The 72,089-nt window shown below is 38.7% G+C and overlaps 2 protein-coding genes across 2 annotated transcripts in view; both read right to left on the bottom strand.

Annotated features, from left to right (window-relative positions):
* Window positions 1–32,495: 32,495 nt before the first annotated feature.
* Lrrc66 (leucine rich repeat containing 66) lies at window positions 32,496–60,904 on the bottom strand. Its single transcript, XM_026386679.2, has 4 exons — window positions 60,412–60,904; window positions 41,219–41,388; window positions 35,983–36,172; window positions 32,496–34,752 (listed from the first exon to the last, which is right to left on the bottom strand). The coding sequence occupies exons 1-4, from the start codon at window positions 60,902–60,904 to the stop codon at window positions 32,756–32,758; spliced, it is 2,850 nt and encodes a 949-aa protein (XP_026242464.2). The 3' UTR covers window positions 32,496–32,755.
* Window positions 60,905–62,940: 2,036 nt separating this feature from the next.
* The window catches only part of Sgcb (sarcoglycan beta), a 17,397-nt gene continuing 8,248 nt past the window's right edge, over window positions 62,941–72,089 (bottom strand). The window contains exons 3-6 of the mRNA XM_026385694.2: window positions 71,856–72,041; window positions 70,933–71,124; window positions 70,349–70,480; window positions 62,941–66,752 (exon numbers count right to left, since the gene is read on the bottom strand). Of these exons, the coding sequence (XP_026241479.1) occupies window positions 66,549–66,752; window positions 70,349–70,480; window positions 70,933–71,124; window positions 71,856–72,041 (714 nt within the window). The 3' untranslated portion in view covers window positions 62,941–66,548. The remainder of the gene's footprint in view (window positions 66,753–70,348; window positions 70,481–70,932; window positions 71,125–71,855; window positions 72,042–72,089) is intronic.

Here is a 72,089-nt window from a genome sequence, read left to right as displayed (position 1 = left end):
GTACCCAGTTTTGATGAGAACGTGGAGCAACCAGAATTCCTCTGCAGACTGGCAGGAGTGTACTTTGGTAGAAATGCTATAGAGAATTGATTGATATTCCATACTATGGTTAAATATATACACAGCCTGTGATTTATCAGTTCCTCCCAGGTCTATACTCATCAGAAATGTTTACATAAGTCCTCCGGTGGCATTGAAATGCATTATTCCAGCTAACTACCCCTACCTGCCATGACATAGACGATTATCACAAGTATAATATCACAAGAAAGAAAGCAGACACGATCATTCTCTGTGATTCCATTTATACAAGGTTTGGAACAGAAAAGCTATTTATAGTGTTTGAAATCAGGGCAGAGATACCTCTGAGGAAGAAAGAGGGTGTCTGGATGAGGAGAGTGTGGGTGAGGGCGGATTTCTAAGGCATGGTCGTGCTGTGTTAGCCCTGGGGTGAGGGTTGTGATAATTCATGCACCTTTACATTTAATGTTTATGCCTTTATTTTTTTGGCATATGCCATTCTACTTCCATAAAAGAAGGTGTACACTGACATGATAACATATGAAATCATCCATTTAACTGGAGTTATAAAATCTTTGAATCACTATATAATACTGTTCATGTTGTTCTCTGAGGCAGCAGCAATTCATCCTGTGAAAGTACACTCTAATACAGTCCAGAAGTCAGCCAGGCTCATGGGCACAGTGAAATCCCAGAAGGACCCCCAGAGGTCACAATGGAATCTCAGAGCAGCCAGGAATCTCAAAGACCAGGAGAGGACAGTTTTGAAAAAATCCTTTATGAGTTAGGGGCTTTGATGAAGGCTCAGTAGTTCATAAATACCCTATGAAATTCTGAGCTCTGCTTCCTCCAGGGATTCAGAGAGGGCACCTCCTGGATCACAAACAACTGAGAGGAAATTTTTGACCCCCAAGTATTATAAGTAAGATCTGATGAGTGTTTTCAATGAGCTGGGCCCTGCCCAAAGCACTTTGCAGGCAGTAATTTTAAACTTAGCTCTCTGCAACACTGTGAGGTGGATATTCGAGTATTATTAGTCTCCTTACATAGAAAGATGGACTTTGTGTTCATTACACAGATGGAAAATATCAGAGGCAGAGACTGGTTAAGCAATTACCCTACAGTCACACAGATAATAAGAAGCAAGATTTGAAGAGAGGTAAACTGGCTCCCGGGGCCAATCTTTTAACTTCTATGCACACAACTCCACTAAGCTAATTAACACCTTTACAAACTGTTCTTGCCTACCAGCTCAGTAATGATACAGGATACAATTTTTTATGCACTGGAAGAATGTTTTTCCTGCCCAAATAAAATACTGTTTTCCCTCCCCTGGTTGTGGTTAGAAACTCATCTGTGTGGCAAGCCTTTGCTTTGGCAGCTTTGCAACAGAAAGCCCTTCCCCCGGCCTTGTCCAGGATGGGGAGAAGGCCCCAGAAAACATGCTGACCTCAGGGGGGCTTGGGTGGAAGCAGTGGGCAGCTGTTCTAGTCAGCTTTCTATTCCTGTAACAAATACCTGAGATAAGCAACTCATAAAGAGGAAAACATTGATCTTGACTCATAGTTTCAGAGATTTAAGTCCATGGCCACTTGCCCTGTTGCTCCTGAGCTTGTGGTGAGGCACACCACATCATGGTAGGGAGCCTGTGGTGGGAGGGGCTGTTCACATCATGGTGACCCAAAGTGAAAGAGAGCAAAAGAGGTTGGGGTCTCCTAACTTCTTTAAGAGCATGCCCCCATGACCTGAGGCCTTTCACTAGGTCTCACCTCTTAAAGGTTCTGCTACCTCCAATAGCACGACAGGCTGGGGACCAAGGCTTTAATACATGGGCCTGTGGGGGGACATTAGAGACCCAAATGATAAAGGAGCCTTCTTTGCAAAGTGTTTTTGTGCTCAAGATCCTGAATTCTAGTTTTAAGCCTGAATTCCCTGGTAAGAAGGGCAATCATAAACTGCATGTCATTTTGTAGTATCAGAATTTCCTAAGTGGAACATTGCTTTGTTGTTGTTGTTGTTGTTTTTATTGACCTGTTTGAAGACACATGAAATGACACAAGTGTAAGCTTTTGTTTCTCTGATGAGCAACTGGGTCATTGTGGGAACTAGAGATGCAGGATTTTGACCCTTTTTTCCCCTTCAAAGGCATTAAGAATGTTCTGCATTTGCAAGGTTTCAAATTCCTGCTTGACTGACTTCATCTTACAGTAGTAAGTGAACGCTGTGGCGTCTCCAAATTTTGTTCTAAGCAACCAAGTGGAAGTCGTTCAAGAAATTTGCTAACAGCTAAAATACCAGCACCTCATACCATTTTGACTCATTTCTTCCTGTGACTCTGTGTTTCTGGAAGTTTTTGATTAAAGAAACTGCTGCAAGAGAAGACAGAGGACCCTGAACTGGATCAGACGGCCCAGGGGTGTTGTGCTGTGTGGGGACTCTCTGGTTCCTAACCAGTTAACAGGTGTTAGCTGAGGCAAAGCCACTGTTTGCTGGAATGAAGTTTGAATGAAGCCAACACGAGTCCAGTCACCTCTCCAAACAAGGTCCAGAGCCGGTTCTTAGGACTCAGCTCTGAGAGTCTTACCCATTGGATTAGGAAGACCCCTTTCCTGCCCTGGTGCTCAGGCCACAGGCTTGCAGTTGAAGACAGGAGGAAGTGAAATATTGAGAGTGAAAGGTTGAGAACTTGCCCCTTGTGTTTGTGGGAGGTGACCAGAGAGGAAGCAGGAGAGAAGTGACCTGCAGGACTTTCCTGAATACAGAGTGAGGACGTGGGTTAGAGAGTCCAGGGACATGCAGAGGCCTCAGTGAGGACCATGAGAGGGCTACCACCCCAGACACTCAGCCCCATCCCAGCTGAGAAGACTCATTGATGCCCATGGCCACCAGAGAGGTGGAGGACTGGAAGTGAGCTGTCCTGAGCTGCCCTTTCCTCCAGGGTGGTGTGGCTCAGACCCAGAAAATCCCACAGGGACCCAGCAGCTCAATCAAGGAAAATAACGAGGAAAATTAAAGACAGGGTAAGTGACAGCTGATTTCAGCCACAGAATGACAAGGAGAAGAGTGGCCCCTGGGCAATCCAGAGACACATCCTACAGAACCCAGTCTGGAGACCCCTTCCCCTCAAAGCCTTTCAAAAACAGAGTGTGGCTCTCCTGTAGTCAGACACCAGCACAAGAAGAATGGAGAGAGAGAAAGCCAGAGATCAAGTCATTTCCACGAAATGGGCTAAACCAGGCCTGATAAAGAATCCAATTTTTAGTAGATTAAGATTTTGAATAAAAGGGAGACAATTTAGATCAGAAGAGATACATTTTTTTTTTTTTTTTTTTTTTTTTTTTTGCGGGCCGTCTAAGTTATTCCTGCTGTCCTGGGTGGCAGGGTGCCCCCTGGAAGAAGGAAACTACATTTGCTCTAGGACTCTGCGAGCCTTGGGAGTGACTTGGTGACTGTGCTGTGATTCACTGAGGTAACAGGAGAGACCTTTCCTGTGGGCCAAGATTACAGGCACACAAGATGCCCTGAAATGGCACCAGATGGCAGAAAGCAGGCACGTGTGAGGCAGCTTGGTGATTGAGAGGAATTTTTTCCTCCATCTGCCCTCCCCTACTATTGAGGATTAATCCCAGAGCCACTGATTAAACCACTGAGCCACATCCTCAATCTTTTTTTTTTTTTCCTTCACTAAGCTGCTGAGGCTGACTTTGAACTTGTGATCCTCCTGCCTCAGTCTCCCAAGTCTCTGAGATACCTCAGGACTGGAGTGTACCACGACACCAGCTTTCTTTTTCTCTAAATATGGCTGTTTGAGCCAATCCGTGATTCTCAGGTAGGAGACACAAACGGCTTATCTGCTCGGGTCTCAGGCAGATCATATAAATGGGTTAAAGGGACCAGATAGGACCCTTTGTGGCAGAAAAGAAAGTATGATTCTTTGAGATAATGGCTTATATTTACCATGTGTTGGGCAAATTTTAAGTTCCCTACACCCTCATGAGGAAGGTACTATTATCATCCCTAATTTTACAAATGAAGAAAATAATTGGAGTTACTTCCAGTCCTGAGGTATCCAGAGGTTAAGTAACTTAACCACAGATGGTTAAAGCATAGAAAGTAGCAGAGTTGGGATTCAGACTCAGGTGGTCTGGGCTCAGGGCATGCCTGATAAACAATGGCATAATTCTGCTGATTTTTTCTTTAGTCAGAAACGGATTTTTTTAAAAAGTAAAATCTCCTAAGTAAAATAATTAAAAATTTTAAAAAGAAGTATTCTACGAATAAGAAAACCAAAGTGTGGGCCAGATATGACCTGTGGGTTGCCTGCCAGCTTGTGTTTGGAATTCTGAGAGAATTATTTATGAGGTCTCCATGGAAAGCAATGTTTTGTACTTTATTTCTTCCAAACATTCACACCAGAGTTTAAACTTGTATATTTTCCTTTAGATTAGTCAAGTTGGGGCATCTACAAACTTCTTGAGATAAAGCTTTGATTGCTCAAAATATTTTCAGAAGTTTTTGTTTTTTTTTTTTCTCTTAGAATTGCCTCCAGAAAGGTTTACAAATCACTTAAATTCTTTTGTAGTCATCTCGGTTTTTGATGAAACTAGATTTTCCCTGCACAATTCCAATCATCTTCTCCAGATGTGGTTCTGAATCACTTAGTTATTTTCAGAAATCACATCCATTTTGAATGCATAGTGAGGTACCACCCAGGGAATCATTCAAGAGGGTGTTCCAAAATCTTTAAGACACATTTATAGCCTTCAAGATAACAATGCTTAAAGTGGCACACCAATTCATCTCTCCACCCTCTTATTGGTTCAAAACCCAGTCACTAATGTAAATCTTCATCTCATTAATTTTACCTGAATTTGATATTCTAAGTGGCTCTGTGATATTATACCTTGTAAATTCTGTCATCTGAAATTAGTCATCTTTTTTTTCTAGTTCTAAGAATTATCAACAAGGTACAGAAGCATGAATGGCATTGTCTATAAAATAGGATAGCATCAGATTTTAATATTTAAAATCTCGAAAAGCTGAGCAGTGTGCATTAGAATATTTTTTAAACTTTTTGCTATTATATGGTGGAAATGTGTAGCATAGCATATTTGGAAGGACCTGCTATATGCAGATTCCCCTTAGTTCCTGTGCTTTGGGAACAAATTCCAAGGTAGTAAGGAATGCAGTTTTCTATGGGTTACTTAAATGGCAAAGATCTAAAGAAGACTATAGACCATGGCTAGGTGAACATGTCATTCTGCTTCTGTTGTGTCTAATCTGAGTTCAAGGACTCACTGAAAGTGGGGTGGGTAGGCTTGTGTGCTACCCTGTGGTGACAGATGTTGCTGACATGGATCCAATAACATTGTTAGAGTTGGTAGAATAGTTTGAATGAGGCAATCTATTATTCTGTCTCTATTTGATTTATGATGGAGTTGATTCATTTTCTCTCGTTTTGTTTTTTGAACATTCTTTTGATCTTGTGCAGTTGCTAATGTGTTTATTGCTCCTTCCTACTCACTAGATTTGAATTTCATGGCTTGAACTTTTTCTTTGAATTTCAAGGACTAACATAATAAGGTCAACTTAATTTTTTCATGTAAGGATATTTTAAAAACAACATTGCCATCATTTGATGAAAGGAGATTTTTAGCTTTTAAAAACAAAGAAATGATCCCAAATAAAAGACAATGGAATAAGTTCATCTTTCAAAACATATACTATTCGAGCACACTTATTAGGATGGCTACTAAGAATAAACTAGAAAATAACAAGTGTCAGTGAGGATGTGGAAATATTGGAACTCTTATGCATGGTCAGAGAGAATGTAAAATGATGTAGCCATTATGGAAAACAGTGTGGTGGTTCCTGGCTGACCTCAAAGGGCAAGAGGCAAATATTGGCATTTTTTTTCTCCCTTTAATTTCCTTGCCTTTGTTTCAGTTTTGAACATCTGGCAGGCCAGTTTCACCAGTCTTAAAGTGGGAATACTGTGTTTTAACTTTAATATCTATAACTTTGCAGTTGCTTATCACTTACATTTAATTGGAGTCAGTATTAGTACTGAAAGTCAGCCTTATATTTTATCTGCCCTGTAGGTGATGGCTTATTTCAAAATTAACTCAAGTTGTCTTGTTAGAAGGAATATTTCTTCAAAACAGTAACAGATATAAGTTATAAAGTTCTACAAGGAAAATACAAAATGAAATCAACAAAACCAAAAACATATTTAGTTTGTATAATAGCTTTGAACCAAGAAACATAATTTCCTTTTTTTAAAAAAAAATTAGTTGCAGATGGACACAACACCTTTATTTATTTATTTTTATGTCGTGCTGAGGATTGCACCCAGTGCCTCACACATGCTAACCAAGTGCTGTACCACTGAGCTACCACTGCAGCCTCAAAACATAATTTCTATAATAACACTAATTTGTCTTTGGTATCTATATTACCTCCACAGTGACATATAAATTTATCAGCTCAATCACACATGAGACCCTTCACAAATATTACTTTCTTTAAAAACTCTTATAATGTTACATGTATTTTCTAATTTACCCAAACCTTTCTGTAATCTTGTATTATATTCTTGGTTATTTTGAGAACACAGTAATCTTTACAACAACTTTAAATAAGCTTAAGTCTCATCAATTTTGGAGCCATCCTAATGTGGAATAGGGAGAGAGGCAGAGACTTATCTCAGGTAAGGTGGGGCTCTTGACAACACAAGATTACATCTGAAACATGAATCAAACAAAAACTGATTTTTTTTGTGTGTGGAAAATTTAAGAAGTGACAAAACGCGTCTATGTTCCATATTGTTAACCCTTAAACAAATTAGGCTCTCCTTATTACCTTCCAAAAATACATGTAAATTTTCATTTCAGTGTAAAGAGTTACACAAAATTTTAGACATATCACTTATTTATTACAGGTTATTTTTAATCAATTATAAAATATTAAATGACATAAATAAACCTCCAACTAAATTTGTTATTTCTATGTAAGTCTGAAAGAGACTACTGCTATAGACAACTTTAGTTTGGACAACACCAGCTTGGTGAAGTGCTGCAAGAAGTCAAACACCAGCTCATTTCACTTGGAGGACATGAATACATATAATACACAAAGAAGCCAGTAATAGCATCCCAACTATATTGATATCTTTATAATAACTAAGTGTAACTTTTAAAGAAAATTAAGAATCCACAGTGTAGGGAATGAACGCACAGATAACATTCAAAGGATTGTTTCGAAATATAAATTTAAGAAATTGGCTATAATTAGCATCATCAGCTAAAGTGAGTCAGGTTTTAATGTACGGATAGGAAGCAAAGTCTGAACATTGATCTGCTCTTGTCAAGAGCATTTTCTTGTGTCAGGTTTTATTACTTAGGGAAGCTAAGCCTTAAAGGATTTAGGCTTATACAACTCTGGTTAAACAAACAACTGTTATTTTAAGTTTTCTCTACACTATGGATGGAAGTTTCCTCCCCTGCTCCAAGGCCACTTCAACATGCTGTTCTTGTCTTCTCTAAGGAGGGGGGTTCCACACAACCCCTAAGCGAAGTATGGAGTCTCATGCCAGGCACCAAAGTTGTTAAGAGTAAGGAGGTGCTGCAAGATGTCAAACACCAGCTAAAAGTGGGTGGGCAAGGCAAACCTTTTATTTCTGACAGAACAGTGTGCCATAGAACCTGGCTAGAAAGAGCACCTGGGGGTGGGGGCAGTCTGTCTGTTTATATACCTAACGACAGTGCTGCCCTTTGCCCTGATTGGAGGACTCAGGGGTACAATCTATGCGATTGGTTAATTTTAGAATTAGGATGGGCAAAAGGCAAGGGCTACTATAGTTGAATCCAACTGAGGATGAATACTATATTTTGAAAATTGACTGGTGCGCATGCACACAAAGAAAGAAAAGAAAATGGACCAACAGACTTTCTATTTTTCACAGTACATACCCTAAAGAATTGAAAGCAGGGACTCAAACAGATACATTTACATGCACATTCATAGTATAGTAGCATTATTTGCAATAGAGAAAATGTGGAAGCAGTCCAAGTGATCATGGACAGATGACTAGATAAGAAAATCATGGTGTACATATACGATGGAAAATTGTTCAACCTTAAGAAACGAAGAGAATCCTTCCATGGATGAATGAACCTTGAGAACATTATGCTAAATGAACTAAACCAGACACAGTGTAACAAATACTGTGTGATTCCACTCATATGAGGTCCCTAGAGTAGTCAGGGTCATAAAGACAGAGCAGAAGGATGGTTGCCAGGGGCTGGGGGGAGGGAAGAATGATGAGAGGTTGTACAGTGGGCAAAAAGTTTCATTTTCAAGATGAAAAAGTTCTACAGATCCTTTGTACAACAATGTGGTTATAATTAACAGTACTAAAATCTTAACAATGATTAAGATGGAAAATTAAGGTAAGAGGTTATATTTATTTCACTACAATGAAAATGAAATAAAATAAACAAAACCCTATATGAGTGTATTTCTTGTATCACTTATATCTTTATGTATTTATTTTTGGGGGAGGGTACTAGGGATTGAACTCAGGGGCACTCAACCACTGAGCCACATCCCCAGTCCTTTTTCACATTTTATTTAGAGACAGGGTCTCACTGAGTTTCTTAGTGCCTCGCTTTTGTTGAGGCTGGCTTTGAACTTGTGATCCTCCTGCCTCAGCCTCTGGGGCTGCTGGGATTACAGGCGTGCACCACTGCACCTGGCATCACTTTCATCTTAACAGACTGGTAAAACCTTCACCTGAGGTAGGCAGTATCCTCAACAACTGGGAACTGTTGTTAAATTGCAGGAATTATCGACCCAATTGCTCAAACCCACCTCCTCTAATCCCATAACGGGGTTCTTCCAATCCTCTCTTGCCACGTACTTACTACCTATCTTGGGGCCCCTTATTGGGAGGCTCCTTTTTTGTGCTCTCTTGCCCTGCATAATGAAGTTCCTTCAAACCCAATTGCAGAAAATTTCTAATCAAACTTTCAACCAGCTTCTGCTTAGGCGCTACCAGCCTCTGATGACTGATGAACCCCCAACATCTCCAAGAGAACAGTTCACTCAATGCTGAAGCTCACTACCAGGCACAATGGAATGCAACAGACATCAGACAGCGGGAGACAGTGAGCTCGGAGAACCTCTTAATCTGCCATCCTGGATTCATGAGTCTTTATGTCCTTTTAAGCCTCCTCATGGCCCTTGGCCTCTTCTATGTCAGTCCCCCAACATGGAACTTCTGCCAAAAATTGACTTTTGCTTTAATTTTTATCTTCATTCTGTTTTTATTCGCTCTGATCTTCTTCAGGTGCTGGTGATGCCATGTCCAGGCAACACTTCCAGTATTTCCTAGAGTCTCTGTTACAGGACCAGTGGCTGATACCAACAATCTCCTCTATCCAGGACTGGTTCGATGCCATCGACAACTTGTGGCTTCAAGGAACTTTCATAAACTTCACCCCTACGGAAGCAGCTGTCTGTAGCCACTGGGTTTTATTTCTGGCTGTCATGATATCCCCAGACCTGCCCCCCGAACATTCCTCCACTTCCCTTTCTAGGCCCCACAGCGCCCCCACGCAGCAGGAAGCAGCTGGATCTGACCAACGACGCCCCACTTCCTAAGAAAACAAAAAGGGAGGAATGTTGGGAAAAGTATAAACAGCAGCCATACCCCAGAGGAAAAAAACCCAACATGGCGCCTAAGGACCTCTTCTTCCTACCTTCTTCTTTTCTGCAGTGGATCGAAAAGTTCCCGCCCGTGTGAACTCTCCCGCCGGCACCAATTTCAAATCTCGCTGGCGGGGAACCTTAGCCCCAATGAGAACTAATTCCTGGGCTCCGGAGCTGATATCTGGAAGAACTTGCCAAAAAACGGGTGGCCTGCCATTTATCTAAGCCCTACCATCTCCCCTTTAGTTCTATATAAGCACACAGCTTTTTGCAATAAAATTGGAATTCTCCCGGCGAAGTGTCTTTGCGTGGGGAATTCTTTCAGGAACCACTGGGCCAAGAGGCTTCAATGCCTATGTTTTAGTCTGGAAAGATAAAGGCTTGCCTGGATCAATAGGGGAGTTAGTACCTGAGTCCAGGTAATTCTGTAGGAAGAAAGTGGGTGTGTCCCCAGGCAGTGGAAACATGCCAGTCTGTCCACCTTCAACTTCCTGTGGGAATCAGAATTGGGAACATGTAATTTTTATTTATTCCCAGTAGCACAAGGTGATATCCAGCTATTTTATTCCGTATGCTTGCTGAATGCTAGGGCAAGATCTAAAGTTACTTGGCAATATACCAGGTGCTCCATCTTTGATGAGAACCCTTCAGGAGAAGGGGAGGCCGTAGAAAGAACACTAGTGAACACAAAAGTGTTTCAATGTCTTTACAACCAGTAGGATCATACTGGGGATCAGGCTAGCTCAATACCAACCATGTTTTAGGTTCTTAATCAAGGTGTTTCTGAACATTTCCAAACCCTGCTGCATTGAACCAAGGAAGCAGGAGCCCGGTCTGTACTTGAGCAAGTTAATTAAGGCAAGCAAAGTGGGTGGGTCAGGTGGAGAGGGAGAGGGGACGGTCAGCAGCTAGCCCAGCTGGAAAATCAGGGAAGAGTGGGTAAGCATGGTAAGCACGGTGGCAGAGAGAAATTGGAAAGATTGAGTGGAAAAATACCTCTCCTCCTTTCCAAGGGCACATGCACAAAACAGCATAAATAAACTTGCAAGCTTTAAAAGTAAAGACAGTTCATAGTTTCCTCCTCCCACCTCTCTGTTGGAGCTTGTACCAAATCACAAGGCAGATTTTCTGAAGTCAGCAAGTCAATAAATAGCTGGTTAGTTCAGGGAGAAGTTAGTGTGTACTCCTGGACAAAAACTGAATGATAGGCATAGCACCTTCCATGACAATTCAAACCGAGAATCATTCCTGCATAAGGTGGGGTAGGAGTGCACACCTGCCCTCGGGCACACAGGTGCAGCTGCTCCTATCTTGCTGATGGATAAACAGACACATAGTGAACATAGTGATGTCACACTTCCAGGACAACAAAGAATTAGTGGAGAGGCCAGGAAGAAGACCTAGTCCCCTAGGTGGTAAAGCTGTTCTATACTCTACATGTAGTCTGTTTTCCCTTCCTCTCATGCATTCTCCCTTCCCCTTGATCACAGAATCTATGATTCAGAATAGAGCTGCAGTATCGTTGGGAGTGGGGAAATTATCATGGTCCCTAGGAAGGTGTGGGAAGATTGATGTAAGATTTCCCTGGAGGATGGCAAGGCCAGATATGTTTGTTGAATGAATGAATGATGGGATAGAGTGGAGACAGGTTGGAAGCTGTGTTTACCTGTGAGTGCTGCTGTAACAAAACACTTTAGACGGGGTAATTTATAAACAATAGAAATGTACTGCTCGTAGTTTTAGAGGCTGGGAAGTCCAAGATCAAGGCTCCAACAGATTCTGTTTCTGGTGAGGGCCACTCTCAGCTTCCATGTGTCTTCACAAGCCTGAAGGGGCAACTGGACTCCCTCAAAGCTCTTTCATAAGAGCACTCATCCTGTCCATGATGGAGGGCTCTCATCACCTGATCATCTCCCAAAGCCCCCATCTCTTAATACTATCACATGGGGGTTAAGTTTCATCATATGAATTTGGGGGGAACACAAGCATTCAGACCACAGCAGTGGTACTAGTCTCATTAAGAGGTGAATAATAATGGCAGGACATGAGCCTCCTGTGCCAGATACTTCCTGAGCATTGCACATATGTTTTCTCATATAATTCTCACAACGACCCTGTGGGGTAGGCACTATTGTCATCGCCACTATGTGGATGGGTACCTACGGCTTGGAGGCAGTGGAGTGCTGGTAAATGCTTAGTTTGGGGAGGGAGAGGATGCTGATTTGTGGTTATGCCCATTTCCGTGGTGTAAAGCATCACTGTTGTGATTTGTTAAGTGAGACATTTAGGTTAGGGTAGTTGTAGTCAGGTGGAGCACAGTGAGGGATATTTAGACCAGAATGAGGCTGTATTACTCCTGGATCCCAGAGTGAGTTGGGCAGCATGCCTTCCAGGGTCAAATGGGAAGAGAGGGCCATCCGGGATGTGGGCCAACCAGTAGATGGGAAGCAAGAGAGAGAGAGGGCAGGATTCAGGGGACAAAGACTTTATTGGAATTGCAGAGGTGAGTTTCTGGCGACAGGGTTGAATTTGTCATTTTTACAGGGAGGGAAAGGGTAAATGTGGGAGCTCAGGAGTTGTGTTATTGTGTCCACCAGGCTTAAAGCAGAAGTAGGGAGGTCAGGTGGTTCAGGATATGGCCTTAGCTGTCTAGAACATGAAACTAAGAACTGGGTAGAGACTGTCTCAGGCCAGGAAGGTCAAAGATGACAAGCTAGGGGCAGGACAAAGAGGTGGATGCTGAGGCAGCATTAATGTGAACCAGGCTATGACAATCTGCAATCTGCATGGGTCATCTCAAGCTTCCAACCTATGTCACTGGACACAGAGTTGGAAAGAAATGCAGAATATGCTCCTGTGTGCTGGTTAGAGTCAGTTCTAGCTCCTCTCTGCCTAGACAAGTTAAGCAACTTCCTCAAATGCTCCTCTCTGCCCATTAGTGGCAGAATCAGGGCTCAAACCTAGATCTTACCCCTGCCATCCTCTCAACCAAAGCACTAGAGCACCTGTTGTAGTTGGCTGTATAGTGTCTTGATTTAACATCTGAGCAGCCATCTTCAATGTTAACCGCCATCTTGTGAGATAAGTTTCACTTTCCTTACCCCAATTCCCCCCACTTCCCTTAGTGACCTACCCCATGGTACCATAACCCTAAGCCAATCCCAGAAGGACATGACCCCTTGACTCTGGAAAGCCCCATGGTGCCATCACCTAAGCCAATCCCATGCTATTCCCCTCCTGCCTAGCTCTGAGGCAAGCCTCTCCCATAGTGCCACAGCTACAACTCCAAGCCCCTACCCCACAAAAGTGCGACACCCAAATGTCTCGGGGGGCCCCTCTCCGTCTATGGAGAAATGGCCTTTATTTCTCAGCTCTGACAAATAAACTCTCGTGTGTATTTCTGCCTGGTCGCCATCTTTCATTTCTTGCTTGCCCATCTCCAGGTTCCTCGCTTTCCTTTTGAGCTGTTACATTGCTGTGACCAAATGACATGATAAGAAAAATTTTAGAGGAGAAAAAGTGTCTTTGGGGCTCATGGTTGCATAGGTCTCAGCCCACAGATGGCCAACTCCATTCCTTGAGGCAGGAGGTGGGGTAGAACATCGTGGGGAAAGAGTGTGGTCCAGGAAAGGGCCTCGGGACATGGCCATCAAGAAGTAGAGAGAGCTCTGCTCAATAAGTGCAAAATAGACACCCCAAAGGCACCCCCCCAACTCTTCCAGCCACACCCTACCTGCCTACAGTTACCACACAGCTAATTCTATCAGGGGATTAGTGCATGGGTTGGGTTAAAGCCCTCATAATCCCATCATTTCACCTCTAAACTCTCTTGCATTGTTCCACACAGGAGGTTTTGAGGGACACCTCATACCTAACCATAATAACCTCTGTGTTAAACCCCTCAGGAGGTGAAAGGGATCCCCTTGGGGCAGAGGCTGTGACAAAGAAGGAAAGGATGGATGAGAGAGAGTTTGGGGGTTGGCTTGTTTGTTTTACAGAGTGCCCTCTAAAAGACAAATGTTCTTTCATTTTTCTCAGTCTGAAAAAAAAAAATAAAGCAGATTCAAAGATCAATGACTAATTAACATTCAGCTGCCAAAAGAAAACAGCCTCTGGGTTCAGCAGAAGGTGACATGTTCTCTTCCTGGGCAAGAGCTTTCCTAGGGCAATCAGAGTCCTAACCGAATTCACAGGGAAGAGCTGGGAGAACTTTCCTATGTCATTCATAGAATTCCACAGAAGCCGTGGAGGGTGGAGCCCAGAATCCGGATGGATGACATTTCTTCTTTTTTTGCGGTGGGGGGGGGGCACTTGACCACTGAGCCCCATCTCCAGCCCTATTTTATATTTTATGTAGAGACAGGGTCTCACTGAGTTGCTTAGCACCTCACTTTTTGCTGAGGCTGGCTTTGAACTTGCGATTCTCCTGCCTCAGCCTCCTGAGCCCCTAGGATCACAGGCATGCACCACCCTGCCTGGTGACATTTCTTGACATAAACACTTGTCAGGTTTCCATAAGTGCTCCAAAACCCAATCTAGAGGGGTTGGTGGTGGTGTTGGAGGAATTTACAGATCTTTCTGTTTGCTTCTGTCTTGCCTTCTGATCCAAGCTTGATTGTTGCAGTAAAAGCCCTGGCTTTCCCAGGGCCAAATGGCACTTTCCCAGGGCCAACTGGGTGCTTGATTTGATCTGCAGAGAGTAGAGGATGACACTGAATTCTAGCCTGAGCCCTGCTACACTGGACTACCTGATCTTGGGTATGGTACTTTGAGCTGGTTTTTGTCATTTGTAAAACAAAAGAATTGGACTACATTGATTTTTAAAATCCCTTCGATTCTAAAATGCTATGATAAAAATGACTATTTCCTAGTGGTATGTTGTTGGTAGAAACTGTGATGAGGTGAAACTAACTTGGAAATAAAATACCAGTAAGAAGAAATATTTATGTGGTGCTCATTGGTGCCAGACACTGCTTCAAAGTGCTTTACATGTTAATCTTTACAACAGTCATTTGCAGTAGGCAACATTATCCTGTCTATAATAACATTATATACAGATGAAGAAACTGAGGCACAAAATAGTGATGTAAGCCTGAGGGGGAGGGGCCATTCCTATCCCTGTTAGGTGGATGAAGAAACGAAGGCTGTGGTCAATGGCGTGCTGCTAGCTTGTGGCAGAAAAGGAAAAGGTCCCCTATTTGGGGCAGCAGCTCCATGTGTGGGCCTGGATGCATATGACCAAAGGAAACTGGAAAGGTAAATAAATTAGGCCCAGGCCACCCTGCTTCTGGGTCATTGCAGGATTTTCTGGATCTTAGCCACACCACCATGGAGAAAGAGCAGCTTGGGCCAGCTCACTTCTGACTCTCCACTTCCCTGGCCATGGGCACCACTGAGCCTCCTTGGCTGCAAGAACCTGGCTGGTCTGGGAACTCGCCCTCCCAGGATCTCACTGAGGCCTGAGCATTTCCCTGGCCTCTCTAACCCACGCCTTACCTCTGTCAGGAAAGGTAGGTCACTCTTCTCCTGCTTCCTCTCTTATCACCTCCCACAAACCCTCAAGACACAAGGGGCGGGTTCCCAACCTTTCACTCTCAATATTTCACATCCTCTGTCTTCAACTGCAAGCCTGTGCACCCTGGACACCAGGGCAGGAAGGGGGTCTTCCTAATCCAATGGAGGAGGCTTTCTGAGCCGAGTCCTGAGGACTGGCTCTGTACCCTGAGGGGAGAGGTGACTGCCATGCGGGATGCTGTAAGTTCTTGCTGGGTGTGTGTGCCCAGAATGCAGAGCTCTCACCCTGGTCTCAGGCTGCTTCTCAGGGTAGTGTTTGCAGGGAGCAGCCTGAGGGAGGAGGTGATAGAGAAGAGGCATGCTGCAGAGGAAGCAGACTCCCTCAAGTCAGGGTTTCTGGGGCTGGGTACACACCATGCTCACCTACTCCATGTGACACCTGCTGAGGGTTAGTGAAAGACTCAGGCAGGGGCTGACTCGTTGGCACTCTTCCTACCATAGGCTGCTAGATGGCTAATGTCCCCAGAGAGAACCAGCCATTTATTGGCTTTTTGGCTCCAGAGAATCTGATTTGTGATTTGATATGAGTTCCAACAGAGTTGTGGGTGGAAAGTGAAACTCCTAACTATCCTCACTTCTAAAGGTCACAAGATTATTTATTCCTTCAGGGTTATGCACACTCCCTTGAAAAGATTTCTCAAGGTAAATGGTCACACATTAGATGTAAGGAGGCTATCAGTGGCTTGATTATATTCCAAGTCCCAGTTTTTTAAAAAAAATATTTATTCTTTAGTTATAGGTGGACACAATAGCTTTATTTAATTTTTATGTGGTGTTGGGGATCAAACTCAGTGCCTCATGCATGCTAGTCAAGTGCTTTTCCTCTGAGCCACAACCCCATCCCCAAGTTCCAGTTTTGTAGGCTGAGGCATTGCACCCAAAGAATGATAGAAACCTGCCCCATGCCCTTGAAGAGTGCTGAACTCCAGAGAGGCTCACTGATGAGACCACAGAGGGTTATTATAAAGCTTCCCTTGATGTGCAACTGGGCCCTGATGGGAGTGCATCATGCAGAACACAGGGAGTTGTCCACGACTGGGGAAAAGCCCAGGTAGGTGCTTTGGTTGAGGCCCTAGAAAAGGAAAAGGAAGACATGCAGACTCGAGGGACCAAACCAAAGCCAAGGGAGGGCATGGGTACCACCAAGGATCTGCAAATCCCAGGAATCCTTACCCAACTCCTTTCTAAATTACAACTCCAACTGTGCTTCCTTTCTCCAAAGCATATAGAAGTTGGGACAAGGAATTATCTGGCAATGATGAGAACTGTCAGGGAGGTGGTGCTTTGTGGCTCTTTCTGTTGAAATTTTATAAAAATGTTTTAAGTAAAGAAAGAGTCAGACTGAAAGTCAGAAATTGTAAACATTCTTCTAATTTTCCAGTTTCCTAGAACATGGGGATGCTTCCAAGAAATCACACAAAGTTGTTCCAATAGGAGATTGAATGGCATTTTTCTTTAGTTATTTCTGAAATTAATCAGTCTGGGACTTTGTTCTGCAATGAATAGGAGTGTCCTTTCTAATATGAGTAGTTGAAAACACTGTTTCCATTTGGTTTATCTGGAGTCATAATTTGTCCAACCAATACATGTTTGTTGAGCACCAACAATGTACCAGGCACTGTCCCCAGCCCAGGGGATGCTTTAGTGACCAGAGCATAAGACTCTTGCCCTTATTGGGATTATAGACAATTCAGAAGGAAATGCTTCAATAAACAATAATTTTGTAGATCATTTTAGAAGGCATGAAGATAATAAATGTCAAAATGTGCAAGACAATGCTTTTAGTGGAATGTGCACTATCTAGGCACAAGATAGGAAGGTAAAATCTGAGCTAAGATCTTTATTACAATAAGAAACCAGAGTAGGAGCGAGTGCAGGGGCACATGCGTGTAATCCCAGCTGTTCAGGAGGCTGAGACAGGAGGACCTTGAGTTCAAAGCCAGCCTTAGCAATTTAGCCAGGCTCTCAACAACTTAGTGAGATCCTGTCTGAAAAATAAAAAATATTTTTTAAAAAGGGCTGGGGATGTGGTTCAGTGGTTAAGTGCCCCAGGGTTCAATTCCAAGTACCTGCCCACCCCTCACCCACATCCCTGCCAAAAAAAAAAAGAGAAAAAAACTAGAATAGGAACTCAGATAATACACTCAATGCTGAGGAAACAACAAACATAAAGACCCTGTAGTGGCACCAGCAGATATGTTGTAGAGAAGAGAGAAGCCAGTATGGCTGACCTGGTACAACCAAGAGGCTAGTAGGTGCCGAGCTTAGTGTGGAGACTGCACAGTGGGCAGCCAGGGGTGCTACAGGCAAAGGAGGAGCTGAGCTGGAAGATGTTCTGCAGGGCGACCACGTGATCTGCTACCTGGTGGGAAGTGTGCTTGTCCCAGCTGTGTAGCAGTGGAGAATAACAAAAAGCAATCTGTGCATTCGATTCTGGGTAAGGAGTCACACATTTTTTTAAAGGAAATATTTCCCATTTTGCTTAATGGTAGCCTTATTCATATACAAATAAATGTACATTTGCATTTCCTCCATTGTGCTTTGGTTTGCTCATGTTGCCATTTAATAACGTTAGGTACCTGAAGACAAAATTTCCACACGCTTCCATCTATAGATTTAGATTTTCCTAAGTGGTTGGGGCTTCATAACTAAATGTAAATAGAATCTTGTTCATGAATTTGCAAATTGATTTTTCCTCTACTGACCCATGTATGGCTATAGCCCATCACATTTTGAATGTAATTTAACAGCTATTATTTAGATGTGTGGTCTAAACAATACACTGGCGTTCCTTTTGCATAAATCCATAAATCACATTAAAATATGAACAAAAGTCTGGCTTGCATACTTCCCATCTCCCTCACCTCTGATTCCTGCTTCCCCTCCTCCACCACTTACTTCCCGAACCTGGACTCGATTTCCCAGGACAGTATGGGTTTGTACTTCTGGTGGAGGAATTTGGTCTTGGTGAGTCTCTCCCACTGAATTCTAAGCTCTCTGATGGCAGGACGGCATTGGTCCAGCTCCCACTTGGAGCCTCCCTCACGTGGCACCCTCATCCCTGGATGGGCACAGCACTTTGCACTTTAGAGGTGGTCAGTGGAATTGAATGGTGAATACAAGAGCATTTCCCTGTGCATGTGTGCACAATTTAGCAAACTAAAGCAGTGCTTATGGTCCTTTTCAATTGTTCCATGCAGTTGATAGAACATAATTCCTTCCAGGTTGGTTAGGCAAAGTCAGAGCTGATATATTTTTGAAACTATGAGGTTTTTGGGGAGGCTGAGGGTGATTAAGGGAGAAGAGTACGACCACTAGTTTTAGAACTAACAGAATGGAAGGCTCTGAAGAAGGTTCTTCTTTTTGAAATTGTGCAAGCTTTTACCTAATACACCCTCCCTGCAAGTAATGCTGCATCTGTGCAATGAAACACCTTTTTTTTTTTTTTTTTGCAAGGGTTTGTTTTGTTCAATTTTATTTGGTTTTTCCTTGGCAACTGCAGGCAGAACTTGATGTTCTGGAATTTCTTCCCTCTGGATATGATGTGAGTGAATTTCCATTTATACCTTTTTGTAAATCATTGCTTAGGCTTTGACAGAGGCACTTTTGCAAGCGTGGATGGTATGTGCTTACTGCCTCATGCAGAACATACCAGCTAGCTAATCATTTCTTTACTGCAGCAAATGACATTCAGCAATATCCTCCTCCATTGTTGGAACGGGAGAAGCTTTCCGTACACTGCATGGAAGATTTTTTAGTTTATTTGAATATTAAAAAAGGGTTGCCAAATAAAACGTAGGTTATCCAATTGAATCTGTATTTCAGATAAACAACAAATAATATTTTAAGTATAAATAGGGACCAAATATTGCATGGGACAAACTTAAATGCTAAGAAAGTATTCGTTGTTTATCTAAAATGCAGGCTGGACTAGGCATCCTGTATTTTTATTTCAGGAATCTTGCAGCCCTGATTGAAATCACAGTTGCAGCCAGTTATGCAGGCTGATCTTCTCCCTTGGGAAACAGGGAGATAATTTGATGGAATATTTCTCTTTTCTCCAAGATCTTCTCCACTGTGCAGTCTTTCCTTGTGAGGGCAAGGGGTCCCACGGAGGGCAGGCTTCAGTGACATGTTGGAGGAAGTCTGAGTGAGGAGGAAGGGAGGCTGGCCTTAGAGTATAAGGGGCCACTGCCAGCTGGGTTTAGGCCATCTTTAACAGAAACAATTTCAGAAAAAACACACTCCTGCTGCTAAAATAGCAGAAGGCAGTTGAGGGTCATTGTCATTGTTACTGTTCTTATGGCCCCAGAGGTACCCTGCTGCCTGCTACACTATGGCCCAGGTAAACCTGAGGGAAAGGAGGTTCAGGAAAGATGCAAGGAGCAGGTGAGGGGGGACTGCTGAGCTCCTTGGATCTGGAGGGAGTGGAAGACCTGACATTGAAGCTGGCTCTGTAGGGCTTCTCCAATGGCAGGAAGGTGAAGGTTCAGGCAGGAACTGTGAAAAGCACAGGGATAACTCCAACTGAAAGAAAGACACAGCCTGCTTTCTCAGGGAGGGAGCAGCAGGGTGCCCAGCATGGCGTGTGCTTCTGCAGGCACCTGGTTCTTCTGGGAAGGCGTGAGGCCCCAAAGAAATGCTTTTTAAAGCTCCTGGGTGACAGGGTTCCCTATCAAGTCAGCCAGCCAGCAGGGAGGCAAAGGCCCGAGAACTGGGTACAAGGACAGAGTGTCCTCTTTGAAGGCAGATGTCCACAGGGAATTCTGTTTGGACAGTAGAACTATCTGGGTGACCTGGGCATAGAAACTTACTATCTGTGTCAGATCAGTTCAGTTTTCATTGTTCAACTGGAAACTGCTGCAAACGAGAACCAGATTTCTCCAGCGACAGTTCAGTTACCTACATTAGCTATAAGAAAGAACAGAATGACAAGTTTAAAAACAACAGGGCAAGGCTAAAGATGTGTTATTCCCTGCATAATTCTCAACGTTATTTCTCATCTTTCAGCATCAGAATTTTACTCCTCAATTGCCAAAGGGTGTGTGGATGGCCTTCAGGGAAAGTGATCAACATTATGAACTAATACTAAGGCAAGACAAAAATGCATCTGGAATGATTTTGATATTGACAGGCTGTCCAAAGACTCTGGGAACATACACAACATTGTTTCAGATGGAAGATATTTATGACAACATTATGTATATTCACCTAGACTTCCAGATTTTATGGACAGCTTGTATAGTTAGCTGATTTCATATACTTAACATATAAATCATAAATTTTAATGTATATAAATTTGATATAGATTTTAAAAATATAAATATATTTTTCAGAGAGAGAGACAAAAACATTCAGAGAAAGAGAGAAGCAAAAATGTTAATGAATTAATCTAAAAAGAGTTGATGGTGCTAAGGTATAGCACAGTGGCAGAGCTCTTGCATGCATGAGGCCCTGGGTTTGATCCCCAGCACCACCACCAAAAAAAAAAAAAAAAAGAATGAATGTGTAATTCAAGTTTTTCTTCTTATAGTTGTTTTCATGTTATTACTGCATAAATAGACAAAGCTTTGAATTTGAATGGAAAATTAACTCTTACTTTGATATAAGAAATGACTGCAATATCTGCACTAGTTATTAAAGTCATCAAGTACAAAGAAAGGTTTAACTTTACATGAGAGTGAAGAATTTATGGAAAATAGTAGTAATAATTGTTCTGCTTTTCAAAAATAAACACTGAGGGGATTTTTAAAGTTCTTTGGTTCATTTTGGAACTTTACACCTGATTTAAAAGCATTTCTAATCGTATTTGCACCAGGTCCTGGGCAAAAGTCAAAGATACCCTTGGATCCAATCCTTCTAGCTGCATCTGCATTGAAAGATTTAACAATGTTCAATCCAGAATCCTTTGAGGTTCTGCCAGTTCTCCTTGTTGATTAGCTACAATGTAAATACTGTTTAATAAAATGGAATAGTCAACTCTTTCTTTAGTTTGAGGAGATAATTCACCAAACAAGCATTATTTGAATTTGACTTTCCATTAAGTTCTGTTCAATATGTAGTACTGCAATGTAGGGGAAGGCAGGAAGGTTTCTACTTTCTACCTTGGCTTGTCTGACCTTGGCTCTCATTGAACTTAGTCCAGGACACAGGGTGCATTAGCCTAAGGACAGCTTTCTAGCCAGGGACAGAAATGGAAGTAGGTTCTTTTTCTCTAAAGGAGGAGATCTTAGTGCAGCCCCACAAAGTATAGGTAGAATCCCCTGTGAGTTTCAGTGCCATTTCCAGCCCTTCTGGGTAGAGCACTGAGTATTTTCAGAGAAGGGCAGGGGAAGGAATTATTCTGTTAGCTTGGGGTCTCCAAGGGTAACAGCAGGGTCTGGTGCACATCTTGTTCCCTCTGGCTACCCTGGAGAGAAAGTCAGAGGGCCCTCTCTATTTATGGGGTCTCTAGTGTAGTCCTGACCCACATGGAGACAGGCCAGCATTTAGGACCTGGACTGCCCTGGCAACCCAAAAGCCCACCAATCCCATAAAAATATATGGCCCAAAGTCAATTCTACTCTCAAGTTTCAAACATAACATTGAGGCCTAAATTTAGGCTGTGATTTAGCAATGAAATTTAATTATTCAGGTTTTTGTTTTGTTAAGTTTGGGGAACAGGCTGATAACTAAAAAAAATCAAGTGGAAGTCTTAGAATAGCAGTTTTAGGGAAGAGGCTGGCTCCCTAAGGAGATTATTCAGAGACATCTACTGAGACGCAGCTCAGCCAGAAAAAGGACCAAGTGCAAGACAGAATGAAATAAAGGCTAAATAGAAGTGCAAGAAATGTGCTTGGGGAACACAGAGAGAAGGATGAGGAAGTTTGATTCTGGAACAATCAGGAGGGTCTTTATAAAAACATGAGAAGCTGCTGGCCAGCCTGGACGGGTAAGCAGGACATTCAGAGGAAAGTAATGGGGAAACACCATCCCTGGGACAGAACAGCAAGAATGCCAAGTAACAAAGGTAATGAATGACACCAGGGAGCAATCAGCAAATCCAGAATATGGGTCCCTCTGCAGAACAATCTCTCTTGCTTCTTTAGCTTCTTTCCATTGGCATAGAAAGATGTGGTGATAAAGATTCATCTAGGATTAATCTAGATTATCAACCCAGATTTTAAAAGACCTATTATACCTCACTGCATCAGGATTTTCTTTGTTCCATCTCCTTGTCCCTCCCTTGCTCCCTCCCTCCCTCCTTTCATTTCTTTATCCACGTAGTTGATACATATCTACTCAGCAGCCACCATGTGACTGGACCAGGTTAGTAGTCAACACTGGGGATTCTACCCTACCATGTCTCTCAAGTGGGTTTTTCATTCCCAGGCCTCTCCCTCTGACACTGCTTTGATGCATACCTTCATGAACTGATGCCCAAATCATAGCCATGTGACCATCCTTGGTGACCTCATTCCCTCCAATATGCCTTGTCCAATCTGTAAAGCTCCTGTAAAAATTAGTCTAGAATAACCAAATCTCATAGTGCTTGAGCAGAGGTGGCCTGAAAACAGCCAGCCCCCTTAGACTTACATGGTCAAGGGCACGTGTGGAGGGCCATGGAGCTAACAGGGAAGGTAGTTCACAGGCAGAAATGACAAGACATGGCAATGTTGCATGACAAGGAAGTCAAACAGAGTACATGCCCCAGAGTACTGGAAGTAGTGGAAGTATCTTTGAGAAAAATGAAAACAAAACAAAAAAAATGTAAGTCTCTTTAAGCCTTTTTAGCTTTAGGTGGACACATATCTTTATTTTACGTTTATGTGGTGCTGAGGATCGAACCCAGTGCCTCATGCATGCTAGGCGAGCACTCTACCACTAAGCCACAATCCCAGCCCCAAGAAAGGAATATATTTTTAATCAGAAGAAATCATAAGACAAAAATCTCTTGCACCTGAATATACATTTGTTTAATGGGGCTATGTAAATGATATATCTTTATTGAGAAGAGAAGGTGCTGTAATTAAGTGTGTAATTATTAAATAACAGGGTGGAGACATGCCTCAGGTAAGAATAAGTGTGACAGTCCTGCCTCTGGTGACAACCTTTTTGTCTGTTTTCCAGCTATTCATTGTAAAGCTATCAGAACTCTCTTGTTAATAAATTGTTCTATGATAAAAGCCTCCTTTTTATTCACATGAAATGTAAATTCTTTTTTGTTTGTTTGTATGTAAATCATGATGGAATAGATTTTGGAAAAGTTTCAAAAGTCACAAAATACAACTATGGTAATAGGCAGTAATAGATATTAATTAAGTGGACAGGCCTGGTGTGGTTGCATGCACCTATAATCCCAGTGGCTCGGGAGGCTGAGGCAGGAGGATCACAAGTTCAAAGCCAGCCTCAGCATTAGTGAGGCGCTAAGCAACTCAAAATAAATAATGTCTCTAAATAAAAAATTCAAAATAGGGCTGGAGATGTGGTTCAGTTGTTGGGTGCCCCTGAGTTCAATCTCTGGTATTCGCTCACCCCCGCCCCCCCTAAAAAAAGATACTGAGTGGTGTTTGTTAATTAATATAAATGTAATTCTCCTTAAAGCAAATTGTGTTTTTTCTTTTTTCTACTAAAATCTATTCCTGGTCCTACCAATACTTTAGAGAAGATATTCTGATTTCTGGTATTTGAAAGAGTAGCTAATCCAAAACACAACAGGAAGCATTGTTTAGATTTCCACCCTGGTAAATCTAAACAAAGAAATTTGAGAAGCAACCCGTAATAGGATGTTTTTAAATGTGGTAGCTCATTGTGGTTTTAATTTGTAATTCCCTGATGATTAGAGATAGTGAACATTTTTTTTTTCATTTATAGCTGGCCATTCATCTCTCTTATTTTAAGAAATGTCTTTAGGTCCTTTGTCTATTTTCGAATTGGGTTATGTCATGCTACTGACTTGAGACCCTTATATATTTTGCAGATTAGCCCCTTATCAGATTATAGTTTGCAATATTTTCTCCCAATCCTTGGGTTCTCTTTTCACTGTTAGTTGTTTTCTTTCCTGTGCAGCAGTTAGATGCAATCCCATCTGTCTATTTTGTTTTCCTTGCCTGTGCTTTTGGGCAAAAAATATCCAAAAAAATCATTGTCCAGACCTATGTCATGGAGTTTTTCTCCTATGTTTTCTTTAGATGCTTTATTGTTTCAGGTCTTACATTGAATTCTTTCATGAATTTTGAGTTGATTTTTGTATATGGGTGAAATAAGAATCCAATTTCATTCTTCTACTTTTGAATCTCCAGTTTCCTCAACACCCTTTATTAAAGGTACTGTCCTTAAATTATAAATGGTCCTATAACTTGGCAAATTATGAAAGAAAGGGAATTAAAACTAAAGTTTGGAATAGGAATTAAAATTTAGTGTGTATGTCATAGAGCAAATATAAAACTAAACTTATTAAGCACTAACATGCATTCATTAATGCAAGAGATCTTTTCCAGTTGCACCCCTAAAGTGGCTCAGGAGCAACTACTACAGCATGACTCTCAAGACAAAGAATCTTATGCGACCCCATGCCTAATTTTTATAGAGTACATACTTAGTATAGTACATACCTTTATTTTGGGGTTGACTATGTGTAAACAAGTCTTTCTTAAACTTAGGAGCTTAAGACAATTTGTTATTATTTTTTCACATCTCTGGAGGTTGATGGGTTTGGTCAAAGTATTCTTGCTTCAGGGTTTATGGGATTGCAGGGGCTGGGACTGAAATCATCTTTATTCAAATATCTGGTATCAGGGAAGGGTGTCTGGAACCACTGGGAGGCAGTTGGGCATCTCTCTTTCCATGTGGCTTTTTCACATGGCCAACTTGGGCTTCCTTATATTATGGTGGTCTTAGGGTAACTGGACTTCTTACAAGGTGGCTGGCTTCATCCAGAGTGAGCAACCCAGGCAGAGGCTACAAAGCTTCTTATGAAAAACTCAGAAGTCCTGTGGTATCACTTCCACTGTTCTGTATTGGGTAAAGCAGACACAGATAAGCTCAGGTTCAAGGCAGAAGAACAACTTCTACTTCTTGGTGTATCTCATATGCACAGGGAGGGAAGAAATTGATGGTTTCAGAAAGCACGTTTATAACATCCATCAGGTCTTACCCATTATAAAATGATGTCAGTCTAACTTAGAAGTCAAGTTGGATCATAGCAGATTTTTCCTAGGCAAGGGGAGCCAGAAGAGCTGTAGCAGACTAATACTCTTTAGCAGGAAGGGAAAAATTCCATAACTCGGCTGCTGTCTGGGGAGCAAGATTCCTTGAGTTGTTTGAACCCATTATGTCCTGATGTCCCTTGTACAGGACACCCATAAAAACTTAAACATGAAGTTGAATATGAAGTTTTTATAGGTGGCCTATACATGGAATATTGGGATATGATAGGTGAAAATTAAAATGAATACCTGCACAGGCTTCCTGGGCAGCCCCATAACATTGTGTTCCAGCCTAGACTACATTTGGGGCCTGTACCTAGGGAGTCTCTGCTTAGATCACCTTCAGTATGCACTGTCCCAGCACCCCACAGCTGGCCTAACTATAGTTAGCTGCCCTAACTGTACTGGGGCCAGCATTTCCACTGAGTGGTTTATATGATTGTTTTGTTTTTGGTACTGGGGATCGAACCCAGGGCCTTGTGCATGCTACGCAAGTGCTCTACCACTGAGCTACATCCCTAGTCCATTTATTTCTTCCTTCCTTCCTTCCTTCCTTCCTTCTTTCTCTTTCTTTCTTTCTTTCTTTCTTCTTCTTCTTTCTTTCTTTCTTTCTTTCTTTCTTTCTTTCTTTCTTTCTTTCTTTCTTTCTTTCTTTCTTTCTTTCTTTCTTTCTTTCTTTCTTTCTTTCTTTCTTTCTTTCTTTCTTTCTTTCTTTCTTTCTTTCTTTCTTTCTTTCTTTCTTTCTTTCTTTCTTTCTTTCTTTCTTTCTTTCTTTCTTTCTTTCTTTCTTTCTTTCTTTCTTTCTGAGATAGGGTCTCAATAAGCTGTCCAGTTTGGCTTTGAACTTGGGAGCCTCCTGTCTCAGCTTCCTGAGTAGCTAGGATTACAGGTGTGTGCCAGTGTGCCTGGTTGGTTTATGTGAATTTTTAATCTCTACTATTACAGCCTCTAGCCATGCCTACCTGCCTGCCTGTGTCAATCAAGGTGACTTCAAAGATACCAGTGACTTTTCCTTAGTACTCTGATTATGAGATTACTTACCTTCTCTGTAGTCTTCCCAGCTTTATTTGCCCCACAAGCTCCTTGGCTTTTGGTGTGGGATTTGTAGAATGAGGCGTATGAAGTGTGAGGCTTTTTCCCATTATTAATACAAATTTCACATCATAGCAAACAAAAAAATAAACAAAAACCTGAGCAATTTATTTTCCACTAAAAGAAAGCAGGGTATAATCTCATTTCCAATCATGGGATAATAATATAGACCGTCTTGGAACATTTATTGACAAAAAGCAATGGTAATTTAGAAATTCTGGATAAACACACAGAAGCTAGCTGAGAGGGGATCCCATTGGTCCAGCTGTGATAATTTGGCCATCAAGAAGTAAAATAAAAAATTATGGCTAACTTAAATTATGTTCAGTTGTGAAAAGCCAGAATCGGTAATGATAGCCAAAGAAAAATAATGAGAATTTTCTTTTCAAATAGCAAGTGTGAGTTGTATATATTCAAATGAGCAAAGATGTTATTCCTGTATAATTCTACGAATAGCTTCAGAAGTACATGCACGCACGTGCGTGCACACACACACACACACACACACACACACAGGCAGATGAAATATATGTCAACCAAGGACTGAAAAAATTTCATGCCGAGGTTTGGAATGTCCTTACCTTCTCTGTAGTTTCAGAGGTACATTCATTATATACCAAATTATGGAGAGAGTCTGAGAATTTAGTCACACAATTGCCCATGTCTCCTAGAGTTTAATGAAATATTAAGGTGGGAGTTTGAAAAAAGTGAACTGGATACGTTTGTGCAGAAACTAGATTCAGAGAGTTAGACAGTCTTGCTTCAAGTGCAAAAGATATGATGTATTCAGGCAGCAAAAAGATGGGCCTCTCTCCCCTTGAATCAGTGGGCAGGCTGACCAGACCTCCTGCGGCAAGCCTGCAGCTTGCCACTCATGTTTTCTTGATGGCTGATTAATCTAGTGTAAAGCACTACTGACCTCATCAAAACTTGGCACCCATAGGAAGAACTGCTTCTATCCCTCCTACCTCCATTTCCCTTGGATCTCAAAGTACTTCAAACAAAAGTTGCAGCCTTGAGAGAGTGGCTTTCATATTTCAAATAGATTGTAAGCAAGTGGACATCCGCTTGACTGCATTTATTTTCTGCTGGTAGTTCTAAGAATTATTCCTGTGTATTCCTGGTTACTCCCTTGATTCTCCCTTTTGCCCTGTGTGGTCCTGGAAAAGAACTGGACAAAACTTTCTTCAGGAGAGACAAAAGACCAGCCTCACACCTTGGACGGGGAGGAAAGTTCTGTCCTTCTGATCCAAACATGACCTTATTGAACCTGAAGGATTTCTAGGATGCAGCATTAAATAATGACAAATCATTTATAGTACCTGCTGCTCTTCAAGGAGAGGATTAAAATTTCATGCTTTGGGTTAGGTAAGTATTGATCGAATATTTATTTAATGGCTTTAGAAACACATGAAGATAAATTATATCAGAGATTTAAAAAATGTTTTTTAGGCTACAATATCATGATAAGGAATTGTTAGGCTGATGAAAATTTAAGAGTTACTCTGCCAAAGAAATGCAAAGAGGGTTATTGAAATAAACAGTAAGATGTGATTTAAAGTCATTTAAGTAAGACCAGAACTAGAAACATAATTAGAATAAGAGAAACTAAAACAAAGGGAAAACTGGGGAATAGGGACTCAGTATACTTGGGTAGCTTAAAGTTTGAGGCTATTTTGTGGCAGATCCCTAGCAATTTTGGAAATCTGATACAGGGCAGGCCTCAAATCTTATATCAAGCTAAGCTGAGGGAGAAGTTTAAAAATTATTTTTATGGGGGGGGGGTGGCGCATGACTGTAATCCCAGTGACTTGGGAGGCTGAGGCAGGAGGATTGAAAGTTCAAGGCCAGCATCAGCAACTTAGTGAGGCCCTAAGGAACTCAGACTCTGTCTCTAAATAAAATGTAAAAAAGAGCTGGGGATGTGGGTCAATGGTAATGCACCTCTGGGTTCAATCCCTGGTACAAAAAAGAGAATTATTTTTTTAAAAAACATTCCTTTTTTAACATTTATTTTTAGGTGTAGATGGACAACACAATGCCTTTATTTTTATGTGGTGCTGAGGATTGAACCCGGGTCCTGCCCATGCTAGGCAAGCGCTCTCTGCTGAGCCACAATCCCAGCCCAAAAGTTTTATTTTTTACAGAAAACAAGGGGCTTGCTAAGAAATAGAGCTGTTTAACTAAAAAGCTTGTGATGTTTATGCCACACTACCAGAACTCTTTTGGGAAGTCTGAACAAAAATAAGTAAGCAAACAAAAATATTCAAAGCTGTGCATACTTTTTTTTCTCTGTTTCTGGAATATGATTTTTTAAAAATTTTATTTATTTTTTTTTACTTTATGAAATACCTGCCAGCACTGAGATGACCTTTATCTTCACAGACTGCATGATGGGACTGAAAATCACTACATAGTTGGAATTTTGTCAACAGAAGAGTCCAGTAGGTCTCTATCAAGCTATGTGAAACCTCATTTCTTCTACGGTAAAGATCAGTGCAGTGGAGGCCTAAGGGAACGAGGGAGAGCTAGTTCTACGTGGGTTGTAAGGAAGTGAGAAAGGCTTTGGAGGAGGTAACACTTAAATAGAGCCTTGAATAAAGAGAAGAAGCTTGCCAGTGCATTGTGGTGACATCAGATGTGCAACCTAAAAAAGTAGGCAGCATCGAGGGCCCAGGCAGAGTTAAGTGATGCAGGCGGGCGGGCGTGTCTGTAACAGATTTGATGGGTACAGGATTAGAGGGAGATACTGGGTTTCCTTTTAGATATGCTTAGCTTGAAGTGCCTATGCAGATGTCCAATAGACAACTGGATGTGAGTGTAAAGTTCTGGAAAGATTTCAAAGCTGGAGTTACAGAAATAGGAAATATTAACCATTAAGTGGTAGTTGAAGCCATAAGGATTGACAGCTCTCACAAGGAAAGTGAGGTAAGTGAGAAGATAGGATAGTCAAGGCCCAAAGCCTAGAAAACATGCATATTTAAGAGGTGAGCATAGAAAGAGAAGCTGGAAAAGGAGCTTGAGAAAGAAAGATCTGAGAAGCAGAATTAGGAACCAGTGTGTGGTGGATATTCTCCAAAACCTACTTTCTACCCTTCTCCATCCTGCTCTGTGGCTGGGAAGGCTGACCACTGTGGACCATCTTAACCGGCTCTCTTGACCTCTATCTAGCTTCTGGAGGTTGGGCACTAGGAGGCACTGGGAGGTGCTGTGAGGAGACTGGAAGATGGAGAGGCTGAGGGTCCGGGTTCCCTGGCTTGTTCCTGCTGGACTGTCGGGCAACCTGGCAACTCCCCAGTCTTTCAGGCCTGAGGCTGGTAAAGCCTCTCCCCTCTTGCTAGTCCTCACATCCTTCACCTTCCCTTGTTAGTTTCCTTTAACCCTGCCTGGATCTTTGCAAATGATTCTTCATGAAGGTGTCTTCAGTCATCCCTGTTTCTTGCAATCTCTGTCCTTCTGGGATCCTCACCTTTACTGAACCATATCACAGAAGGCACAGAAAAAGAGTGTTACAGTTTGGATCCTAAATCTCTCCCCCAAAGCTTATGTGTGGAAGGCTTGGTCTCCAGTGCAGCAGTGTTCAGAGGTGGGACCTTTGGGAGGTATTTGTGTCATGAGGGCTCCAACCTCAACAATGGATTCATAGGTTCGTGTGTTTTGTCAAAGGGCTTTGCTGTACAGTTAGCTCTCATCTGATTCCTGGCCACCATGAGGGGAGCAGCCTCCTCCACCACATGCTCCCACTGCTCTGATGTTCCACCTCATTGTAGGCCTCAAAGTAAACTGGACTGAAACCTCTGAAACCAGGAGCCAAAATAAACATTTCCTCCTTTAAGTTGATTTATCTCAGTTCTTGTGTCACAGCAGTGGGAAGTTGACTAATGCAACGTTTCCAGGTGGGAGTGGCCAAGGGTCAAGTGCTGCAGTGGTTTTACTTGATGAAGAGTGAAGAGTCCGTTGCATGTGTCAGTTGAAAGTTGCTTTTGACTTTTAATGGCACAGGTTAGAGGGAGGATGAAGCTTGACCACAGCATGCTGAAAAGTCAGTGGACCGTCCTTTGACCATTGCTTTGAGGAGCTTAGCTATGATAGAGAGAAGGTAGTATTTTGAGGAGCTGCTAGGTGTTCTTTTCTTTAATTTTAATGTTGAGAGGACTTGAACATGAAACACCAAGAAACATCCAATAGATATGGAGAGCTTGGGTGTGCAGAAATGGGATGAATGAAGGATCTATACCCAGGACTGAAGCAAAAGCAGTCTGGAGGGATTATCCTTGACCATAGAATACTGATTTCTTCTTAGACTGGAGAAAAATAATGAGGGTAAATATGGATATAAACATGTTTACAGCTATGGGGTAAGAGAAAGAAATTTCTTCCTCACAGTCCAGATTTCCAAATTTTCTCATTGAAACATCAAGGATAGTCAAAGTTTTAAAATAGTGATTATGAGTGGGAAAGAAATTAATTGGGAATCCAGTAAGGGTCTCAGGAGTTTGCTGAGATAAATAATTGTCATAAATGATATAAACAAGAATAGAATGTACAGTGAGGTAATTGGAAAGGTGGAATGTGTCCATATTATGGAATTTGGTTTTTATAAAGATAACAGCATCCATCAGAGGTTTTTGAGCAGGGGAGTAGTAAACTGGATATAAGACTGTTAGGAGATGACTTTTGAGCAGGGGAGTAGTAAACTGGATATAAGACTATTAGGAGATGAGTGGCACACAGAGAAGTACTAAAGATCACAATAATCTAGGTGATAGTCAAGGGATGCACCTTATTTGGAGACTGAGAGTAGACACGACAAGTTTAAGAGTTATTGAGGAGCTGGATCCCACAGGATTCTACCATGAGGTAGATTAAGGGACTCTTAGTGTTCTTTCCCACATTCTATCAATTTCCATCTTCTTCATAAACCCTGATTTAGCACAAATTGCCTAGCCTCCATCCAGGTTGCCATACCTATCTCCCTATCCTATATCCATCCAGGAACTTCCAATGCACTTGGCTTACAGGCTACTCAGATGTAAGAAATGAAAGAGAATGAATCAGAACTGAGTCAGAAGTTGTAACTAACTGGATTTACTTGGAGGATGCCATGCTATTGTTAATCAAGAAAGACAATATAGGACGTGATGTTTGTGAAGGAAAAGGATGGATTTTAGGTGCTGGATAATTCACATGGATTGAGCAAGTGGGTTTAAGGATGTGAGTATGGAGTGTAACAGGGAGGCTGGGCCTTGTTGTGCAGATCTAGCATCATCTATATCAAGCTGATTGTGAAGCAGTAGGTTCCACATTTGCAAGAACTTTTCATCAGTCCTTGCAAAACCTGTCTTGGCCCAACTCAGATTTATAGTATTGTTTCTTCACCATTCCCCAGTATGGGTAAAGGGGTCATAAGGAAAGACTGGGGGAAAATCCTGGAGGAATACTGCCTTTAAGGGGGCAAGCAAAGAAGGAGAGTCAAGAAGGAAACTGAGAAAATGTCAGAGAAGCTGAAGAATAAACAGAAGAACAGCTCATGAGAGACCAAGCTGGAGAGTCACACCAAGAAGGCTCATCAAGGACAATGGTGGTGGACCTTTTTCTTTTACAGAAAACATTACCTTTTCTCTTGAAAATTGAATTTTAATTAACATTTTGTTCTATGAAATGGTCTCTCTTCTCTGTAACTTATTAAAATATTTAAATTGTTCTAAACCCTTCCAATCTTATGGTTTCATGATCAGTCTTCAAAAAGCTGTGCTAGTCTCTGTGGAGAATTCATTAAAAATCTCTTCAACATTTCCATGTAAGTGCTTCACTGTGGACTAAAATGTCACATGAATTCCCTGTGATTACCAAGTTGAACGTCCTTGTCTTTGTCACAATGGGGCTGTTCACATACACAGCCAACTCCCATCAGGTTGCTCTGGGTCTGCGTCTGAGCACAGACCTTGTAATCATCTTTTCCTATGGATTCTCCTCTGAATATTTACCCTGGTTTCTATCACTGCAGTGCTCTTGTGCTCTTAGTGAACTGGGTTTATTTGGAAGCTCTTGTAATGATAGTGCTTAGTTCTTGGAACTATCTCCAAAATATTCTCCCATTTCACACTCAAGAACCAGCTTATCACCATAGGATTGTAACACCTGCATTCAGTTTATGAGTTTTCTAGAGTTTAGGTCCTCAAGTGGACATAAAGCCCCTGATTTGCATCAGTGTCCATTTGGTTGGAATCCTGGTCTCCCCCTTGGGAATCTTGTTGTGAGAGTTTTAAGTTTTCCCCTGCAGAAATCTTGAGAGCAAAATCTTTTTGAGCTGTGTCTATTCCTTGAACGAAAGGCTCATATCTACAAGTGTCTATGTCTTTTTCATGGCAGGCTCTCTCAACAGTATCTGAGGGATCTTCGGCAGAATGTGGAGGTGTTTGTGGTAAAATGTCCACGTTTGAAAATTCTAGGTCTCTAAGTGAGCAATGCCATTCTGGTGTCTCCTGCAGAGCTATGACATAATCATAAGCGGACATGTCTGGAATCTCATCACTTGAAGGACTATTACCCAGGGATCTAGGCCAGGTTAATGGATCCTCAGATATGTTGATGTTAGAGGCACTTTCCAAAGAAGTCTTGCGCAAACCAGAGTCTGATCCAGAAATGAGAGATTTTCCAAAATTATCTTCCTGAGTTTCATATTTCCCCAGAATCTTCTGGAAGGTGATGTTGTCCTGAAGACTTTCTACTGACATAACACTGTCCTTGTGCATCCCTGGATTCTCAACTTGCAGGGGCTTGGTGGCTCCACTGCTCTCCTCACCATGCTGCTCTTCTTCAGTCATGTCCCTTGTCACCTCTGAACCCTCTGAACTGAGGGTGAACAAAGATCCTTCGTCGGAATCGTAGTCAGTCTCCAAGTCATACTGAGTGTCAAAGGGTGCACTTTTTGGCACTGGCTTCTCATTCGCAGGAGTGACACTGAGGTCACTAGCCCATCTTGGTATGAGGGCTGATGGGTCTGCATCTCTTGGGTGGATACAAGTGCTTGCACTGTAGATTTCTGAATGCTCTTCCTCAGCTTTGGCCCCCTGGCTCCCTGGCTGCTGTGCATTCAGCAAGCTGATGAAATTGCTCACTTGCATTTCCTTAGAAAATTCTATTTGCAAACCCGTAGTTTCCAAAGGTGACTGTTCAGGGCCCTTGATTTCCTTACTCTCTCCAGTCCTCTGTGCATTTGCATGTGTTAGCATTTTGGATTCAGAAGCTGTCACTTCTCTGGGGAGTGATGGGTCTAATTCATTCAAATGATTATGGGTTGAGCCAGAGAAAGTCCTTAATGTGCCAGCTATGGCAGAGCCACCCATTGAATGCTCACTGGGAGAATATTCCTGGGCCACAGTTTCATAATTTAATTCCCTGAGAATATCATTCCTATAGATGTGGTCCTGTGCTGCTGAAATTAGCTCATCATTATGAGCATTTGGATGTCTGCACAGAGTGAAATGGGTTGCACTGCTGTTTGGAAACATGTTATCATTTCTACTTGCTGCCCCAGTGTTGGCCCTGCATTGTTCTGTGCTCTGCAGACTGCCAGGTTCCTTTCTGCTGCTTCTCAGAGTTTTGTTGGGAATGACAGTGGCACATGGACTTGGCTCTGTCACCAAAAAAGAGTGCGGGTTCTCACAGAGTTTTGGATCATGCAAAGCTTGGTGCAGATCGGTCCTTGGATGCTGTGTGCTCCCTGCAGCTTCGATTTCATCATAGAAGCCCTCATTTGAATAGGCATTATCTGAACCGGGGCTTTTGTGCCAGCATCTTTGTTGCCACAGTCTGTCAACATAAGGTCTTGTAAAAGCCCCCAGGCAGAAAGCCACAAAGAACGTGATGAACACAGACAGGCAGATGGCCAGGACGAGGTCCTGGGAATCGTCCTCCTTTCTGCCAGCAACGTGAACATCCCCGGCATTTCTGCCCACTCTTGGCAGCTGTCCTTGCATCTCCCTGAGATCAGAGCCAGTGTGGGCCTCCTTCCTCAGAGTGGTAAAGCGCACAGACGCTCCTCCCTGGGGCCTCGCTGCTTTGTTCCTTATGAGGCTTTTCATGTGGTTCAGATCAGTGGGAGGAAGGTGAATCTCCCTGGAAATTCTGCTTTTGGAAATCTCCAAATGTGCCTTCTCATCCCCTGTAAGTGGGAGACAAAAACCACACACTGAGTGGATCTGAGTATAAGGTTCCAGGGTGTATCAAAGCTGTGAGTCCTCCTCAGCCCTTATCTTACTATATTTTCAAGTGTATATTACATGGTGACAAGCAGTCTTCATTCATTCATTCATTCATTCATTCTTGTCTAATGCCAACAGTGTATCCATGGTTCTGTGCAGTTACACATGGCTGTCAGGAGTAGAGCTGCTGCTGGCCCCAGAAGGTTGCATGTTTCTTAGGCTTCCTGCCTGCTGCCTATGGGAGGAAGAAGCCAGACTGGAGGGACAACCATATCGCTCCTCCTCCCTCTATACACTCAGCTACCTCATGTTTGCCAGAACATTCTATTAGCTCCAGCAAAATCTGTCTTGTTCCTTCCCAGGGTTGCAGTATTCTTTTCTCACCGTTCCTCAGTGCTGGTAAATAGAAAAACACATTCATTTTTGTCTTCTGGTCCCTGGCCTCTGTCTTCTCTATTCAGAATGCCAGTACTGGTTTGTACAAAGGAATGACGTAAGTGTGGTGGACAACATTCTAACCTCCCTCTGCTCCTTGTGAATTTCTTCTGAACCTGGTAGGTATGACTCTGATTCTACTTATTGGTAGTCCTGAACAGAACTCAACCCAGGGCTCATTTTTTTAAGAAAATCTGACTGTTTTCAAGTATTTTTTTCCTCTTTCAAGATAGCTAATTAATAATGGGGGGGGACCTTCTCAAAATGTTTAATTCCAACTGAATTTTGGGAGAGGCAAGGAACAAATCAAAGGGAAATATACTTTTGAAATATGTGTGGTTTTTGTGTATGTATAGTATCACATTTTCAGAGTCTCGGCAAGCATTTAAAATCATGTTTCAAAATTTAAAAGTCATTTCTTTAATCATTTTTTTTTTGAGAATTAGGGTAAAACTGACGTTTTGAGGCTTCAGGGTAAAATTTTCTTCTACTGAAATTTATTTTTTTACTATAACCAATTGATTCTGAGTGATTTGAACTAGTTTTTTTTTGACCACATGAAGAAAATCATTCATAAACTGAGGATATAGTAAGGCACCAATGATTAGGCTGTGACACAGTCCAAGGCTGACTAATGCTGGGGTTCAACAATCTTGCTTTTAGAGGGACTGTCACTGTTTCAAATGACACTACATTTTTTATATGCACTTTTCATATATGAACCATTTCAGAGAAAAGAGGTGTGATTGACTTACCTACAGACTTATTGCAAAGTACATTCCACTTTCTCCTCCAGGATTCGGAAATGAAACTTTGGAAGAATGTCACTCTATCATCACACTGCCATTGATTATCTGTCAAGTCAACCTCCAGATGGGGAAATTCTAGAGCAATGATCATCATTGGTAGGACAGTGGTCAGAGCATTGTTGCTGAGGTCTACAACCTGCTTGAGAAGAAACAAATTTAAGAAAGTTGTGAACAAAGATATCCAGAGATAAAAATAAATGTTATAGAAAGATATTGTTTACATCTCTATGGAAGCACATGAGTTTAGTACTCATTTGAAAGTCAGAAGGTACTGGGTTTAATTTTCTGCTTTGCCCCTAAAAACTCTGTAAGTCTAAGCAAATCATTTGCTTTTTGCAAACCTACTTTCCAGAGGTGTTGTAAGGAGCAAATGTATGTAAAAGCTTTAAGCATGGTATCTGCATTAGATGGCCAAACATTTTCTCTTTCTTTTATCCTATGAGTTATAATTTATACTGTTAAATATACCTAGAGTTTGTGCTATCACAGTCTAGAAATGGATACAGGCTTAGAATTTCTAGAAACACTGTGATCTTGAAAGTAGCAGAAGATGCCAGATGATGAAGACAATGAACATAGAAGAAATCTGGTTGACCAGAAGTTGCAAAGATATATCTTTTACATCAAACATTTTCTCAAGGATAGTACTGCAGTTCTTTGCATCTATGGATATTTAGAACCTGCAAGATGACAATTTGTCTAGTCTAATAAGAAATGCAGTGGGGAGACTGGGAAAAATAAAGGACTCAACGGTTTAGAGACCCAGAACAGACCTAGCAGGGGTAGGATAAAGCAGGGGAAGACAGTCAGGTGCAGCTCCAGCTACTGTTTGCAGAGCACTGTTGAATATCTGGCACTGTGCTGGGTTCTTCACAAACATTATCTCTAATACTCTGACAATGTCCTCACTTTCCTCCTTTTTTACAGAGGAAAAAACTGAGCTGAACCACATAGTACATCCCACACAGACCTTCGCACAAGGGCCTGGTACATTGCAGGTGCTCAGTAAAGAATGAAAAAGAATGAATAAATGAAGTGGCAGAGTTGCAATTTGATTTGGCCTCACAGCTATGTGCCTTTGAAGAACACACCCTCCCAGACTCACCACACTAGAAAGAAAGAGGGACAAAGTGGAGGAGGCCTGGAGCAGGAGACACGGAGCAGGGGGTGTGTGAAGTTTGGGCAGGTACAGGTGGGAGAAGAGAAAATCATAAACAGAAAAGGCAAACCTTGCTTTTAAAAAAGAGGCCCATGAATAAAAACTCTAAAGGCTAAATGTTATCAAGGCCAACTGCTTTTATAAACATCAGGGGGGAAATCAGCATTTCATCTTGGATTATATAAATTCCCAAGAAGAGCTAATTCAAACAACTAAATAGTGCTACAAACAAGAACGCTATGTATAGAATCAGAATTCCTGGTGAACTTTTTCTGAGAACAATCTTGACTTTCAAAGGAAGGTTGCCAAAAACAAGAAGCAGAAGACTGGAGTTGGGAAGGAGAAAACACTTTGCTTTGGCCTTGTCTTGCCTAGGATCAGTAGCTTTCTTACCTCATTCTTCTTAGATGCAGTGATTTGTGAAGCAATATTATATGCATCTCCTAGTCTTTCTGTAATATACAGCCCTTTCAAATGCATTTTGAAAATAACTCTCTGAGAAATAAAATAACTATCTAATAGACTGGGATATCCCATTTTTTAAAAAAGACAGATGGTTATTTTCTTATGTAGCCCTCCTCAACAGCAGAGTGAGATATTCTGATGTTTTTCAGATAGTTATTTTCTTTGTAGTGCATTTTGTTTTCATCCTGGCATCTTATATTACAAATCATGGAACTGAAAGCAAAACTGAAGGGAAGAAAGGAAATTAATAAAGTGATTCAGGAGGAAAAAATTTCTGAGAAAAGATTAAAACAGAATGGTAACACTTGCCTAAAGAAACACCCATCCACTAGCATTTGAAAGGGCTGTACATTACAGAGAGACTGGAGAAGCATATAAATAGTGTTTTCCAAATCACTGCATCTAAGAAGAATGAGATAAGATTAAGAAAAGAAATGCTAATTTGAAATGTCGATGGAACTTATTTTATTGCATTTAAACATGGTGATGAAATTATGCTTTGAAAAATCCATCTAGCTTCTGAAAAGATTCCCACATGGGAATACACACAGAATAGTGCAAGTATTAAATTCATCTCCCAGAAGAAAAACAACATCCATTGTGATATTCAGCTTTTTTGGTACCAAATATGTTCATCATGTTCCAGTTTTTAAAGTTACTGCCAAGAATGTGGAAGGATAATAGAGAAGGAGGAATCGTGGGATTCTTGGCAGTTCTGGTGAATCGAGAATTACAGCTTGTCTTTCACATCTATCACCTGTGAGTTGCAGAAGACTCATAAAGTACACTAAAAATGCATAGGAAGCAAACAGACATAGGGAAAATTACAATACAAATATAATCCATATATAATGCACTAAATGAGGTTCCCAGGCAATTTGTCAATCTACATGCACTGCCAAATGAAGTGGACTGTCTCATCTTCTCTAATAAGTTCCATGGCAGACAGATTGTAAGATGGTCCCGAGTGATCCTGACTCCTAGGCTCTAGAGCAATCTCCTCCCTTCAGCTGTGGGCAGGACCTATGCTTTGTTTCCAGCCAAGAACCTACAGCAAAAGCAATGGATGTCACTTTGGTGATTCCATTATATAAAATGGAACTTACATTATTTAAGTTATGTAATTACATGATGTAAATCATACTTGCTCTGAAGCAAGCTGCCATGCCATAAAGTGCCCTGTGGAGGAGCTGGAGCTGTAGGCAGGAGACTGAGGGCAGGCTTTCGTCACCAGCTGGTAAAGAGCAGAACTGTCAGCTCAACAGCCCAACAAGAAATTGAATCTAGCCAATAACCATCAGAGTTGAGAAATGAATACTTTTTCAGCTGGGTTTTCAGGTGAGACTCTTTCAGGTGAGACTCTTTAAGGTGAGTCTTAACCTGTGCTAAGACTTTGATTGCAGCCTCTTGAGATACCCTCAAGTAGAGGTCCTAGCTAAGCCATCCCTGAATTCCTGATCCACAGAAATTGTGAGATATTATATGTGCGTGGTTTTAAGCTGCTAAATGTGTAGTAAATTGTTATGTAGCAATAATTTCCTAATTATCCATGATCATCATCTATTCATGCATTCATTTATTTATTCAACAAATATTTTTAAATGTCCTAGCTAAGCACTGGAAAACAAAACAGACATCATGTATATACTTAAAGAGTGTTCATCTGGTAATAGGGTGAGGGGGGCATGGGTTTTATCAACTAACCACACCCCAAACTAAATGGTTTCTGTTGGAATAAGTGCAATAAGCATTAAACATAGCATATTATAAAGTGTGGCCTGACTTAATCTGGAGCCCTTCTTAAAGAGTTGACATTCAACCTAAAGTTGAAAGAATTAATATGAGTTAGCTCTTCCAGGTAAAAGATCAGCAAGTGGGAAAGGCCTTCGGTGAAAACAGGTAGGAGACCAGTGTGCAAGGGGAGAGTGGCTTCAAATGAGGTTAGAGAAGCAGGCAGGGTCAGGACCCTACTTGAGAAATTTGGAAGAATTTTAACCAATGAATGGCATGATCAGATTTGTATATTAACAGAAGAGACTACTGTGGCCACTTTAAAATTTCTATATGTAGTCTACATGAACAAAGAGTTTTACCAAATCCTAAGCATTGTTCTAAGAACTTCATATGCATTAAAACATTTAATTCTCAACAAAACTCTATGAGAAAGAACCAAGTCATCTCCACTTTATAGATGAGAAATCTGATAACCAAGATGGTGTGGCTGGAAAGTGGCAGAGTCTAGGTTGAACCCCATGCAGCTGGCTCTAGAATGCCTCTCCCTGACCTCACCACTGCTTCCCCAGTCTCCTTTCCATGGTGGAGAGATTAGGGAGCCAGAGACTTTTTTCATGGCTACGCTTCCATAGCAGTTCCCATCACACTGGGAAAATGGCAGTTATCCATGTCTGTGCTGCCTTATAATAACCACCATGAGCCCATGTAGCTATCAAGAAATTATCATGTGAGTAGTCCATGTTGGGATATAAAACACACCAGGTATGAAGACTTGGTATAAAAAAGGGAATGTAAAATATCTCACTAAGAATTTTTATATGGATTACATGTATAAAAGATAATATACTGGGTTAAATAATACATATAACTAAAATGAAATTCATTTGCTTATTTTAACTTTTTAAATGCAGCTACTAGAACATTTAAAATAGTATGTGTGGCTCACATTGTTTTTGTGAATAATACTGGCCTATGGAAAGAATGGGGGTGGGTGGTAGAGGTTATAACTGAACACTCTCCCAGGTTATTTCTGTGTGCCACTCTGGAGGCCCTTCTGGTATTTCTAAAGGACCAATGAGGGGAGATTTCACAATGTCTTTCCAAAGCACAAGGGCATGGAGGAAAGTGCTTGGAGGAAAAGGGGCTGAAGCCTGCCAAACCAAGAACAGGGCTTGGGGTTCCTCACTCTCACAGATGTGAGGACTTCAGGAAGCTTAATGCACAGCTCCAAAATGTGACACAGGTTCCCCCAGTACATGTCTGATGTTTAGAACAGTATGCTGCCTGTGGTGGTGTGGTACAAAATGCACTAGCATCACCATTTTTATTATCTCAAACCCAATTTTGGCATAGAAGCAAAAGGGTCACAGGCTCTTAGTGGCCCAGATAGTCTGAATTGTTGACAACTCAGCAGTGTCCAGAGTGGTTCAGAGGGGTCTCCCCAAGCATTCCAGTTTGCATGTAAGACACCAAGGGCTTTGACTCATATTGCAGTTTAGGGAGGCAGCCTCACAAACAGCAGATTTAATTTCTTGCCAAATGGTAAGTGGAAGCTTGGAGTTCAATTTAATTTGATTTAGAAAATAATGTGCCAGTTTTTGCTGTGGAGTATTGTTTGGGTGAAGTTCATGTCCATTAATGTGGCCTTTGATTTCTGAAGCAATGAAAGGACTTCAGCTCTTTTAGGGGATTTTAAAATAGACTTACATGTTTTGATTAACAGTCAATAAAAAAGGATATGAGAATACTCTTCAAAGGAAAGTCTTCCAATGCAATTGCCCATGTGTCTGAATATCTAAGGTATTATAAAAATGATTTTAGAACCTGTAATTTTTTGAGGTCCTTGAAAGCTTCTGGGTGAATTTTGAATATTTTGTTGCTTTTTAAATAAAGGTTCTCCAGTTGCAGGCAGTTATGAAAATCAGACAGCCCAATCTGCAATATCCCATTGAATGACAGATCCAAACTCTGCAATGACTTCAGTTTCCATAGTCCTGTTAAAAGGAAAAAAAATTATATATATATATATATAAAAGTTAAACTGGTAGCATTTACTGCAGTATTGTTTGTAAGCATGGAAAATCGAAGACAACATTAATAGTTCCCCATTGAGAAGTTGTCAAATATAGTGTATTAATACTATCAAATAATAGGCAGTTTTAAAAGAGAATGGGTAGATACACCTGTGAGTTGACTGAACAGGAAGGAAAAAAATTAAGCTGCAGAACTATATAGAGTATGATTCCAATGTTTTTTTTTTTGGGGGGGTGGGTGGGGGGACAGCTATATGTTTGAGCAGAAAAAAGGCCTAGGAGACAAACTGAACTATTAGTAGTCATTATACTTAGCAGGATTATTGTGAGAAGGGAGGAGGAAAATGGAAGGAAACTATATTATTTTATATACTTTTGAGTTCTTTCCTACAATGAGCATACACTACTTTTAAATAAAAGCATCAGTGAAAATCCAAACTTGATTAAAGGAGGTAATTAATAAAAATTTATTTATTCTATTGAACTCACATGGATAAATTGGAATAATTTTGTTATGATAACTGAGAAAATATGTCATTTGGTGCTTTATTACATAAATAAATATCTCCAGTTTTAAGATTATCTGGCTGTATTTTGCAGCCATGTCCTTTCTTATACTACTTATTGCTGTCATTATGACCATTTCCTCGGTATTCTTGCATTTTCAAAGGTAATAAATCATAATTAGAGTTTGTTTTTCAGCACAATAATCAAACTGAAGTTTGGTTTCTGCCTTTGTACTTCACTTGATTCCAGGGAGTAACCAGAAGGTCTGTTTGGCATTGAAAATAAAGGTTGAGAATGAGGTGCCAGTCATAGCAATCGCCCCAAATTGATTTCCCAGATGGGTCTCACAAGGAAGCGCCTGCATATTTACATTTTCTTCTGCTCTGCTCTAGCATGTGGCTGTCTTTAACTAACTACCGCATATCAGAGTAAATTGATTCAATTCCAGAAGGGTTTATTTCTTGCCTACCAGTCTGCAAGGTACTTACTGTAGGACTGGCTGATTATGCAGAGATGATGACTTAATTAAAATGGCTGTACCAGGTAGGTTGTTACACATTCATTTTAGTTACATGGATTAAGCAAGAGACTCCTAGGGCAGTAAGTCAATCAAAACATTATGAAAAAGGGACTTGGTGCTAAGGACAAATAGAGCTCAGAATTCTTACCCTTAAGGAGCTTATTCTGGTTGAATAATAAGATATACAGAAAGAAAAAAATACTTAGTTATCCAAATTAGTTTATTATGTACACCATCCAACTATAAAATTACCTATTATTTGACTGTCCACTTGACCACCAGAGGATCAAGTCCTTCAGGGAAGAATTCATTGCTTGGATTCTTGCAATGTCTGAGGAGTATCTAGTATACATTCAATAGATCAGAGGCCATAGGTTTTGCCCTGTGCAGAGATTTAGAAACCACTGAACCAACATTAAAGATTTAATACAAAAATTTGCATTTCTGGCTTCTCTTATAAACTGGAAGTTCCAACTGGCATAAGACAGCATTTGGCTGGAGCTGAATGAGGGCTGCCTGCTTCAGATGGGGGCCTGAGCATATACGAGACTATGATTTCTTTGTACTCATGTTCTACAAAAATATGAATACTAAGGATAGCCAACATGACTATATGTTTAAAAAACAATGAGAGAAACCAAAGCTCATGTTTAGTTGACACATAAGAGTAAAAAATATTCCCATATTGGTTCATAAATAGCCATTGCTGGAATCCCTATGTGCTGCCCCATGGCCCTGGGCACTTTGGTCTATTTTCCCCTCACTCTCCTCAGTCTAACAGGACCCTGCTCCAACACCTCAGCCATAAAGCATCCAAATGAAGAGCCCAGGCTGAAGGCCAATCATTAAATATTTTTAAAACACCTGGAGAAAATAGGTTTCTTTGTGCAGAGAATATTCCCACATGCTTTAATATGCAAATGTATGGATCTGTAAGAAAAATGTAGCATAAGATAACAATGTGAAAGACTCCATAGGTTCCTTAACATTTTCATGATATCTGCCTGGACTATTTTGGAATTTGAACTTATGGTTCCTAAAATATCCTCAGAGCTTAACTGAATTGAATAAGTAACTTAGGGGCTCAATGAAGGGAGAGCTCATAACTAGCTTTGAAGTGGAGGGGAAATTTTTTTGGAACTATTTAGTTGTACACTCTTTATGCTCTAAGCATTTCACAAACATCTCCTTTTACTCTTCACAAAGTCCTGGGGCTTATCACATTTTATGAATGAAATCGCCCAAGGCTCATGTAAGGTTAAGAACTTGTCTACTGTCACAGTAGATGGAGCTAGGATCAAAACCCAGGTGTCTTAACATTACCCAGGCACCATGCCCACAATCAAATTAAAAAACAAAACAACACTATCTTGATTGTAAAAAAAAAAAAAAAAAAAGGAAAGAAGGCAGAGGGCAGGACTCTCTAATCAGAGAAAGGTCTGGGTCATGGAATACATAATAAAACTGTCAAATGTGTTAAGGGTTGCTTAGTTATCCTGCTTGTGCCATGAAATAGTGACCTGGAGGGGGACTTAAGAAACCAAGTTTTAGTCCATCTTTGTTAGTGATTTTGATGTGAGTTAGGGAACATCACTTAAGGTCTCCATGTCTCAGTTACTTTTCTTACAACTTGTTTCTTACAACTGAAAACGACATCTGCTTTCACTACTGTGATCTTCCAGCATTCTGAGCTCAGTGGAAGCCCTAATAGTTTAGATTATGGTCCAGCAAACATTCACTCTCCAGTGGGCAGAATACACTTTTCCTCCCACTGAGATTTTTTTGGCCATGTGACTTGCTATGGCCAGTGGAATGTCAGCAGATATGGCATGAGCAAACGTTTCAAACATGTATATGTGGTAGCACTTGTTCTCTTGGCTTCTGCCAGGACCATAAAAAGAACATGGCCTGGCTTCCCCAATTGAGGGACATGTGGAACAGATTTGGATCCACTGTGTCACCTTCAAGGTGAAAGGTATAATCTCCTGAGGGATAACAACCTATTGTGATAGACTAGAATCAGAGCTGCTCCTGGCTGCCACAGTATTTTTCTTATTTATAGAATCTAAGTCATTTAGTGAGATCAGCCTCAGGTGACTGTGTGAATTATTCTGGACTGTTTTGTAAGTGCTGGCAGACTTGTGAATGGGATGATGAGAAAAGATAGCCTCTTCAACAAATGGTGCTGGGAAAACTGGAATTCCATATGCAACAAAATGAAATTAAACTCCTGTCTCTCACCATGCACAAACTCAGCACTAGAGCAGAGACCCTGTGCCTAACAGAAAAAAAAGTAGGCCCAAATCTTCACCATGTCAGCTTAGAAACTGACTTCCTTAACAAGACTCCTAAATTGCAAGCAGTAAAATCAAGAATCAATAAATGGGATGGATTCAAACTAAAAATCTTCTTCTCAGCAAAGGAAACATTTTAATGTGAATAGAGAGCCTACAGAATGGGAGAAAATCTTTACCACATGCACCTCAGATAGAGCATTAATCTCCAGGATATATAAAAAACTCAAAAAACTTAACACCCCCCCCAAAAAACCCCCAATTAATCCAATCAATAAATAGGCTAAGGAACTGAACAGACACTTCACAAAAGAAGAAATACAATATCAATGCAAGAGAAATGCAAATCTAAACTACTCTAAGATTTCATCTCACTCCAGTTAGAATGCTAATTATCAAGACTATAAGCAACAATAAATGTTGGTGAGGATGTGGGGAAAAAGGTACACTCGTACATTGTTGGTGCAACCACTATGGAAAGCAGCATGGAGACTCCTCAGAAAACTTGGAATGGAACCATCATTTGACCCAGCTATCCTACATCTTGGTTTATACCCAAAGGACTTAAAATCCGCATACTACAGGGACACGGTCACATCAATATTTAAAGCAGCTCAATTCACAATAGCTAAGTTGTGGTATCAACCTAGGTGTCCTTCAATAGATGAATGGATAAAGAAAATGTGATATATATATATATATATATATATATATATATATATATATATACACACACACACACATACATACACACACACACACAATGGAATATTACTCAGCCTTAAAGAAGAATGAAATTATGGCATTTGCCAGTAAATGAATGGAGCTGGAGATATCATGGTAAGTGAAATAAGCCAATCCCAAAGAACCAAAGGCTGAATGTTTTCTCTGATATGTGGATGCTAATTTGCAATGAGGAGGAGGGGGCTAGGGAAGAATAGAGGTACTTTGGATTAGACAGAAGGGAGTGAAGGGAGAAGAGGGATATGGGGGAAAGAATGTTAGAATGAACTGGACATTATTACTCGATGTGCGTATATGATTACATGACTGGTATAAGTCCACACCACGTACAACCAGAAGAATGAGGAGTTATACTCCATTTATGTACGATATGTCAAAATGCATTCTACTGTCATATGTAACTAATTAAAACAACAACAACAAATGGGTAGAAAGCCAAATTCTGGGGAATATTGGTGTGTTTTTGATTGTACACAGTGGTATTGTGTTAGGTGGATAAATAACTAGAAACCTGGTGAAGCATTTTTTACTGGGCATTGAACCCAGGGGCACTCAACCACTGAGCCACATCCCCAGCCCTGTTTAGTTTTCATTTTGAAACAGGTCTACAGTGGTAAAACTGGGTACACATGTTGAGAGCCCTTGGGATGGCCCCTGGCATTTTGCCAGAAGTAATGGTTGAGAGGGGAGCCATTAAGATGATGCTGGGTTGATTCAATTGTATATAGACCCCTGCTGGGGGGGGCCCTACTTTGGAGTTCTCCGGGGAGTTCCGGTTGGTTGGGGAAGTTCCAGTGGAGGGAGTGTTGTGTGCCGCGTGGGTGGCATTCAGGAGAGTTCCAGGGGAGTGTGCGTGGAGTGCTGTTGGAGTTCAGGCAATAAAGTTTCCTGTTTGAACATACAAGTGCTTTGTGGCAGCTCAGTGATTTGTGCCCAGCCAGACTGTGGCATACACACAATAAGCAACCACAATGATAAGTTGCTTAGGGCCTCACTAAGTTGCTGAGGCTCGCTTTGAACTTGTGATCCTCCTGCCTCAGTTTCCCATATCTTGATACAATTTTTGAGTCTATCTGTGAGTGTATGAGTGGGGAAGATATGTCCTTAATATGGGAAACCGCCAGCCAATTGGCCCCACGGAGAGTAAACACAGAAGGTGAATTGGTGATGGAGAGCTGAGGCAGTGTTTCCTCCTGCAGCCTTGAGTATCAGAACTCCGAGCTCAACAGCTTGAACGTGGGCCAGACTGCCTACACCAGCAGTCTGAAGTGACCCATCATGGCTTTTGATCAATCTTGTCAAAGACTTTAAGTTGTCCATCAGGCATTTCAGATGACTGCAGTGGTAAAGCTGGGTACACACAATAAGCAACCACAATGATAAGTGTTTACACATGTCTCTTTCGATCTATTTCCTTATGAATATGGTGTGTCTACTTATAACTATTAAACTCTGTGTGACTGCTGTAGTGTACTTGAGTATTTATGTTTGCAAAACTATGTTTATTATTATTGCCAATTTTATTGTGTTAAGTAGCCTATGATATATTGTCATGTTTTTATGTTTCTTGAACTCCCATTTATAAATGTAAATAAATGTATTTTACAGAACTTTGAAAATTATTTTTCCAGAATTATAATTTTGGGACTTTTGCACTTTTGGGATTTCAGACTTCAGGGATTTTGCTCTTTTTGGATATTGATATTTAAGATTATGACTTTTTGGGTTTTGTGTTTTAGGATTATATCCCAAGCCCCCAAAATTAAATCAGATGGAAGTCTGGATCTATACAAAGGAACAAAGAATTCAGAAATATAACTATGTGAGTTATCAATAAATATTTTTCTTATGTAAATTTCTTTAAAAGCAATCAATTGTTTAAAGCAAAAATAGCATAAATGAATTGTAAAATTTATAGCATATATGGGGTACGATGTCTTACGATATTTGCACAAAGGCCAGGAGAAGAAAAATGGAGAATCCAGTTGTAGTTTTTATATTCTAGGAAAGTAATATATAATACTACATGAAAACAGACTGTGATATTAAGATGTATATTAGAAACCCCGAAGCAACCAGTAAACAAAAAATGGCAAAGAATTATGGCTAGTAAACATACAATGGAGATAAAGAAGATTAATTTTTAAAAAAATATACAACTAATACAAAAATGACAGAAACAAGGAGAGAGAAACAGCAGAAAGAATAAGAAGGAAAAAAAACCTAAATGTTATATTTAAGTAATGACTTAAGAACCTCTGTTAAATAAGGCAAGGATTCTTAGTTGGGATAAAAAAGCTCTTGCTTTTTTTTTTTCAAATAATATCTTGCTTTTAAAAAATATCTATGAGGAATTCACTTTAAATATGAAGTCATAAAACAGGATAACTGAAAGAGGACAAAAAATGTTTGTCATTTAAACAAATGGTGCTAAAACAACTGGATATCCATATGAAAAAAATCTTGGCATTCTATAGAAAAATTAACACAAAATGGTTAGACCCTAAACCCAACACCTAACACTGATAGTTCTAGAAGAAAACAAAAATTTGAGACCTTTATCTAGACAAAAAAGTTTTTAGATATGACACTAAAATAATCAGTAAAGGAACAAATGAAAGGAACAAAAGGAACTTCATCAAAAACAAAAACCTCTGTTCTTCAAACGGCACTGTTAGGAGAACGAAAAGGCAAGACACAGAATGGGAGAATAGTCTCTAAGAAGGATATAGCTGTGTCCAAGATATATTTTTTTTTAAAAAAAAAGCTTTCAAAACTCAGAAATAAAAAGCCACCAAAGTTTTTAATAGAGCATTGAAGACATTTTCAGCAAAAGACATATGGATAGCAAATAATCATATTAAAAGATGCTCAGTATCACTAGGTGTTAGGAAAATGCAAATTAAAATCAGGAGACGGCACTGTTCACCTATTAGATTAGCGTAAATAAAAAAGACTAACATACTAAGTGTTACTAAATGTGGTGGAACTGATGATGGAAAATGGTATGGCAACCATGGAAAAGTGTGGCAATTTCTTAAAAAGTTAAATATACCATACAATCCAGGCTTTGCACAAGTAGGCATTTAACCAAGAGTGAAGAAAATATACTTCCATACAAACACAAATTTCCATAGCAGGTTGATTCATAGTAGTTGAAAGCTAGACATAATTAAAAGGTCCCCTTAATGGGAGAATGAATAAAACAAAGCATAACATATCCATATACTAGAATAATGCTCAGGAACAAAAAAGAACAAAGTATTGATATATACGCCAAAGTGAAGAAATCCAAAAAATTATGCTGAATGAAAAAAGCCAGATGGGAAAGTATACATATTGTGTGATTCCATTTTTTTTTAAGAGAGAGTGAGAGAGGGGAGAGAGAGAGAGAGAGAGAGAGAGAGAGAGAGAGAGAGAGAGAGAGAGAGAATTTTTTTAATATTTATTTTTTAGTTCTTGGCGGACACAACATCTTTGTTGGTATGTGGTGCTGAGGATCGAACCCGGGCCACACGCATGCCAGGCGAGTGTGCTACCATATAAAACTCTAGAAAGGACACCTTGGTCTACAGTGACAGAAAGCAGATCAGTGATTGCTTCAGGGTGGAGGCATGGTGAAGGGCAGGAGAGAGAAATTACAAAGGGGTTGAAGGCACCTCTGGGAGTGATAGTGTGTTCACCATTTTGAGTGTGATGGTTGTGTACAGATGTGTCAAAATATACCAACTGCATACTTTCATGTATGTTGCTTATTGTATGTTAATTATACCTTAATAAATCTGTTTTTAAAAATTAAATATATGAAGGTTGACTACTAATGTTGATGGGGTTTATTTCTGGAGTGATTAAAACCTTCTAAAATTAGATATTGGTGATAGTTGCACAACTATATGAATATACTAAAATCTCTTCAATCAAACAGTTTGAAAGGAAGAATTTTATGTATATAAGTCATATCTTTAAAAAATGTTGTAAAAAGAAGTAGAAGGATGGAAACAATATATTATGCCTACAATAATGAAAAGAAATCTGAAGTGGCCATAATAATGTAAAATATAGTATTTCAGAACAGAAGAGTACTACCAGGCATAATTTATAATGACATGATTTTATAATGACAAAGAAACTGATTCATCCAGAGGACATAATAATCCTAAGCATTTATGCACTGAACAACAAAACTTCCAGATTCCTGTGGGTTTTGAACCCAGGGGTACTCCACCACTGAGCTACAAGTTTAGCACTTTTTATTTTTTATTTTAAGATAGGGTCTCCCTTGGTGGCCCAGGCTAGCCTGGAACTTGTGATCTTCCTGCCTCAGCTTCCTGAGGAAATATGATGTTTTGATATGGATTAAAGTGAAAACACTATATATCAAAATTTGTGGGATATAGCTAAATAATTCTTAAGGGAAATTTATTGAATAAAATGTCTATGCTAGAAAAAAGAAAGGGCTCAAGACAGTGGCCTCAGCTTCTCCCTTAAAAAATTTGTAAGAGTAAATGAAACTAAAAGTAAGCAGAAAAAAGAACATAATAAAGAGAAGAAAACAAATGAAATATGTTAGAAAAAATAGAGAAAATCAACTAAACATAAAGCATAAAAAATAAAATTGATAAAAATAATTTTTCACCAGGCTGATCAGAAATGATACAAATTATCAGTATCACTAATCATGGTCTATAGAAATTAAAAAGATACAGAATTAGCATGAACAATTTTATGACAAATTTAATAGCTTGGATGAAATGGTCAAATTCCTTGAAAAAACAAATTATCAATATTTTCACTCAATAAGCAATAGATAATCTGAATATTCCTACATTTAGTAAAGAAATTGCACTTGTAGTTAAATACTTTTAATAAAGAAAACTGAAGGTTTAGATGGCTTGATGGCTTCCTGCGGAAAGCTACCAAACACGGAATAAATAAAACCAATTCTGATATATAAACAAACTTTTCCAGAAAACTGAAGAGGAAATATCTCCCAGCTCATTTTATGAGGTTTGTAATACTCTGATACCTTAAACTGATACTACAAAAAAGAAAAACAGTCCAATATTCCTCATGAACACAGATGCAGTATTCCTTAGCAAAATTTCATCAAATTGAATCCAACAATATGTAAAAAGGACAGTAAATCATGACTAAATGGAATTCATCCCAGAAATTCAAATTTGATTTAATATTAAAAATTTCTACTATTATCCATATTAACAGATGGAAAATAAGAACCATATGATCATCTTAGTAGATCCAAAAAAACATCTGATGAAATTCAATGTCTGTACCTGATAAAAGCTTTCAGCAAACTAGGAATACAGAAAATCTCATCACCCCAAATGGAGCACCTATGAAAAACCAATAGCTAACACCAGGCTTAATGATAAAAGACCAAATGCTTTTCCCCTAAAATTAAAAACAAGACAGGGACACCCACTCTCTCTGCTTCTGTTCAACACTGTGTTGGAGGTTCTAGCTAGTGTGATATTGTAAGGAAAAGGCATCCAGAATGGAAAGAAAAAGGTGAACTGCTCTTATTTGCAGATATCATAATTGTCCTTGTAGATAACCCTGTAGAATCTACAAAAAATGTCTAGAACTGAGAATTGAGTCTGATAAGATTGTAGGATAAAAGATAAATATGTAATTCATTTGAAACAGCATCAAAAATATGAAATACACAGAGATAAATCTGACAAAATATGTGCAAGACATATCTACTGAAAAGTATAAGACACTGTTGAGAGAAATTAAAGACCTAAATAAGTGAAAGTGAATTCTGTGTTTATATATCAGAATACTTCAGTATTGTTAAGAAGTTAATTCTCCCCAAATTGATCTACAGATTCAATACAATTCCAATAAAAATCCCAGCAGGATTTTCTCTAGAAATTGACACACTGACTCTAAATTTATATAGAGATGAAAACAACCTAGGATAGTCAAAACAGCTTTAAAAAAGAATAACAAATTTGTAGGACTTACATTATCTGACTTCAAAATTATTACAAATCTACAGAAATCAATACACTGTAATATTGGGATCAAGATAGACCAAGGCATCTTTGGAAGAAATTCAGAAATAGTTTCACCTATGTTAATCTTTGACAAGAGCAAAAAGCTTTTCAAAAATAATTTTTTCAACAAATTAACCTGGAACAACTATACATTAATAAAACAGTTACTGGCATCACATATAACAATCAACTCAAAATAGATCATATACCTAAATGTAAATTAGAAGTTATAAAACTTCTATAAGAGGAGAAAATCTTTGTGATATTGGCTTAGGCAAAGATTTCTTAGACATGACATCACAATACAATCTATAAAATAACAAATTTATGAATTGGATTTCATAAAATAAAAAAATTAAAAACTGCTCTTTGAAAGACATTGTTAAAGATAATGAATAATCATGCTATGTACTGGAAGAAAATACTTGCAAATCACATTCTCTTAAAGGACTTGTATCCAGAATATGTAAGGAACTCTCAAAACTCAGTAATTTAAAAATTTTAATGAGTCAAAGATCTGCAAACATCATAAAAAATGTAACAAATGTCAAATAAATACACAGAAAGATATTCAATATCAGTAATTTAGAGAAATCCAAATGAAACTGATATTGTATACCAATTAGTATGGCTATAATTAAAAAAGACCAATAATACCTAGCATGGTGAGGATGTAGAACAACTGAAATTCTCACATAATACTACTTGAAATTTAAAATGGTACAGCCACGTGGCAAAACAATTTGATAATTTTTAAAAAAATTAAACATAAATCCAACATGTGGCCCAGCCATTCAACCACTAGGTTATTTACTTAAGGGAAATGAAAACAGATTGCCACAAAATTTTACTACTTTAAAAATGTCAATGGGAATAGTGCTGATAACCACTCTTTATGATATTAGCCTAATTTGTGTCTTCCCTCATTTTATTTGTGGAGGAGTAATTTGGCTAGAGGATTTCAATTTTATGTATTTTTTCAAATACCCAAATTTTGATTTTGCTCATTTTATCTATTTTTTCCTGTTTTTAATTTCTTTGCTGTCTATCATTTTATTTCTTTTCTTCTGCTTACTTTAGGCTTGCGTTGTGTTTTTTAGTTTTCTAAAGTGGAAATTTAGGTTACTGATTTTTTACTTCTTTTCTAAAATGTACATTTAATTTTATGAATTTCCTTCTAGCCACTGTTTTTGCTGCATCCTACAAATTTTAATAAGTTGCATTTTCATTATCAACCAGCTCAAAATATTTAAAAACTACTCTTGAGGCTTCTTTGACCTATGCATTATTATTTTGAATGTCCCTGGAAGGCACATGTGTTGAAGTCCCCAGCCCATGGTGCTCTTGGAGGTGGTAGAGCTTTGAGGAGGTTTAAAGAAGTTAGGACATTGGGGGCACACCCTTGAAGAAGATATTCGGACCTGGCCTCTCTACTCTCTTTGATTCGTGGCCATGAAGAGGTGAGCACCTTTGCTCCACGACATGCTCCCTTACCATTATGTTCTGCCTTGCCACAGTTTCAAAAGGAATGCAGCCAAATGACCATGGACTGAAACCTCGGAAACCATTAGCCAAAATAAACCTTTCTTTCCTTTAAGTTGATGTATTTATCACAGTGACAGAAAGCTGTCTAACACATTTAGTTCCCAGAGACTTTACAGTTTTCCAGTTATATTTGTTATGGATTCATGGTTCAATTACACTGTAACTGAATTACTCAGTTTATATGATTTCTATTTTTCCATGTTTGTTAAGATGTGTTTATGACCCATAGTGTGATATAACTTGATGAATGTTCCATGTGAGCTTGAGAAGAATGTGTATTCTACTGTTGATGGATGGAGCATTCTTTTTGGTTTTTTTTGGTACTGGGGATTGTACCAGGGGGTGTTTTACCATTGAACTATATTCCCAGTACTTTGAATTTTTTATTTTGTGACAAGATCTCATTAAGTTACTGGGGGTCTTGCTAAGATGCTGAGGCTGATCTCAAACTTGCAAGCCTCCTGAGTTGCTGGTATTACAGGCATTGGGTCACTGTGTGTGGCTAGATGAAGCATTCTATAGATATAATTTAGATCAAGTTGATTGATAGTGCTATTCAAGTCAACTAGATCCTTATTGATTGCTTGCTTGCTTGATCTATCAATGGCAAGGTGATGTTGAACTATCACTTTTTTTCTTATGTATTCTAATGCTCTGTTAAGTGTATTCATGTTGAGGATTATTATGTTTTCTTCAAGAATTGATGATATCTTCCTATACCTGATAATTTTCTTGTTCTGAAGTCTGTTTTGTCTGAAATACTCTTTCTTTTGATTAGTATTCATCTAATCATTTATTTATCCATCCTTTTAACTAGCAGTTTTATTTGCAAGAGTCAAAAAAGACAGCTTATCAATAGGTAGATGATAATCCACATGAAGGAATTCTACTCAGCAATAAAAAGGAATGAAATTTTAATATACACGACAATATGAATAAATCTTAAGATAATTATATTGAAAGAAAGAAGCTACAACAAAAGTAGATATAAGCCAGGTGAGGTGGCGCACACCTGTAATCCCAGTGGCTCAGGAGGCTGAGGCAGGAGGATTGTGAGTTCAAAGCCAGCCTTAGCAAATGAGAGTTGCTCTAAATAAATACAAAAAAGGATTGGGGATGTGGCTCAGTGGTTAAGTGCCTCTGAATTCAATCCCCAATACCAAAACAAAACAAAACATACAGATGCTCCTTGACTTATGATGTTCTATTCCAATAAACCTATCGTAAGTTAAAAATATCATAAATCAAAAATGCATTTAATAACCTAACCTACCAAGTTTCACAGCTTAGCAACATGGTGCACTGTGGTGTCAGTTGTCTTCCTTGTAATCATGTGGCTGGTTGACTGGGCTGGCTGCCACTGCTCAGCATCACAACAGCATATCACTCCCCATTTCACTAGACCAGGAGAAGATCAAAATTCAAAGTACAGTTGCTATTTAATGTGTTTTGCTTTAACACCAGCATGAAGCCAAGTAATCATTAAGTTGAATCAGTAGGGAGCCATTTTTATTGTATGATTTGCATTTATGTAAAATTATGGAAAATGCAAATGAATCTACAGTGATAGAAAAGAGATCAATGGCTGGGGAGAGGTGATGAGTGGGAAAGACAGATTACAGAAGGACTTGAAGAAACTTAAGTTGATGCAAAGGTCATCATCTTGATAATGTCAACAGTTTCACAGATCAGTATGGCTCAGAGTTAGAGGACAGATGAGAGAGAGCTCAGAAACAGGAGAAGCAGAGGCCTTCAATATTACACAGACCTGCACAGTATGAACAGTAGCAACGAGACTACTGGCAAATACTCAGCTTCATATAAACTCTGAATATTTACAGACAGGAAATTAGAATCATCTTTAACTATCTCAAATCAAGAAAGTGATCATTATAGCAAAGACTGGAACAGGAAACAGAAATTAGAGGTACAGGATTATCAATTGGAGCTAAAGGGGAATGTTATGGTTTAGATGTGGTGTCCCCCGAAAGCTCACATGTGAGACAATGCAAGCAAGTTTGGAAGAAACATGACGAGATTATATAGCCTTAGCCTAATCAGTGGGTTAATCCCTGATGGGATTGACCAAAATGGTAGGGTGTAGCTACAGGAGGTGGGAATTGGGGTGTGGCTTTAGTGTATATATTTGTATGTGGCAAGTAGAGTCAGTCTCTCTGCTTCTTGATCACCATGATGTGAGCTGCTTCCCTCTTCCACGCATTCTGCCATGATGTTCAACCTCATCTGGAGACCTGAGAAATGGTACCAGCCTTCTATGGACTAAGACCTCTGAAACTATGAGCCCTCAAGTGTAACTTTTCCTCCTCTATAGTTGTTCTGGTCAGGTCCTTTAGTCACAGCAGCAAAAAAGCTGACTAACACAGGGAACTAATAGTTTTTGAGTATCTGCTGTATACCAGCACTATGAGAGATGTTTTTTACATATATCATCAGTCCACGTGTTATGGTCATTATACACACTATCTCTAATTATAACACCAACTTTGGGTATATAACTACCCTCAGTTAAAGATAAGGACCAGGAGGCATTTTTAGGTTAAGTGATTCCTTTAAGGTCAATAAACAAATAAGTAGAATAACAGAAGTATAAGAGTAAATGAGAATGGGCCCAGAACAGGGCCAACCATGAAGGGAATGGGTGGTTTTGAATATAGAGAGTTATAAGGAAATAAAAAATTTTATTCAACTCCTTTCATAATATCAAAACAAGAGTCTTCAAGAAGGTAAGCTTCTTCTGGAGATCAGAATTAACACCATAAAGTTCAGTTATGTCTCCTATATGAAACTTTTTCTTTTTCCAATTTAAGAGAATTAAAATTCTACTTTATTAAGATAACTGGTGTGGTCCTTGAAAATGACATTTAAGATGATGTTGGGAAATCTGAGTGAATTCTTCTATGATACTTGGCTGCATTTCTAAATTGGGGGAAAATGCGTTTTTTAAAAGTTCTTGTTTGTGAGTCAATGATGATGGGTTGTGATGTGCATTAATAGCTGGGCTTAGACATTTTTCAACAGATGCCCTTGAAGGGGACTATAGGATGCAGGTCTCTTGCTCTCTCTCCTCTTCCATTCTCTGGCTTCCATGAGGCGAGCAGCTTTCTTTGTCACATGCTCCTGCCATGATGTACTACCTCAGCAAGCCTCATAAGCAATAGGGGCCAACTGAGGTGGAATGAAAATGCCAAAACCATAAGCCAAAACAAGCCTTTCTTTTCTTTAAGTTGACTATCTCAGGTATTTTGTTACAGCAACAGAAAGCTGAGAACACACTGATTTCTCAGTTATGAACATTGTACTTCAAAATTAAGGAAGGAAGGTGCAATCATCATTAAGGTTAAATTCATGGATGGTTTCTGCTTTGTGTGTAATGCATTGGTCAGTACCTCACCTGAGTGTTTTCCCAACACAAAGCTTACTGGTGACATCAGCAGACTCTGAACACAGGAGATTATCTGATAATTGTTAGTCAATGTGATGATTCACCCTTACAAAAAAGGGCTCATTTGAGTGTTCTGTAAACAGTCGCCATTTAAATACACATGAAACATGAGTTATAAAGGTATGTATGTGCGACAAGGCTAATTGCCGCCTTCTGGGATATCTTTAATTTATTATTATAGTATATGAATGCAAGCACATCTAGACAGACACAAATGGTTTGCTGCTCATCAATTATAGTGGGCTATGAATCCCATCCACAGCAATAGTTATTTAACATTTTAAAAGTTAACTTGAGACTTAGAGAAAAACAAATTAATTATTTGTTTCTAAGTATACTGTTATTCTCAATTTGTTCCTAGAGAGCAATAAAAACTAATATTTGCAAAGTACAAGTCTACAAAATACCTTTCATGTAGTTTAATTGCTTCCATTTATTATGCCAGCTACCATGTTAAATTAGCTTCTTGAGATGTATTTTTCACTTATCTTCACAATTCTATGAATAAATATTATATGGATGGTTTCCAATTTATAAGGGGTCCACTTAAGGTTTTCTGACTTTACAAGGTATGAAAGCATGCTCATATAATGACTGTTTTTCACTTTCACTATAGTATCCAATAAACTACTGAGCTATTCAACATTTTATAATAAAACAGACTCCGTGTTACATGATTTTTCCTAACTATAGGCTAACATAAATGTTCTGAGCATGTCTAAGAAAGGCTAGGCTATGATGTTTGGTAGATGAGATGTATTAAATGCATTTTGGCCTTATGATGTTTTCAAATTACGATGGATTTACAAAGTTGTAGCCACATCTTAAGTTGAGGAACATGTGTATTATTTAGATGTTACCTTTAAACAGAGGGCTGGGATCTGGCTCAATGGTAGAGTGCTTGTGTAGCATGTCAGAGGCCTGGAGTTTGATCCCCAGTAATGCAGTAAGAAAATAAACAAACGAACATAACCCCAAACCTCCCAAAACAGACTTATGAAGGAACTGAAAAAGAACAAAGGAAAGGCCAAAAATTGGGTAGTGACCCAGTGTTTTGGTTGGCTTTTTTGTCACCATGACCAAAATACCCAATAAGAACAGCTTAGAGGAGGGAAAGTTTATTTGGGGCTCAAGGTGAGGGTGAACATCTTGGGGGACGGGTACAGTAGAGGGTAGTTCCTTCCCTTATGGTAGCAATGTGGTGGTGGGGGAGAGGGAGGGAGAAAGGCAGAGGGGAGAAAGGGCCACAGGAAGAACCACCCTTCCAGGGCACACCCCCAGTGAGCCACTTCTTCCAGCTGTGTCCCACAGGCCTGCGGTTACCACCAGTCAAGCCATGTTAACTAGGATGAACTGGAGAAAGTGAGTCAGCTCTTCTAATCATTTCACCTCTGAATATTCCTGCATCAACCCAGGAACTTTGGGGGCCACCTCACATCCACACTACAATACCCAGGCAGCATATTTTTAATAAAATATTTTCCTCCAAAATGGAAGTTTAAAGTCAGTTACAGGGATTCAACCTAGGACAAATTGAAAGCATATGATGATAACAGAAAAACAATTCAAATCACCAAATGCCAAGGATAAAAGGACTCTGAATTATATCTAATTAGATTATGACTTACACTGGACTTTCAGTATCTACTTTGCTCATTTCTCTGTGGTTTCATCTGCCAGAATTCTAATGGAATTTCAGATACAGGATTTGCTCATTTTATTTATTTTTGACCTTCGCAGGTTTAACATATCTTGGGAGGCAGAAGTTTAATTTGAAAAAGGAAGATGAGTCTGTAGCTGTATTTATAGGAATATTTGGTCCTGAAGTAGAATTGTATTAGCCCTAAACACTGATTAACCTGGGGTCTTCATCTGCTCTAAGGAGAGAGACTCAGCACTTCTCTATGTACTCTGTGGTAGAATAATATTTTGACATATTTATCTTTATCCTTGCCTATAGTTTTCTCTTTCCTTTTCTCTCCACTCAAGCAGAAAACAGGCTCCATGCTCACTATTCCAGAGAAGGCACATGGCAAGGCAGAGGCAGACCAGCCTATAAGTTCTGAATCTTCAGAGGAAAGGACCTTCTAGACACACAGGGTATGGAAGAAACAAAACGGGGAAGGAATTTTCTCCAAACTGAACAGACTAAGAAGAAATATTCTCTGGGTTGCAGCAGGTAGGAACACACATGTCTTGTCAGGCCATAAGATTCTACAGCTACAGTACACATCTGGGGAAAGGCAGAGAAAAGCCAATGAAAGATGTTATATATCCCTACAACCACCCTCTTGGGGACTCAGAATCACAAATTATGTTAGAGACTGCAAAATGTTATATCTCTAGGACACTTGAATTTGTAGAGTGAGGTTTATATCTACGACACTTGCTTAAAAATACGTTAGGTCAAATGGATACATATAACTATAATAATGCTCATTCAAATATATCAAAATGGAAATAAAAGTTATTAATCCAATTAGGGAACATATATGAGAACTATCCAACTATTTCAAATATTATTTATGAGATTACTTAATTATATAAGTATGCCCAAAATGTCCTGATAGGAAAATACAAATTATGAAATATTATGTACAGTATCACTGGAAGAAAAATGTATATTTAGATATAAAGAATAAACTTAAAGAATATGTATTACATAAGTGAGTTTAAATTTTACTTTTTAATGCTTCTTAAATCCATGAAAATTCTACAAATAGCAGACATTCCTTTTGTAATAAGAACAAAAAATAAAAATTATAAAATGAAATCTAATTATTTACACTTTGCACTGAAAATACTATACATTGTATTCATGAAGAAGGTCAAAGAGAAAAAAAAAACACTCCCACCTTCTCACACAGTTCTGCTGATAAGGTGACTGAAATAATCATGCCTTTACCTGCGAGATTATTATTGCCAAATGATGCTTAAAAGAAGGCCTGAAGCTGGGGAAAGGCAAAATTAACAAACAAAACAAACAAAAAACCCCTCCATATCTATCTATCTATCTGAAACATAAGAACTGAAAAATGAGAAAAGCTAAATATGCATGATTTGAGATGGAGAAAGCAGGCAAAATCATTACTTTTTTTAAGCATAAGTATCTTGCATCAAGTAGGTGCTTGACAAACGGTGAACAAGACTCAAAACAAACAAACAAACAACAACACTAACGGAGTAAGAAAATTTCCCAGCACTCCAGAATATAAAAAGGGCAAAAGAAGTTTTGCCTTATGAACCTGATGTATTTTCTAAATAAAACAATTCACAGTAAAGGGATTCTAACATGTAGACTACTGAATGTCACATGAGAATTTACTATAAGAAGAAAAGTATTCTGTTAGAATCTAGAACAAGGAATTCCGATTTTGATTTGATAATCAGAAAGCTTACAAACTTATATGTAACATTGGCACATTTCTGGCCTACAGTTGAAGGACAACTAGATCAGAAGAGGCAAAACATATTCTATAAAGAAAAATTTATAAACATGGCAACATAAATTTAAATTACATTATATATTAAAAATATCTGAACTAGCTGTTTCTCATGCTTTTCCATATTAACAAATACCAGATAAACAAAATAGCTTAAAAATCACACTTTCTTATTTAGCACTTCAATAATTCTTACTGTCTCTCAACAACTCTATTTAACATTAAAGTTATAATAATGAGAGATTAAATTGTATTGATTATAAATTCTACATATGACTTCCAATGCCACTGTGAAACCTTTTACTGTATTTGCTCTGATCAAATTGCCTTATTGTCAGTTGATCCCTTGAAAATGAAAACAAATACGGAATTCTTATTAACATAAAACATTAATTCTCCTCATACTCGTTTCTCTCTCTAGTCCACCTCTTCAAATTGTACTCACCCTTGGGAGTGTCAGTGAGTTTATTTCTTTGAAGAATTAGCACCTTTAGAAAGAGAAGTTCATTTTGGAAGCTGCTTCTATGGTGTTTTTCTGGTGAGGAGTGAGGACTGGATAGATCCAATGAGATGGAGTGGATGGCACTGTTGCTTAGGTTGAGTATTTCCAAAGCATGTAAAGGTGTGAGAGGGCTCAAGGTCATTTTCCATATGAGAGTATCAGGGAGGTCCAGGTGTTTTATTTTCCATTCTTCTTTTATCGTGTGAGACTGTAAGAGAACTCTAAAGAAACTGAAGCTTACGTTCACTGTGGCTGCTGTCTGTGATGAGTCCATGGGTAGCTCACGCTTTCCAGTAGAACAATTTGTTAGGAGATATTTATTACTTTGGTCCTCCGAATTGAATAAAATATTGCTTTTTCCTGATGGATTTTCTCTTGTTCCAGTAAAGAAAACACCTATAACTATGGTAATAACTCTGAAATAGAAGTTTTTCATAATGCCTGGAAAAATGAAAAAAATTTGATTTTTCAAAATAACTTACATAAAAAGTAGCAGCAAATAAGAAGCAGGATATTTAATTTCTACTTCTAAGATTCAGGAAAGTTATCTTGATTTTCAATTTAAGTGACTGATTTCTTAGAAGTCAAGACATTAAAAACATTTCAGTAGTTACTGAAATGGTATAACTAGCATAAAATTTTATTTATAGCACTTTAAAGAAAGCACTTGTCTGCATTTTCAGAAAATATACATTTAATAAGTCCTCACCTTGACACCTGCTTTTTCAGTATCATTCACTGCATAGTCTGCTTTGGAGTGAGTGAAACTTACCAAGAAGACTTCTCTGTTTCTTTGCTGATCATTAGTAGGGAGCAAAGTCTGCTATGCTTATCTAGAAAATTGTAAGCCACGTGGTTTATTACATGAATGATATCCAGTTACACTAAACTGTGAACTTCCCATAACCCTGTAAGTAGAAAGTTCAACTTGCCAAACATATACTTTTTTCCATGACTAGAAAAATAAAATCTTTGTGTCTTTGTGGTTTTTGTGACTTTTCAAATCATTTAAATCTTTACAACATAAATGTGTTATGAAAAGGATGTTCTGCCCCAGAACCACATAGATACAGTGAGAGATAGAAACCTCAGGTATCTTTTTCACTAAAAATTCTTGAGAAGCAACTGAAAGTTTTATAAGTATAAATACAAGCCACAAAGGCTGAATGCATACACAAAAATAATTTTAAAAAGAAATGCAAATGGGCTTTTGCAATTATTTTAAAATTCCACCTAAAAATCAGTGTATAAATAACCACATTATTCAGTATGCAGTTACAACAAATAGTTCCTTCCTTTCTGATTTAATGGCACACTTTCTAGTTTTCATTGCTATAGTCAAAAATACTAGAATGTTTTAATTGATCTTCCTGCCTTTGACTCTTCTTTTTTTCTTGATCCATTTTAGGTGATTCTGAAGCATTATCTTCCCACAATACTGTTTTTCTTGTGTAATTCCCTTATCAATCAGATGATCAGAATCCTCAAAGGGCTCCTTACTGCCTATAGTCCAAATCTCTCAGAGTGGCATTCAAAGATTTGAGTTATCTAGCTAACCTCATGAACTAGTTTGAAAAATACATGTGGAGCAACCACAAGATATGGCTTAGGCACAGAACTATATATGCACATCTCATGTCAAAATTAGCTTTTCAACTATTCCCAATTCTAATCTCAATGCCTTTTCCTCTCCTCAGTCGAAATCCTATACATTCTTCCATACTCATCTCAAATCCTATGCTCTAGCCTCTATTTGTCTTTATGCCTTCACAAATGTTTCATTAAATATTTATTGAATGAATACTATCCTGCATTTTTAGTGTTTTCACACACACACACACACACACACACACACACACACACACACCCATACACATTTCCATGTTTTATATTTTTAAACACACACACACATTTCCATTTTATATTTTTAATAGTCTGTAGTCTCTCTCTGGGCTATGCTTTGTTTGCATGAATTAATGTGTGGACTAAATTAAATTTACAGTGTTAAGTTTTAAACTTTTTTTCACACAGGGTCAGTTCTCTCAAATTCTGGATGACATCTAAATTCATACACATGACCATGAACTGCAAAGCTGCCCTATAGCAGGAGGAGTGATTTATAGTGTGTCCCTTATGCACAGAAACTGAATTAATTTGTTCAGTCAAAAAATATTTCCTTCTACATTCAAGCTGTAATCATTATAACTGTATATGCAGCTAATACTATAACATTAGCAACAACAACAAAATCATTTAAAGAAGCACATCACTTTGTAGTACTGAAGAGAAAGATGTAGTTGAAAAATACTTTTTCTTAAAAAGTTTTTAACTTAAATATTTCTATTGCCTTGCTTCTTTTTAAATTGAAGACATTGATACGTTAATGGATTTAAGTTCAAAACACATAAGAATAATCCTATTATCTTACAGTGAAAGTTATTTATTTGTAAAGAAACATTATTTTTATTACATAGAAATTTATATAGACTGGGTATACATAAATTCTTAGTGCTGTTTAGCACTAAGAACTCCAGAAAAAGTTTGTGAGGAAACTGAAAACAATAAGATAAAATGTAAATCTTTAAATAGACATATTCAAGCTGAAGTTTGAAGAAGCAGTTAGAAATACTGGGCATGGGTGTGTAAGTCAGAGAGAAAGAGGAGGAAGAAGGTAGTAGAGGAAAAAAAGTAGAAACGAAATGAAGAATTCATTCTTAGATAAAAACAAGTTGGAAAAAGAGAAAGAAAAAAAAACTAAGACTATTTTGGTGATGAGAAGATGTGGAAAAATATGATACGCTGCTTCTGAGACATACCTTAAGAGCCTTAGGTAGTTTTCAAGTTGGTCTATAGCTGAATTAGCCAGGTGGGGATTTCAGAACTGAGCCTTGGAGGCTCCTCCCCTCCTGCCATCATGCTAGCTAAGTGGCAAGCCTTCACCCTTTCATCTCCAGCATTGGCCGCTTGCCAGGGTAACAGTGTGCACAGTTAATTCCCTGGATGCTGGAGAGATGCCTTCTGCAATGCAAATGGGGTAGGACTATCCACACTGCAACTTTCTAAATCTGATATCCAGAGATATTACATAAATACAGATGAAATTCCATTCTCAAAACATATTTAAATTTATAATGTCTGCATGATCAAGTGGAAATCCATGAACATATAAACACTAAAAAACTAACAGCCAATAGTTTACAGAATTTTTATTGTAAACAGAAGTCATTAATAGTCATTACAAATTGAATGAACTGAAATGCAAGTTAGCAATCTGAAACAAATTTTTATCTACTTAATTTTTTTTTTGTATGGCATGATTTCTAATCTTTGCCCCTCTTAACACTTCAGATGAGTAAAACTGTCAGCATTTCAATGGTCTCTTTGCTGTCAAGTTTAGCACCAAAACATTTTACTTCCTTAAAAAACACTCATTCAAAACTAGATAGAATTTCTATCTTTCATCATCAAAACTATCACACAAAATTTATTCATTTTTTCACAATGCCAAAAAATACAAATTAGTGTATTTTAAAATATTGCAGACTATATATAGGCAGTCCCTGCTTTGTGTTGTTTTGCATTTTTCCTATCTGCCCATTAGACAGTCTCTAAGAAATCATACATGTATTTATTTTTATTCCCCATGTCATGGTCATCCACCTCTAGAATACTGTCATTATTCAAACAAGCATGTATCTACATCCTTCTTAGGGTCCTCTATCATTCACCTCTCCCAAAGCTGCTGCTTGCCCTGTCAGTGCTTAATGGAATCAGGAAGAGGTAAATTTATCCCTTTATAGAAAAACACCATCTGGGGGTGCTATTGAGTTGCTGAAATTTTACTGTGAATCAAAATAGGTCACAGGTAAAATGGGTGGTTTGTTCTTGTTCTTCTTCCCAATAAATTTTCCAGGTCTACATTTCAGTGGAAAAGCAAAGACTACCTACAGAGTATCCTAAAATGCTATACCTGATAACAGTCAATTTTATAAAAACACCAAAATATCTTCTCATGTCAAAAGCACTTAATGGAAATGTATCAAAAACACAAGTATTTCTCAAAGAGAAGTAAAAATAGACTATATCATGAATTAGATTCAATAAATAATACTTTGTAATATAGTGTTCTGTGGTTTTAGTAAAAATATTTAAAGAAACTTTCAAAACAAATCTAAATAGACAAGTAATGAATGTACAATTTAAAAATATACTGAACATCTAAATGAAAATTTCAATGATTATTTTCTGAGAATCATTCAGACATTAAAAGATATCTAAAAGGTTTCAAATATCACTTTAACTAATAATACTCAGAGGTCAGAAATCTCTCACTTTTTTTTCACTTAAAAACTGCTCTCAGTATTATGTAGTAAATCAATCCTATTTCAGTAGAATTTATTGACTTCATAATCTTTAAGGTATATAGTTTTTCTGTAAAAGAGAACCATGACTATATTGAATACAATTTTTTGCATTGATTTTCTTATCTACACAAAGTGACCATGACAGAACATGGTTATATTTCATTGCAAATAGAACCTATGATATGTACCTACTGCCTATTCTATGGCAATCTACTTTGGGTTCCCTGTCCCTGATCCTGTGTGTGTCTTAAAATTACCAGAGAGTTCCTTTCATATGAAATACAGAATATGTTAAAAATCAACTGGTTTGAGGGTATAATTATAATGAGATAGTGATATTAGAAGATAAGTTCTTACACTCAAAAATTTTGTGTATTATCTCCTGCTTTTAGTTCCGTATCCTGACACATTAAAAAGGGTGACATTAGTGTGGTATGCTGTCGTAAAACCAGCAGGACTTGGCTAGGCCTACTGTCTCCCACTGCACTGAGCTGCCCTGAGGGCTAAGGGTGAGAATGTCCCTGTACCTCTGGAACCTATTCAGGTAATCCAGTGTGCCAATGACCTTTATTTGGAAAACTGGTAAGTCACAGGTAGGCCAATTACACCTCTATATAGAATAATATTTTGGAATTGGCTTAAGATAGTTAAAATCTGACAGTGATTTTTTTTATCTGATACGAGATTTATTTCTTTTAAATAGAGTAGTCTAACTGTTTTGTTTGATTTTATTACCTTAGGGAAGTTTCATTTAGTCCTTCATCTTTCTAGAGTTTTAAATAATTGAGAATTCAGTGCAGATAGTAAAAAGAGCATGATATTTGGAATCAATTACATCTAGGTTTGAATCACACCTGCATTCCAATCCCAACTCTGCTATTTACTATATCATCTTAGGCAAGTTTATTAATTTGTCTGATCCTCAGTTCCTAATGGGTAAAACTGGGATAATAACACCTATTCAGAGAGCCTCAGTGAGAACTAGAGATATTAAATATGCAATGCCTGGGAAATCTGAGACACTCAACAAATGACTTAAAAGCTATCATTACTTAAAAGTTAAAACTGAGCATGTGTCTGCTTTCTACCACACTGTGAACTCTCAATAATTATCATTATAGCAAATAAACATTCTATCACCGAGTGTTTTCTTCTTAGTGAAAGGCTAAGGAACCACAGTTTATTCTCTCACAAACATCAAGTTCTTTAATGACTTTACTGGCATGTGAGAATATGGCTCAAGGTTAATACACTAAAAATCCACCTCTTTTCTTTTAGAAACCAAAAAATAGAACATGAAACATCGATGGTATGCCTTTTAAACATCTCTAATGGGTCTATTCCCATTAGAAACTTATTACAGTGAATCTAAACAGTTGCGTCAGCCCTTTATCCTTTAGTCAAGGATAGTAGAATTTTTAAAAAACACTTTTTTAAAGATTAATTTTGATTTTATTAACTTCTTATAATGATTTTAGGGGACTGTCACTTGAAAAATCAGTGCAACTTAATAAAATGTATTAGAATTTAGACTCTCAAGAATATTTTAAATATGGAGACTACATAATAGATACAGTAGTGCTCTTCAGTTAAAATAATTACAAATTATCACAAACTCTGTAAAAACATGATTTGCATGCATACTTGGGCGGGGGGGGGGGCGGGGAAGGTCAAGTCAAGTCAAGATATAAACATACTGATGACCTCTGGGCTCTTCTAATGTGTGTTCCCGCAAGGGTTGTCTGAGATTTGGCAGCCCATGTTCTGTCCAGTTACTTGTACTTTGAAGAGAGTCCCATCAGCACACATGCAGAGCTTGTAGCGCACCCAGTCGCCCCCACCCAGCTGGTCCCCACTGGAGGAACTGGGTAATCGACTTGTGCTGACCATCACAGTTCCATTTAGGATGATGCTGTTTTCCTACAAAAAGGATAATAATACAATTTATTTACTTCCACATATGAGTATAGAACAAAGTTATTAAACAAAACTTGCCAGAATATTAACACGAAAAGAAGGCAGTTAGAGAGTAAAATCACGACTAAAACAATAATGGCAACATCAAAACCCAAAACAACCATCAAGATTCAACTAGTGACTTCTTAGTTTATTCAGTTGGACTGAATGTCAATAAACCTGCCATATAACTTTCTTTTTTTTAAATTTTTTATTGGTTGTTCAAAACATTACATAGTTCTTGATATATCATATTTCACACTGTGATTCAAGTGGGTTATGAACTCCCATTTTTACCCCTTATACAGATTGCAGTATAACTTTCAATTGTTAGTTAAAGTTACAACAAAACTCCTAAGTGTATAATAAAATTAATGTTGATTATGTCTCATTTTCACTTGTTAATTCCTAAGAGAATATTAACAAAGTTACTGACTGATAAGTTTGTGAAGATGAGAAGAAGAAGGCATTTTCTCTTACAGGCAATTAATTTTAATTAATGAAGATTGAATTAACTAGATTAAAACCATATAATTTAGAAAACCAGATACTCAAAACTGTCTGGAGATTTTTCCTCTTTAAGGCCATTGCTCCAGAAACACTTTTATAACATAGGCTCTTAAAACCCCAGTTTTAAGAGGAAACACTAAGCGTATCTCACTTCTTTCCTTTCTTCATTCTTTCTTTCATTCGTTCAATAAATAATTATTAAGTGCCCACTATGTACCAGGCACTATCCTAGGTGCTAGTGACACAGAAGTAAAAAAGTTCTCAGAAGGCTGCCATTTCAGGGAGGGGAGCAAACAATAAACAAATGAAGAGGTAAGACATATAGGGGAGCAGATGGGATAAATTCTGGGGAAACATAAAGCAGGGTAAGTAGAGAGAGTGAGCAGGTGGGGATCCTATTTTATAAAAGAGTCAGGAAAGGCCTCCCTGATAAGGTCACATTCCAACAGAAACTGGAAGAAGTGAGAAAGTTAAGTCAGGGAGGTAACTGGGGAAGGGAATTCCAAGCTGAGAAAACGGTACATGCAAAGGTAAAGATGTGCCTGGTGTTCTAGGGACAATAAGGTGGCCACTATGAATGGAGCACAGAGGCTGAGGAGACATAATCAGGAACCAGATGTGAAAGTCAAAGGAATGAATTCTAGATTTTATGTGAAATTAGACGGAAGCCATATAGAGGATTCCGAATGGGGAAGTGATGTGACTGATTTTCAACCAGAAAATCATTCTGGTTGAAAGGCAGAAAAATAACTACAGATGTGAAGAAAGTCACAAAAGGACCAGTTAGGAGGCTGTTCCAACAATTCAGGCAGGAAAATGATGGCAGTTCATACCATAGTGGTGATGATGGAGGTGATGAGAAGCAGCCAGCCTCTGTACATCTTCTGAAAGTAAAGCCAGAAGGCTTTGCTGATGGGTTATCATTTTACAGGACAGAACACTGAAAGAAATGTAGGACTGGTGAGGAAGTAGGATATCAAGATTTTAGACTTGTTAGATTTCAGGTGCTATTAGACATGGAAGTAGAGAAAGTAAGTAGGCATTTGTGTATATGAATGTTAGTTCAGAAGAAAGGCTAAGGCAGGAGTTCTAAATCATCTCGCAGAGGGTATTTACAAGATGAGATGACAGGAAGATGGTTAAAAAGCAATAGAAATGGCTAATGCACTATGTAGTGGTGTTACAGGCTGAATATCCCTTATCTGAAATGCTTGGAACAGAAGTGTTTCACATTTCACAGTGTTTTGGATTTTGGAATATTTTACTGGTCAAGTATTCCTAATCCAAATTTTTGGAATAGGAATGCTCAAGCTACATATTGAATAAATATAATTCTTAAGTGATTAGTTTTCAAATTTTGTTCCAATGCTGCCATCTTGTGGTCATTAATTTTACTTTCTTTAAATTACTTAGGCATTTTCAATAAATTCTAGAGTTCTATTACATAGTAGGGTGAATACAGTTAACAATATGTTGTATACTTAAAAATAGCTAGAAGAGAGGATTTTGAATATTCTTACCACAAAGAAACAATAAATGTTTGAGGTGATGGATATGCTAATTACTCTATTTTGATCATTACACATTGTATTTATCTACCAAAACATCACATTGTACCTCATAAATATGTACACAACATGTTAATTAAAAATGAAAAATAAGGGCTGGGAATGTAGCTCAGTGGAGAATGCTTACTTAGCATGTGTGTGAGACTCTGGGTTTGATTCCCAGTACCACAAAAAAGAAAAATTAAAATGAGAGGTGGGGGGGAGAGTGGAGGGGGAGAGAGAGGGGGGGAGAAAGTGAGGAAAAAGGGGATTTGAAAAGGTAGTTTGATAAAATTCTTATGAGTATAGCTTATATTCTTTAAAACTAACCATTGATATTAACTGAATTATAAAGCTAGTTATCTTTCTTTTTTTTTTTTTGGCTGCGAAGAAACTGGTATGTATACATATTTTCAAGTATTTCAACATTTAAACAATTTGTGTATGGTCTCTACAAATGGTTCACACCTCTTGCTTTTCTCTTCAGCTTTCTTAAGCACAAAACAACAGCCCAGCTGTGGCTGGTGCTCAATATCGCTCTCTTAGAGGAAGGGCTTCTTAGCATAATGCAAGTAAAACTACTCAATATTGTTAGGGTGTTTCTGGCAAGAATTACACTTTCTGCTTATCTTTATTATTTAGAAATGAAATTATGAGCTTTAGGGAAAAAATTTGTTTATGAAAGTGAAACAACTACCTCATTTTCTAAAGTTCATTATTCCTAAAAAATGTGCAATTCACTTTTTAAAAAGGGGGGGAGTAAATAAGTCTTTAGGCTTGAAGTCACTTTTATCATGCAATGCTTGGTAAGATAAATTTATTAGTTTTAATTAAGTAGTATATAGAAGTGCCCAAAGGCATTTGACCAAAATTATGAGCTGGTAAAAGTTTTTGAACTTATGGCTCCCTTATATGAAGTACGATATCTGCTAAAGTTCATATAAAATCTGTGAAACACAAAGAAATTTAATTTTCAGCAGCTGCAATAAGGCAAAAATCTTCTCCCTATATAATTAATAATAGATGTTTAAATAAAATACACTTGATACATTTGATAATTGTTTTTATCATGACACTGGATAAAAAACAGGAAAGGACATGAAGATTCTTTAAACAACAACTTTAGGGCATGTATACTTTGATCTTCCAGTTTGGGTTTTTCTTTTTTGCCTTTTAAACTAATACCAACAAAATTCAGAAAATACAAACTAACAGAAATAAACATAAAATTAAATTGTCTGTTTTCCTGTTACCCATAACTAAATATTATTGATATTTTGACATATTATTGTAAGTTTTTATAAACAGATATGTCCTAAAAAATAAAAATGAAATATTTCATAAATTGTTTTGTAACTTTCTTTTACTTCACAATCCATTTTGAAAATATTTTCATGATAAAAAAATACATCACTATTTTTAGTAACTGTATACTATTCTACACATGGATTTATGTATCCAAGAACCTAATAACTCTCTTAAAATTCTTAAGAAAATACTCACAGCCTTTAACTCCATATTACCACCCATGTGAAATTCAATGGTTTTTCCCATAATGAACACTCCTTCATTTCCACGCACAATAGCCTTTCCATCAACTTTTATATTTAAATCACTGGTAGCATTGCTGGTAATCTAAAAATTAAAAAAAAATACTGATAAGCTTTTCTAAATAATGTGAGACTAATTATCACAGATAAATGGGAATTTCAAACATGAGAGAGGATAGGAAATTTTTTACATCTGGAAACTGATAATAAAGAGAGGACTTGATATTGCTCACATAAACTAGATAATGAAAGATCTAGAACTAATCCTTTCCAATGTTCTGGAATACATTCTTTCATACCACTGTAAAGAAGTGAAACTAGGGTCTGGGGATGTGGCTCAAGTGGTACCGCGCTGGCCTAGCATGCATGAGACACTGGGTTTGATTCTCAGCATGACATAAAAATAAAATAAAGATATTGTGTCCACCTAAAACTAAAAAATAAATATTTAAACAAAAGAAGTGAAACTCTCCTCCCACTTTATAACTTTAGGCAATAATTGTCTCCCATTAGTAAAGTGAAGAAAATAAATCATACCCTTTCAGTAGATGCTTTTTGAACATTCAGACTTTTCACTCCACTTGGCAAATGAAACTCATGGGTTTCATAGTCTGTGCTGAATAAGATATGTTGAGTCCTCGGGTCAAAAAACTGCATTCCAATGTCACTTGTAATAGAAGTTTTGTTCTTTTCTACACTGAGCTTTGTTGTCCCTTGCTGAAAAACAATCTTCAGAAAAACACTCTATTGTGAATATATTTTCAAAGAATATTATAACCAAAATTCATGAAGAACATTATTCTAAAAAAATACTATGAAACACTATTTAACTAACTATAATAATAGACTAACTTCAAATGCTTTTAAATGCATGTGTTCTGTCTCTACTTCCTTGGGAGAAGAATTCTTTAAAATGAAAACTTAAATGTTTATTTGCTTATTTGGCTCTGCATAAATAAAGAGAGGAACATAGGGAACATGGCTCAAGGCCTAAGGTGGCTGGGATGAAAGTGAGAATACCTTCTTGAGGTTTCACTCAGTTAAAAGCCTATGTTAGAGCAACCACTTGGAATGGCCTGCTACTGAGCAGAGAGGCACACTCTCTTTCAGATTATCAGAAAATATGGGATATTCTAACCCAGGAAGGAGCTTTCTTAATGGCTTCATGTGGAGATTAGTAATCTACCCATTCTTACACTAATTATATCTATCAATGCTACCATTGAACAAAATCTAGAATATTAAGAAAGCATATAACCTTAATAGATTATAAAACCAACCCTATTGAGTACTAAATATTTACAAATATTGAATACATTTGCAAATATTAAATGAATATATTAATTTTCTCTAAAAGAAAATACTTCTTTCCTATAATCAACTCTAGGTTTTTTACAAAGACTTGTTCTCTAATCCCACATTCTCATTCACACCGCATTTCAATTAATGTCGTAACTTACAGGTTGGTTGTTGCCAGTGATGACCAAATTTTCATTTCGCCTTCCTCCAACTGTGCTCTTATAAAGAGGATGTATAACTCCCATGTCAGATACTTGCTTAAATCGAAGCAGACCACTTTCATGAAACTCCATGCTGTCACAGCCATTTGGTCCAATGCGAATCACAGCCCAAATAACAAGGGTTATCTGAAAAAAAGCACAAGCCCATTGTTAACAGGCATACACTTGACACAC

The sequence above is a fragment of the Urocitellus parryii genome, chromosome 10 (genome assembly GCF_045843805.1).
Source record: "Urocitellus parryii isolate mUroPar1 chromosome 10, mUroPar1.hap1, whole genome shotgun sequence".
NCBI lineage: Eukaryota > Metazoa > Chordata > Mammalia > Rodentia > Sciuridae > Urocitellus > Urocitellus parryii.
This window is presented reverse-complemented; position numbering and strand designations above follow the sequence as displayed.

Bases quoted from the DNA above. Each gene is read 5' to 3' on its own strand.
- Lrrc66 (XM_026386679.2), bottom strand. From the start codon at position 60,904: ATGAAAAACTTCTATTTCAGAGTTATTACCATAGTTATAGGTGTTTTC. The intron at 41,389-60,411 runs GTGAGTACAATT...TCCTTTTAACAG, and splicing joins ACTCACTGACACTCCCAAGG to GACTATGGAAACTGAAGTCA. The intron at 36,173-41,218 runs GTTCTAAAATCA...CTTCTCAAGCAG, and splicing joins AGGACCTCAAAAAATTACAG to GTTGTAGACCTCAGCAACAA.